The sequence below is a fragment of the Zalophus californianus genome, chromosome 13, assembly GCF_009762305.2.
Source record: "Zalophus californianus isolate mZalCal1 chromosome 13, mZalCal1.pri.v2, whole genome shotgun sequence".
NCBI lineage: Eukaryota > Metazoa > Chordata > Mammalia > Carnivora > Otariidae > Zalophus > Zalophus californianus.
The window spans coordinates 1,928,464-1,998,095 of NC_045607.1; the positions used below are offsets into that span (position 1 = coordinate 1,928,464).

Consider the following 69,632-nt stretch of genomic DNA (forward strand, 5'->3'; position numbering starts at 1 on the left):
TGCCCCAGCGAGTGGGGCCTGGGAGGAGACTGGGCCCCTGCAGGCCCTTCCCCTCCTGCCGGGAGCCCCTGTGCTTTGGAAGTGGGCCAGGAGGGCAGGCCTGTCCATGCAGGAGCTGGGAGTTACTTCTCTTAGGCTGAACTCCTGGGGCCGGGGAGGGCCATGGGCTTTTATTCCGCGGAGAGCACAGCATACATGCCCTGCCCTGTCTCCCCGGGGCCCCCTCCCTGCAGCAGGGTGTCAGCAGGAGCTCATGAGAGCGAGTCTGTTTTGCTGGGCAGGACCGTGGTGGCCGGCACCAGGTGCCCCCAAGCATGCACAATCATGGGTTACTTTTCTCCTGGAAAGAACACCCTTCCCTGGTGGGGGCTCCCCCCCTGCATGAATCCTTAACAAACCTGGCGGACCCAGCGTCCCGGTGCCCCCAGAGCAGTGGGCACTCGATGTGTTTTCACTCACTGTCACTACTCACATCGCTATCATAGCACATGCAATATAATGCGCCCAAATAGTCCCCAGTGTGTCACCAAACAGTGTCTCTTTGTTTTAATAGATTTTTAATTTATTCATTTGAGAGAGAGAGAGAGCACGAGCAGGGGGGGAGTGGGAGAGGGAGAAGCAGCCTCCCCACTGAGCAGGGAGCCCGATGCGGGGCTCGATCCCAGGACCCCGGGATCATGACCTGAGCCGAAGGCAGACGCTTCACCGACTGAGCCACCCGGGCGTCCCCACAAAGCGTCTCCTAAAAGCCAGATTACTGCTGGTGTGGAAGGCACTATGGCAGTTCCTCAGAAAAGTAAAGAGAATTACCAGATGATCCCACAACTCCAGTCTGTACCCCATAGATCTGAAGGCAGATCTTGAAGAGGTATTTGCACACCCGTGCTCACGGCAGCGCTCCTCACAACAGCCAAGGGGTGGAAGCAGCCCCAGCGTCTACCGACAGGTGAATGGACAAGCGAGACGTGGTCCGTCCACACCGTGGAACATTATTCGGCCTTAAAAAGAAAGGAATCGTGACACCTGCTACTACGTGGATGAAGCTGGAGGACGTGGTACTGAGTGAGATCAGCCCGGCACAGAAGGACCAATCCTGAACGATCCACTTCTGTGAGGGACCCAGAGGAGTCTGGTCCGTGCGGACAGTAGGATGCCGGGGGCAGGCGGAGGAGAGACATTGCTGAATGGGGACGGAGGCTCCGTCTGGGAAGACGACCACCTTCTGGGGACAGATGGAGGGCACAGCTGCACAGCTGTGGATGCACGGACGCCCCTGGACTGTGCACATAAAAATGCTAAGGTGGTGTAATTCGTGTTATGTATATTCTGAAATAATTTTTAAAAAGTCTACAAGTCTCCATCTTGAGAGGGGCTCACTCTGTTTCCTCCGAGGGCACCTGAGCCCCCTGCTCTTCTGCAGAAAGGCCAGTGTGGACTGCCCTGAAACCTCCAGCTGGAACCTTCTTGTGCCAAATAGTCTTGGGGTTTGCACCAAAGCTTGGTGCTCACTGCTGGTGAAGCCTGGTTCTGAAATGAGCCCAGTGTCAGGCCTGGTCTCCCACGGAAGGGGGGTGCGTCTGGAGGCGGCTTCCCATTGGAGGGGCCCCCGTGGGTCTTTTCGGCGGCGGCCGGCACTGGGTAACCTGGTGTCATGGGAGGGACTCTGCTTTGATGCAGGCAAGGAATGAGCCGCCCTGGCCTGCCTTCTGCTGCCCGGCCAGCATCAGGAAACACCAAGCTGCCGTCACCTTCTCTAGAGTGGGGGGACCCACGATAACCTGCCACTGTCCGATCCCAGGGCCCTAGACCAGACGGCCTTCCTCGTGCTCCTGCCAGGGTGGTGGTATTTTCAGGCCTTGTAATTGTGGGGCAGCAGGCAGGAGCGTGGAGGTGGCTTTGCTGACTTTCAACTAACAGCAGCGGTGGAGGAGGGGCCCAGCGGGAAGCGTGGCTGTCAGCACGCCTCGGGCTGGCCCTGAAGCGGGGGCCCAAGGCCCTGGTGGGCAGCGGGTGGTGGTGGTGGCCGCGGTGGGCCCACAGCTGGCGGAGCCCGAGCTCTGTGTGTGTGCGGACAGACACAGCTGTTTTCTCCTCGCGTCCCACCGCCACCAGCCACTCCCTGTCCTCTCCACGGTGGTGAGGGGGCCCGCCCCGCCATCCCCGGCAGGCTGGCCTGCAGCCCGCGCTCCTGGCCACAGCACCCACACCTCACTGGCCCGTGGGCCGCGTGGCCCTCTAGAGGACCACTAACGAGTGCGGAGCTCGGGCTCTGTGCCAGACGCCCCGCACTTCCTACCGGCCTGTGGTCAGATCCCATCACTGGTGTCTCCGGGGCTGGGACCCGGGTGTGTTCCCTCCAGAGGAGGTTTTGTGTCAGGTTTAGAGCTGGGGCTGCAGCCGCAGGGCCTGGGGGGCTGTGTGCACCTGGGGCTGGCAGCTGCCCGGCCGCCCTCCCTCAGTGCGGACGGAGGGAGGCTGTCCTCCAGGGGCTGGGTGAGGATGGAAGGAAGGCCCTCACACCAACAGTCACATCGGGAGTGCAAATGTCGGGACGTTTTCCCACTTCTCTCTTGGGGGGAGCAGGTCACCTCGGTAGCGGCTCCCCTGCTGGGGGCCCGGAGCCCTAACAGGACGGGGCGGGGGGGCCTGTGATGCTGCTGTCTCTGCACCTGTCCGTCCACAGCACAGGCTGTGTCCCCTCCCTGCCCTGGAGCTCCAACACCCCCCACCTCCAGGATGGCAGGAGGGCAGGAGGTACCAGGAAGACCCCGGAGACATTTCTTTGTCAAGAAATGGAACTGAAAACTTAGGATTCTCCAGGTGTAGCACCCTGTCAGCACGTAGGGCTTCCATGTCCCGGGACGAGGAAGATGCCACACGCACTAATGATTTCACACTCCTTACGCCGGGGTGGGGACCATGAGGGGTCCTGCTGGCACCCATGCTGACACCCACGCCCATCCCCCGCCCGCGCGTCACCCCCCGAGCCGCGCATCCTGCACGCATCGACCAAGAAAGACCCAGGCGGACTGCTGGCTGGTTGAGTTCTTTATTGCTGCGGGAGGAGTGGCTCAGAGCAGGGCACCCCAGGCTGGCGCCCCGAGGACCCCGTCCCCTGGAGGAGCGGGTCCCACAGGACCTGGGGCCTGGTCCCTCCTGATTCCTCTGAAGGGGGAGGGAGGGGACGATGTCGTCTCTGGGACCTGAAACGGACGCGGGCTTCCCTGTGATTCCTGGGGAGCCTGTTGGGCCCTCGCCAGCCCCTCCCAGGTGGGGGGTGAGGGACGGCCTCTCCACCTCAGGCTGAGTGGTGGTCAGCCCACACCAGCCCCCCACGCTTGCCCACACCCTTGCCCAGAAGAGGCCATGGGGACATCTGCGTGGGAGCTTGACCGGGACACAAGGAGGACATCCCAGAAAGGCCGCTGGAGAGAGTGGGCCCGCGGCCAGCCTGGCCCCCGTGGTCACCAGGAGGGACACCAGGTCCCAGCCATTCCTGCAGAGGGGCCAGGGCCCGACGGAGGGGAGCTGGGGGTCCCCTGGGACGCCTCCCACCGTGCACGTGCCCAGGACGTGGGGGCAGGGCTGGTACGTTACCCCAGGAGGCGGGTCAGGCAGGAGCTCACCTAGACGTGGCACTGCTCTGTGGGGGGAGGGAGAGCCGTGAGGGGGGTCACAAGTCGCCAGGACAGCCCTGGGCCCAGAGGGGCGTGGCAGAGGGGGTGGGGCCGGAGACCCCGCCTCAGGGGCTCTGCACCTCCCACCCCCCCTCCCCCAAGCTGGGGGGCCTGGGGAATGGGGGCCACCAGTGAAGGAAGGTGCTGTCCTGATGTCTCTAGAGCCCTGACTGGGAGCCAGAGCTGGGACAGCACGTGGGGGAGGGGCTGCTGCGGGCTAGAGCTCACCCTTGCCCTGGGTCAGGTCCGGGATGATCTGCACGTGCACGGGCAGAGTCTCGAGGGCTCTGTTGAATTTCCCCATGACCTCGTTGTCGACCTTCAGGGTCCTGGCTGCGGGGGGCGGTGGGTCAGTCCCTGGGCCACGGGGCTTTGACGACCTCAGGGAGACCCAGGGGCCCCGCCCAGGGAGCGAGTGCAGGAAGGACACATCAGCGTCCTGAGGTCAGCTCCCAGGGTGGCTTCCGGGGCTCAGCCCACCTGCCTGCAGGGTCCCTGTCCCCTCCCCTTCCTCCCAGGACAGCGCTGGGAGGAGAGGGCTCCACTCGTAGACAAATCCCCCGTCTTTTGCCTCAGCCCCCACTCGGCCTGTTAATCGTCCCTGAGTCCCTACACTGGCTCAGGACCGATCACCTTTGCTAACATGAGCCACGGGGGCTGGGAGGCAACCCCACCCCCTCCCGTCCCCAGGGCCCGGGGTGAGCGCCCCTGCAGGACTCCGTTACGCACCCAGGTACTGGCACATCATGCCGCTCTCAGCGGTGGGCACGGGGGCCTCCATGCAGAAGAACAGGTAGTGGGTGTAGTCTGTGTCCAGCACGAAAATCTTTCTTTGCCCTTGGTCTGGAAAAGAGGCCGGAACAGAGGCCTGAAATCTGTCTTGGTGCCCCTCCAACCCCCCTCATGTCTCAGGCCACTTCCCTGACCCCAAGGGCACACCCCCTCCTCCCCAGGCCTCACCTCACCCCACGGACTTGGGAGAGGGCGGGTGGGCCCTGTGGCAGGGGAGGGCCGGAAGCCGTGGGGAGGCCCCAGGGGCCTGACCCAGAGGAGGCCGAGGGCAGGGCGGGAGGCCGCTATGCCCCGGGGGACAGGGCCGGTGGGGTATAGAAAGGCTGGAGGCGAGGCAGGTGAGGCCCAGAAGGTTCCAGAAGTAGGTTCCAGGATCGAGAGGCAAATGCACAGTGTGTTTATGCACAGGTCTGGCTTCTGTGGACATGTGTAAGGACCCATAGGCCGCTGGGCTCCGAGCAGGGAAGTTTCTGCACGCCTGCCCTCAGACGCGTTCCTGCACCCACCCCCACCTGCATGGTCGCACAGATGTCGCAGCGAGACAGATGCTGTTCTGCTGTCTTCCCTCGCCAAGCAGGGGGTGCAGGGGCCAGGGGGACTGAGCCTGCCCCAGAGGGCGTGGGGTCCCCGGACCTCATCACCCCAGTGAGTGCCCTTTGTGGTCTAGGCGCAGGAGAAGCAGGGCCTGACTCTTCCCTGCTGCCGGGATGTGGAGGGGGCTCAGAGCGGGTCCCCAGCGCCCAGCACAGGAGGGGGCACTGCTTGTCCAGGGCCGCCTGGGTGGGGGCTGACTGGGGGGGGGGTGGCCCCGCAAGCACGGGGCGGGGGCACTTACAGTCGACCGTGAACACGGCTGGGTCCTCAGTCTTCTGGGCCACGATGTTCCCCTCAACGCATGCACTGTTTTCCCTGAAAAGCCATAGAGTGCTGGGATCCTCCATGAACCCCAGTGTAGGGACAGGAGCCGGCTCTAGGAAGTGTCACACGCCCTGTGGACACCCAGCCCCGTCTGGCCCTGGGCCAGCTGAGAGCAATGCCATGAGGGGTTGCCCCAAATGTGAGTGGCCCTGTGGCCCTGAACAGGTGATTCAGGCGAGTTGACAATGGGGCAGACAAAGCCAGCCGGGACACCTGCCTGGTGGTGGAGGGCGTGTGTCCTCCAAAACTGACCCTCTCTGGGAGGGGCTGGGTTACAGTACTTCCAAGGACCTCATCATGGGTCACACTCAAAGTTCCTTGAGCCCCCGGCCCCCACTCCAGGGGCAGACAGGGCTCGCAGCAGGACCTGCCCAGGCCCCCGGGACCCCAGCCCCACAGCTGACCGGCCGGCCTCCACACGGGCCTCTCTGCGCACTGACCTGGGGCCGCCCTGTGTGGTCGGCCTGTTGGCCCAGAGCTCGGGGCGGGGGCTCCGAGGCACCGGGAACCACCCACAGGGCGCCGGCTCCCATCAGCACCCTGCCCTGGCCACCCACCTGCCCGCCCACCTGCCTGCCCACCTGCCTGTCCAGGAGCCAGGCCCTCGCTGGCCCCCATCCCCGGGGCAGAGGGCACACCTACCATTTGCGCAGAACGATCTCCAGGTTGCCCTCGGGGGTGGGTCTCAGCTCCTGGACGTACACTCTCAGGGGGGCGGTCTCGGCGTCCAGGAGGGAGATGTCACTGGCCGCTATGGCCAAGGAGTGCCACGTCCCAGCCACCTGCGGAGGGGGCCTTGAGCTGCCATCGGGGGCGGGAAGGGCTCCGGCCCACGGGGGGCTCGCCCTCCCCCCCACCCCCGGCCTGCTGGCTGGTCTCCTGCGCACGTTTCTCAGGCAGAATGGCGAGTGAGTCAGGACTTGGCGCGTCTGAGGATCACCTACCACGTGCCGATGCCTGTGTGCAGTTCTTGCATGTTTGCAACAACCATGCTCTCCACCCCAGCGCTGTCCTGGGGAAGCTCCCACTCAGGGGTGCGTCCCCGTCATAGGTGACCACCCCAGGAGCGAGAGGGAGACACGGAGGTGGCTAGAGCCAGCCCTCGGGGGGAAAAAGACGTGCCCTAGCTCTGGGCTTCATTGATGTCTGCCTGTCCTCCGTCCGCCGCCCTGGCATCCCAGCACCCACCCCACATGCCCGTACCTTTCTTATATCCAGGGCCCTCGTGGTCTGGGGGACGACGATGGCCTGGATGCCACACACGAGGGCCAGGCCCAGGGCGAGCAGGAGGCACTTCATGGCTGCGGCTGTGGTTGCGCTGAGCTCCCGGGAGTGAGGAAGCCTGGGCAGCAGGCTCGGGCCCTTATATGGGGGCGGGGGGGCCTCGCAAGCCAGCACCGTCCGGGCCCCCTGCCACGCGGTTCCCCGAATCCCCCGTGGCTCATCCCCAGGGTCACAAGGACATTATCTTCCAGGACAGCGTGAGGCCCTCTTTCTGGCACAGTGTCACTGACTTCCCCTGAGTCCAAACAGGAAGGCCCCTGTGTCCCCCAGGCCTGGACAGTTCCTGGCAGGCCCCAACGGGAGGGTCTGGGATGTGGGTCCAGGCTGGCCGCCAGCATCAGAAACACTTCCTGGGTTGCGATCTTGGGCAACAACAGGTCAGAGTCAGCACTGAGGACAGCTGTGTCCCTGAGGGTGGGAGAGCCCCATGCCAGCCCAGGGTCTATGGACGACACGCCGGTGGGTGGCCATCTGTCCTGCACAAGGGGCACACTTTTTCACACCCCTGGTCCCTCCCTGTGCGCACCCAGTTCACACAGCTGTCCTGAGCGTGCACGCCTTGGGGCTGGACGTGGCTATTTGGTCTGTTGTGCTCCATGGGGACCCCCTCCTTGCCCCTGCATGGCCATCTGGGCCCACAGGTCATCATCTGGGGGCAAAGGCCGGGCTCTCAGATGTTTGGGCAGACGAGCAGCATGCAGAGTGTCCAGAGGACTCCGGCGGGAACCCCCACAGCCCTTGCCCTCCTTCCCAAGGCCACCATCAGCGGGTTCTAGGTGCCCCAAAGCATGGGCAGCCTGCTTCCTTCACCCCCTTGCAGGTCTGGGGGTGGGGGTGGGGGCTGCAGCAGCGTCAGGAATGCAGGTGGGCAGACAGCAGGCCCCCGGGCCCAGGTGGGTGAGCGCGTGGCTGGCAAGCTGACCAGCTCCAGCGAGGGAGGCAGACGTGGGGGCGCAGTGGGTGGGGAGGGGGGCCAGGGGACCTGGGACTCAGCAGCGGGCCTGTCAATCAGGAGCCCAAACTGGAAAGAGCACGGCCTTTATTTTGGGGTCTCAGACAGGAGCTCGGGGAGCACAGGGTCCAGAGTGACAAAGAAGAGTCCGGCTCATGCAGGGAGAGCCAGGGGTTTTGATGAGAGAGAGGGAAGGAGTAAATACACAAATAGAGGAAGAAAAGAAGAGAAAAACCCGGCACGTTTGGGGCTGACCAGCAGGGCCGCTTCTGATTAGTATCTTCCTGATTATTTTCTCGGTGCTCACAAACTGCACCGATCAACTTACTGTCCTCACACGACCCGCCTGCAGGTCTCTCTAGTGACGTTTTGTGAGCACCGGGTTATAAAGCCGGTTCCGCTGCCGGCCCAGCTCGGGGGCTCATTAGCCAGAGAAGACAATGACGGCCCCCACGTCCAAAGCGTTAGACAACCCCACAGGCCCAGGTGCTGGGGATGCCGGGGCCCCCGACAAGGGGTGGAGGGCTTGGAGGAGCTGAGGTGTGATGGTCCCCGCGGAGGGTGGTGTCCGGGGCCTGGCTGGATGTAGACATATGCAGGCCTTACGTCTTGATCTGAGAATTCCATGAATTTCTTTCTTTCTTTTTTTTTAAAGATTTTATTTGTTTATTTGTCAGAGAGAGAGGGAGAGAGAGAGAGCACAAGCAGGGGGAGCAACAGGGAGAGGGTGAAGCAGGCTCCCCTCTGAGCAGGGAGCCTGATGCGGGGCTCGATCCCAGGACCCTGAGGTCATGACCTGAGTTGAAGGCAGACGCTTCACTGACTGAGGCACCCAGGCGCCCCGAATTCCATGAATTTCTAGAAGTCACAAAATCTTGACAAGAATGGGATTTTATATTACCCCTGATGCACTGCCCTTGCAAAGTGAAAACCCAGGAAAGGAGTGATTCCTCACACACTCTTTCAACACATGAGCCAGACAGAGGGAACGGCGTGTCTGAGGGACCCAGGCTGAGACAGAATCCCCACCCTTGGCAAGTGGTCGGGTGCACTCTGACCGGCCTCACAGAGCGGGCAGGATGATGCCCGCTCCGCCTGCAAGGGGAGCTTGTCTGGCACTGCCGGGTCCCCTCTGCAGCAGACCTCACATTGCCAGGGCCCCCTCTGTGGCAGACCTCACACCCTGGGGCCCCCCTCTGCAGCGGACCCCATACAGGTGCAGGGGAGGGGCTCTGGCTAGTGTCCACCTGGGGCTCTGAGCTGGTGTGATGGGTGCGAGGCAGCTGATGCGGTTCAGCTGTGGAAACTGGCCCCTGGGCGGCTGAAACTCGTACCCATGGCCGTGCCCAGGCTCTCACCTCTGCGGGGTGGGCAGGACGAGCGGGGCTCCTCAAGCCCAGCATAGACAGTAGTCTCAGCTTGCAGTCGGGAGGCCAGCTCCCTGCTGCTCGCCACTTTTCTGGCTTCCCATTTGTCCCTGGCTCTGGGCCGGCCCGGAGTGGGGCCTGTTTCCCTCCTGCCCACCTTTCATGATGGCCACGGGACCTCGCCGGGCGGTGGTGCCAGGCCATTGTCAACAAAGCGCCTTCTGCATCCATCTTGGATTCTGTCCCAACAGCTTCCCCTTAAGGGAGACCGTTGTCACAATGGGGGGTGAAACGCACACCTAGAACAACAAAGGAGACCCGCCCCCTCATGTCCACCCACACTCACCCTTGCTGGCTCGTTCTTCCCTGCACTGCTTGGCCCAGGGTTTGGGTGACGATGATACCCCACCCACCCACCCTCACCACCATGCAGTCTGGTTTCCGCCCAGCCTCACACCCTGCAGACACAAAGATGGTTTCCGGTGGTGGGCTCTCCACCAGTGCAGCCTGTTGACCAGTCCTGGCTCCTTTGGGAACACCTGTCCTGACTTTGGGGTTCCTCACCACTTGGGCTGTTTTCCTTCTCCAGCCCCCCATCTCTCCCCACGCCCAGAGTGCTCGTCCTTCATGCTCCGCTGCTGGGGTCTCATCCGCTCCCAAGGGCCTGGGCTGCCCTCTCTAGACCTCTAGCTATCATTTCGGTTGTGAGTCTCCTGAATTCCAGGTCAGCTCCCTAGTGGGCCCCTGCACCCAGACACCCCCAGCTCCTACCCAGAACACCTCCGAACTGGCTCTTTTCCCAGAGACCCGGCTCTTCCCGCATCTCCGCGAGGGGCCCTGGGAGTCATCCTTGAATTTTCCATCCTCCCCCACTTGACATTTGCGTTTCACCCGTAAATTGTCCACGTCCTCTGTTCTGTTCTCACTGCCAGTTCTCTGTTCAACTTCGTAAGTGTTTCTTTAGTAAGCGCACCATTGGGCATGCCCCTCACATGGCCTCCCCACCCTCAGCCTCACCTAGTTCCAGGCCCTGGAGAGGGAAAAGTCCTATATGCCAGTGGGATCATGTCGTTGGGATACTGAAACACAAACAAAGAAACGCAGATACCCTCCTTGCTGGGAAGTGTTCTCACCAGAACGTGCGTCAGTATCACAAAAACGTGTGTACCTGGCTTCCCTCAAGACCCAAAGGCAGAGCCTCTGGGTTTGGGGATTTAGAAGGTCTGTTTACTGGCTGCTTCTCCCCACCTCTGATTCTGATTCAAGCCTTCCCCAGCAGGGCTCACAGTCTGTGGGGTTGTCCAGGGATCTCCTGCTCTCTCAAGATTTATAGTTGCTGATTCACTAGTCCCCTGTCTAGGGCCCAAGCTCCTGCATTCCCTGCCTTACTTTGAATTTTGCCCCAAGTCCATACCTGCAGTTCAGGAACCCACCCTGATACCCCCACCCCATGCCTCTGAGCACAACAGAGCGGCAACCTTCCCACCAAATGCCTTTCTGCAGCATGCCAGTGGGCAAACCCATCCTTCCTGTTCAAGACAAGGTTTAGGGACCCTTTTCTGAGGGGGGCTTTCCTGAAGGGTCCAAGTATTTGGGGCCCATACTGTCAGGGCCTGGTTTCCCTATGGCACCCTCGACACCTTGCACATATCCACATAGGCGGGTGGAGATTTACACCATACTGAATATGAGCTTTGACAGACGCCTTGTGATCCTTCTGAAACATAGACGACGGGAGGCCTGGGAGAAGCTGCTATGAGAACATTTCCCACTTACCACATCTTCCTAGGAGGCTGCGACGAGAGAGTGTCATCTCCTCCCAGGTTCTGATGCAGTATGAGGCTGCCTCTCAGAGCAAAGCTACTTAGCTTTGTCTAGAAGGGTCTTCTCAATAACGGGACTTCCCACCACTACTGTTGCATTGCCATATCCAGATCCTTCTGGATCTGGTGTCATCCTGTAAAACAAGAGACAGGGGTGTTGGCACACTTGCTTATCTTGCTTTTGCTATCAATGTAAGTAATACAATTTCTGAATCTAGGAGGGGCTCATTGTTTCTTTACCAGCTGAATCTGTCAGCCTTGCTTGACACATGTATCTGTCATATCACCAATAACACCATTTGATCCATATTTGTGTAGCAGAAACAACTGTTTTGCATTTAAAGTTACCTGTATTCTGTGTAGTAAATCTCTGTAGCATTCATCCCAGAGTTAACTGTTCAAGGGACTCTACAGAGGCAGTGTTGAGATAGCAAAGATTGTAAAAACAGGGCACAAAAGGAAAAGGAATGAGGGATAGTGGATGGATGGATGGTAGATGGATGGTGGATGGATGGATGGTGGATGGATGGTGGATGGATGGATGGTGGATGGTAGGTGGTTGGATGGATGGTTGGCTAGATGGATGGATGGATGGTAGATGGATGGTTGGAGGGATGGAGGGATGGTAAATGGATGTTTGGATGGTTGGTTGGATGGATGGATGAATGGCTTCCTTAACTCATATTGGATAGGCCATTTACATTCTCATTCTCACAATCCCTCCAACTTTCCAAGGTGCTTTCATGTCCATTGTCACTTTTGTACCTCCCCTCCCCCATCAGCTTCCTGTGCAGGTGTCAAAAATGAGATAGAATATGCCAAGTCCCTGACCTATATTTACTCACAGTTAGTAACCAAGGCTGGCCTTGAGTCCGGGGCTGTTGAGGTCAGCCGGAAGCTGGTTCTGGGATAGAACATCACGTCCCTCTCCCAGGGCCCTCCTCAACCTGGTGTTGGGCCATCTTCCTGAACCCAGGGTGAGCCCAACACCTGCCAGATTCTGTAGAGTCCTCAGGCACTTCTTCACAATGGATCTTTTTGTCTCACTGGCCCAATTTTTGGCTCCATCTGGGACTTCCTAATAACCCAAGTGACGCTGGATCTGATAATTAACTGAGTGGGGCAGGAAACAGGTGAACACCATTCAGTGTTAGGGCTACAAGTGGTAATTAGGGACTAAGGTGGTGCTGAGAAATATTTACAAGGAGAGAGTCAAAATAGGACTCAGAATCCTGAACTTGGCCCTGTTAGTCCCCAGGCTTTCTCTACCTAACCAGAAACACTTGACCCAAAGGATAAACCAGGGCAGACACCTTCTGACACTTCAACTCATGTTTTAGGATGATCAAAATTGGATTTTACCCTCTTTATGAGCTAGACCAGTCTATGGTTCTTCTTACTGCAAGAACATGGAGATTGCAGGGCAACTCTTGGATGAAAGAGAAAATTGCAGAATATTTAGAAAATGAAAATGAACACATAACACATCAGATTCTGAGACATCTAGGTAAAGTGGCACTCAGAGGGAAATCTGTTGTCCTAAGGATAATTTTAATAAATAAAAAGAATGAAAATGAATTAATTAGCTATATCACTCAAAAGTTAGGGGGAAAAACAACATGACCATAAGAAAGGATAAGGAAGAAACAGCAAATATAAAAGCAGAAGTTAGTGAATCAGAAAATAGAAAAATGGTATATTTGGTCAAGTGGTCGTTCTTGAGCAATACCAATAAAATAGGGAGCATTTGCCCTAGTCAAGGAAAAAGGGAAAAGGGAATATACATCAAATAATAAATGCTATTGGGAAAATAACCACAAAAAGAGAAGAAAGTAAAGAACCATTTGAAGGAAAAGTTTACTTACCTCATGGGATAAATAAAAAGTTGGATAAAATAGACAGTTTCTAGAGAAATATGTTACCCAACCTGACAGTGAGAGAACTATAGAGTGTTAATGGACTAATTTCTTAGAAAAAAAACTAGAAAAAGGAAAAATAAGTTATTAGGGAGGTATTTCCCCCCAAAATACCAGTTCAAATAGACATGCAGGGAAAATCTAGTATGCTTTTAAAGACAGCTAATTTGAATGCTAAAAAAATAAGGAAACTTTCCAAATCATTTTTATCAAGTTAAGACTTTGTTTCCAAAACCTGCCAAGAAATGTACAGATCAATCTCAGTTTTGAATATCAGTGTGAAATTACTAAATGAAATATTACCAAACAGAGCACAGTAACGCTTTCAGAGGGCAATACATAAGAGCTTCATTCCAGGATTGTGAGCATAATTCATATTAGTAAACTTTTTTTATTTAATTTTTTATTGTTATGTTAATCACCATATATTACATCATTAGTTTTTGATGTAGTGTTCCATGATTCATTGTTTGTTCATAACACCCAGTGCTCCACGCAGAACGTGCCCTCCTCAATACCCATCACCAGGCTAACCCATCCCCCTACCCTCCTCCCCTCTAGAACTCTCAGTTTGTTTTTCAGAGTCCATCATCTCTCATGGATCGTCTCCCCCTCTGACTTACTCCCCTTCATTCTTCCTCTCCTGCTATCTTCTTCTTTTTCTTTTTTCTTAACATATGTTGCATTATTTGTTTCAGAAGTACAGATCTGTGATTCAACAGTCTTGCACAATTCACAGCGCTCACCATAGCACATACCCTCCCCAATGTCTATCACCCAGCCACCCCCTCCCTCCCACCCCCCACCACTCCAGCAACCCTCAGTTTGTTTCCTGAGATTAAGAATTCCTCATATCAGCGAGGTCATATGATACATGTCTTTCTCTGATTGACTTATTTCACTAAGCATAACACCCTCCAGTTCCATCCACGTCGTTGCAAATGGCAAGATCTCATTCCTTTTGATGGCTGCATAATATTCCATTGTGTATATATACCACTTCTTCTTTATCCATTCATCTGTCGATGGACATCTTGGCTTTTTCCACGGTTTGGCTATTGTGGACATTGCTGCTATAAACATTGGGGTGCACATACACCTTCGGATCCCTACATTTGTATCTTTGTGGTAAATACCCAGTAGTGCAATCCTGGATCGTATGGTAGCTCTATTTTCAACTGTTTGAGGAACCTCCATACTGTTTTCCAGAGGGGTTGCACCAGCTTGCATTCCCATCAACAGTGTAGGAGGGTTCCCCTTTCTCCACATCCCTGCCAGCATCTGTCGTTTCCCGACTTGTTAATTTTAGCCATTCTGACTGGTGTAAGGCGGTATCTCATTGAGGTTTTGATTTGGATTTCCCTGATGCCGAGCGATGTTGAGCACTTTTTCTTGTGTCTGTTGGCCATTTGGATGTCTTCTTTGGAAAAATGTCTGTTCATGTCTTCTGCCCATTTCTTGATTGGATTATTTGTTCTTTGGGTGTTGAGTTTGATAAGTTCTTTATAGATTTTGGATACTAGCCCTTTATCTGATATGTCACTTGCAAATATTTTCTCCCATTCTGTCGGTTGTCTTTTGGTTTTGTGGACTGTTTCTTTTGCTGTGCAAAAGCTTTTTATCTTGATGAAATCCCAATAGTTCACTTTTGCCCTGGCTTCCCGTGCCTTTGGCGATGTTTCTAGGAAGAAGTTGCTGCGGCTGAGGTCGAAGAGGTTGCTGCCTGTGTTCTCCTTTAGGATTTGGATGGACTCCTGTCTCACGTTTAGGTCTTTCAACCATTTGGAGTCTATTTTTGTGTGTGGTGTAAGGAAATGGTCCAGTTTCATTCTTCTGCATGTGGCTGTCCAATTTTCCCAACACCATTTGTTGAAGAGACTGTCTTTTTCCCATTGGACATTCTTTCCTGCTTTGTCAAAGATAAGTTGACCATAGGGTTGAGGGTCCATTTCTGGGCTCTCAATTCTGTTCCATTGATCGATGTGTCTGTTTTTGTGCCAGTACCATACTGTCTTGATGATGACAGCTTTGTAATAGAGCTGGAAGTCCGGAATTGTGATGCCACCAGCTTTGCTTTTCTTTTTCAAGATTCCTCTGGCTATTTGGGGTCTCTTCTGGTTCCATACAAATTTTAGGATTATTTGTTCCATTTCTTTGAAAAAAGTGGATGGTATTTTGATGGGGATTGCATTGAATGTGTAAATTGCTCTAGGTTGCATTGACGTCTTCACAATGTCTGTTCTTCCAATCCATGAGCATGGAACGTTTTTCCATTTCTTTGTGTCTTCTTCAATTTCTTTCATGAGTATTTTATGGTTTTCTGAGTACAGATCCTTTGCCTCTTTGGTTAAATTTATTCCTAGGTATCTTATGGTTTTGGGTGCAATTGTAAATGGGATCGACTCCTTGATTTGTCTCTCTTCTGTCTTGTTGTTGGTGTATAGGAATGCCGCTGATTTCTGTGCATTGATTTCATATCCTGCTACTTGACTGAATTCCTGTATGAGTTCTAGCAGTTTTGGGGTGGAGTCTTTTGGGTTTTCCACATACAGTATCATATCATCTGCAAAGAGTGAGGGTTTGACTTCCTCTTTGCCGATTCGGATGCCTTTGATTTCTTTTTGTTGTCTGATTGCTGTGGCTAGGACTTCTAATACTGTGTTGAATAGCAGGGGTGAGAGTGGACGTCCCTGCCGCATTCCTGACCTTAGGGAAAAAGATCTCAGCTTTTCCCCATTGAGAATGATATTCGCTGTAGGTTTTTCATAGATGGCTTTTATGATATTGAGGTAGGTACCCTCTATCCCTATACTCTGAAGAGTTTTCATCAAGAAAGGATGCTGTACTTTGTCAAATGCTTTTTCTGCATCTATTGAGAGGATCATATGATTCTTGTTCTTTCTTTTGTTAATGTATTGTATCATGTTGATTGATTTGCGGATGTTGAACCATCCTTGCAGCCCAGGGATAAATCCCACTTGGTAGTGGTGAATAATCCTTTTAATGTACTGTTGGATCCTATTGGCTAGTATTTTGGTGAGAATTTTTGCATCCATGTTCATCAAGGATATTGGTCTGTAATTCCCCTTTTTGATGGGGTCTTTGTCTGGTTTTGGGATCAAGGTAATGCTGGCCTCATAAAATGAGTTTGGAAGTTTCCCTTCCATTTCTATTTTTTGGAACAGTTTCAGGAGAATAGGTATTAATTCTTCTTTAAATGTCTGATAGAATTCCCCCGGGAAGCCGTCTGGCCCTGGGCTTTTGTTTCTTGGGAGATTTTTGATGACTGCTTCAATTTCCTTAGTGGCTATAGGTCTGTTCAGGTTTTCTATTTCTTCCTGGTTCAATTTTGGTAGTTGATACATCTCTAGGAATGCATCCATTTCTTTGAGGTTATCTAATTTGCTGGCATAGAGTTGCTCATAATATGTTCTTAAAATTGTTTGTATTTCTTTGGTGTTGGTTGTGATCTCTCCTCTTTCATTCATGATTTTGTTGATTTGGGTCATTTCTCTTTTCTTTTTGATAAGTCTGGCCAGGGGTTTATCAATCTTGTTAATTCTTTCAAAGAACCAGCTCCTAGTTTCGTTGATCTGCTCTACTGTTCTTTTGGTTTCTAGTTCATTGATTTCTGCTCTGATCTTTATTATTTCTCTTCTCCTGCTGGGTTTAGGCTTTATTTGCTGTTCTTTCTCCAGCTCCTTTAGGTGTAGGGTTAGATTGTGTATCTGAGACCTTTCTTGTTTCTTGAGAAAGGCTTGTATTGCTATATACTTTCCTCTCAGGACTGCCTTTGCTGTATCCCAAAGATTTTGAACAGTTTTGTTTTCATTTTCATCAGTTTCCATGAATTTTTTAAATTCTTCTTTAATTTCCTGGTTGACCCATTCATTCTTTAGTAGGATGCTTTTTAGCCTCCATGTATTTGAGTTCTTTCCGACTTTCCTCTTGTGATTGAGTTCTAGTTTCAAAGCATTGTGGTCTGAAAATATGTAGGGAATGATCCCAATTTTTTGGTACTGGTTGAGACCTGATTTGTGACCTAGGATGTGATCAATTCTGGAGAATGTTCCATGGGCACTAGAGAAGAATGTGTATTCCTTTGCTTTGGGATGGAATGTTCTGAATATGTCTGTGAAGCCCATCTGGTCCAGTGTGTCATTTAAAGTCTTTATTTCCTTGTTGATCTTTTGCTTAGATGGTCTGTCCATTTCAGTGAGGGGGGTGTTGAAGTCCCCCACTATTATTGTATTGTTGTCAATGTGTTTCTTCGCTTTTGTTATTGACTATATAATTGGCTGCTCCCATGTTCGGGGCATAGATATTTACAATTGTTAGATCTTCTTGTTGGATAGACCCTTTAAGTAGGATATAGTGTCCTTCCTCATCTCTTATTACAGTCTTTGTTTTAAAATCTAATTTGTCTGATATAAGGATTGCCACGCCAGCTTTCTTTTGGTGTCCATTAGCATGGTAAATGCTCTTCCACCCCCTCACTTTCAATCTGGGGGTGTCTTTGGGTCTAAAATGAGTCTCTTGCAGACAGCATATCAATGGGGCTTATTTTTTAATCCAATCTGATAGCCTGTGTCTTTTGATTGGGGCATTGAGCCCATTTACATTCAGGGTAACTATTGAAAGGTATGAATTTAGTGCCATTTTATTGCCTGTAAGGTGACAGTTACTGTATATTGTCTGTGTTCCTTTCTGATCTATGCTGCTTTTAGGCTCTCTCTTTGCTTAGAGGACCCCTTTCAATATTTCTTGGAGGGCTGGTTTCGTGTTTGCAAATTCCTTTAGTTTTTGTTTGTCCTGGAAGCTTTTTATCTCTCCTTCAATTTTCAATGACAGCCTAGCTGGATATAGTATTCTTGGCTGCATATTTTTCTCGTTTAGTGCTCTGAAGATATCTTGCCAGTCCTTTCTGGCCTGCCAGGTCTCTGTGGATAGGTCTGTTGCCAATCTAATGTTTCTACCATTGTAGGTTACATATCTCTTCTCCCGAGCTGCTTTCAGGATTTTCTTTTTGTCTCTGAGACTCGTAAGTTTTACTATTAGATGTCGGGGTGTTGATCTATTATTATTGATTTTGAGAGGAGTTCTCTATGCCTCCTGGATTTTGATGCCTGTTTCCTTCCTCACATTAGGGATGTTCTCTGCTATTATTTGCTCCAATATACCTTCTGCCTCCCTCTCTCTTTCTTCTTCTTCTGGGATCCCAATTATTCTAATGTTGTTTCGTCTTATCATATCGCTTATCTCTCGAATTCTGCCCTCGTGATCCTGTAGTTGTTTATCTCTCTTTTTCTCAGCCTCTTTATTTTCCATCATTTGGTCTTCTATATCACTGATTCTCTCTTCTGCCTCATTTATCCTAGCAGTTAGTGCCCACATTTTTGACTGCACCTCATCAATAGCCTTTTTTATTTCGACTTGGTTAGATTTTAGTTCTTTTATTTCTCTAGAAAGCGTTTCTCTAATAACTTCCATGCTTTTTTCAAGCCCAGCTAGTATCTTTAAAGTCATGATTCTGAACTCTAGGTCCGACATCGTACTAATGTCCGTATTGAGTAGGTCCCTGGCTGACGGTACTACCTCTTGTTCTTTTTGCTGAGGTGATTTTTTTCGTCTTGTCATTTTGTCCAGAGGAGAATAGATGAATGAGAGAACAAAATCCTAACAGGTTAACAATGTCCCCAGCAAATATATTGCATACAAATCAGAAAAGACCTGAAACCAGGGGAAAAGAAAGGGAAGGAAAGAAAAAAGAAAGAGGAAAAAAAAAGAAAAGAAAAGATTAAAAAAAAAAAGTACAATACAAAAAAAGCAGAATATGATCAAATATGATCAGGCTAGTGCATAGATCAGTGCCACACACTAGATTTTGGGCGTATTTTGGTCTGTTAGAAAAAAGTGCCTCCTAAAATTTTAAAGGAAGAAAGACATATATGTACAAAATAAGAGTTGACACAATGAAGGGATGGAAGATGACTGTAAGGATGAAAATTATAAAAGATTTTATAAAAGGAATTGATAAGTTGTTTGAAAAAAGAAAGAAGATTTTAAAAAAAAAGAAAAAAGGGAGAGAATGTGATCAGGCAGGAGACTAGAACAAAGCCATACACTAGTGATTTAGGGTATATTTTGATCTGTTAGAAGAAACTATATCTCAAAATTTTAAAGAGAGAACAACTTATATATATATGCCAAAAATAAGGGTAACTACTATGAAGGGATAAAATATGACTCTAAAAATGAAAAATAAAAAATGTTTTTTTTTTTTAAAAGGGATTGATAAGATGTTGGTTGAAAAAGGGAAAAAGAAAAATTTAAAAAAAACAGTTAAAAAAATTAACTTTGATGAACTAATGAATCATGGTAAAAAAAAAACCATGAATTCTATGTGCAGTATTCCCCTAGCGCTGGAGTTCTCCCGTTCTCTTTGATCGGTAAACTTGGTCTTGGCTTGCTGGCTGTTCGCGCTGATCTTCCGGGGGAGGGGCCTGTTGCCATGGTTCCCAAATGTCTTTGCCGGAGTCGGAATTGCCCCGCCCTTGTGGGTCCGGTCGAGGCAAGCTGCTCGGGTTTGCTCTCAGGAGCTTTTGTTCCCTGCAAGTCTCGGTACAGCTTTGGAGGACCAGGGTGAAAATGGTGGCCTCCCAATCTCCACCCGGAGGAGCTGAGAACTTGGGGCCCCGCTCCTCAGTGCGCCCCCAGAGAAAAGCAGTCACTCCCGTGTCCCCGGTCTCCGGCCGCACTCCGTGCTCACCCGGCCTGTGACCGAGCGTTTCTGTCTCTGGCACCCGACCCCATGTGGAGTCTCCAAACCCAGCAGATCCCTGCGGTGCGCTCCTGCGCCGCTCCTCCCCGGGGAGGAAGGGGAGTCTCCCCAGCTCTGCCGCTTGTTGGGTCCCTGCTGGAGGCGCAGTGGCCCGACTGGGCCGCGGATCACAGTTTACAGCCACCCCGAGCTGAGAGCCCGCGCCTCGGCTCCGTCTCTGCAGCCGGCTTCCCCGCTCCGATACCCGGGAGCTCTGCCGCACTCAGGCACCCCTGGTCTTTCTGTGACCCCGAGGGTCCTGAGACCACACTGTCTGGGGAAGATTCCACCCCCTGCTTAGCCACTGGAACGACGTCCCTCCACGGATCCGACTTCTAACAGTTCCGATTTTGTGCTCCGCGGCTCTAGCACTTGCCAGAAGCGGCCGACGGAGGCCCCCTCCCCCGCCGTCTATCCTCCCGAATATCGCCTCGGATTCACTTCTCCGCCCGTCCTACCTTCCAGTAAGTGGTCGCTTCTCTGTTCAGAGAGTTGTTGCTACTCTCCTCTTCGATCTCCTGTTGAGTTCGTAGGTGTTCAGAATGGTTTGATCCCTATTCAGCTGAATTCCTGAGACCAGACGAAATCTAGGTCTCCTACTCCTCCGCCATCTTGCTCCGCCCCTCCATATTAGTAAACTTATTGATAAAATTCATCATAGTGATAGATCAAAAGAGAAAAATTATGTGATCAGTTCTGGTGATACTATCAAGGCTCTGATAAAATTCAAAATTATTTTTAATAATAAATTTAAGAAAAATTATACAAACTCAGTGTGAAAAAAGAATTATACTCTTGAGGACCCAACAAAGGACACAAACAAACGAAATGCATGTCATAATTGTGGCTAGAATGTTCCATAAAGATGTCAGTTCTCCCCAAGTCAACCCATAAATGTAACGCAAGTCCATAAAAATATCAGCCATATTTTGTACCAGACAATTTTTCCTAAAGTATATTTGAAGATTTAAATAAGCATAACTAACAACATTCTGTTAAAGAAGACAATAAGGATGAACTATCCACACCAGATGTTAAGATAAAATAATTAAAACACTGGGGTTCTGGACTATACTAAAATAAAAACTTCTGCACAATAAAAGAAACCATCAACAAAACAAAAAGGCAGCCTAATGAGGGAGAGAAGATATTTGCAAATGATAAACTGGTAAGGAGTTGATGTCCAAAATGGACTTAACAACTCAACATCAAAAAATTAAAAAAAAAAAGAAATTAAAAAAATCCCATTTAAAAATGGGCAGAGGTCCTCAATAGATATTTTCCCAAAGAAGACATCCAGATGACCAACAGATAAATGAAAAGATGCTCAACATCTCTCATCATCAGGGAAGTGCAAACCAAAACCACAATGAGATACTACCTCACAGCTGTTAGAATGGTTAAAAGAAAAACACAAGAAACAATCAGTGTTGGCGAGGATGTAGAGAGAAAGGAACCGTCATGCATGCAAACTGGTGCAGCCACTGTGGAAAATGGTACGGAGGTTCTTAAAAAAATTAAAAATAGAAAGATTGTATTTTCCACTACTGGGTATTTACCCAAAGAAAATGAAAACAGTAATTCAAAAAGATATATACATCCCTAAGTTTGTTGCAGCATTGTTTACAATAGACAAGACATGGAAGCAGCCCAAGTGTCCATCGATAGATGAATGGGTAAAGAAGGTGTGACATATACAATGGAATATTACTTGGCCATAAAAAAGAATGAAATCTTGCCATTTGTGACAACGTAATACTGTATTATGTTAAGTGAAGTAAGTCAGGCAGAGAAAGACAAATACCATATGATTTCATTTATATGTGGAATCTAAAAAACAAAACCAAACAAACAAAAAGCAGAAACTGACCCATAAACACAGAGAAAAAACTAGTGGTTGCCAAAGGAGAGGGGATGCACAAAATGGGTGAAGGGCAGTAGGAGGTCCAGGCTTCCAGTTATGGAATAAGTAAGTCACCGGGATGACAAGTGCAGCCCGGGGAACATAGTGGTATTGCAGTAGCGTGTATGGTGGCATATGGTGAGCACACAGCATAACATGTAGAGTGCCGAATCGCTATGTTGTTCACCTGAGCCTAATGGAACATTGTGGGTCAACTGTGCTTCAAAGATAAAACAAACAAAACCAAACCACTGGGGTTCTGGCACACAGACAGCCCAGCAGAATGGATGAAAAGTCTCTGAACAGACCCAAACACACATGAGAATCAGGAATGTGGGGAAACTCAGTAGTTAATAAATGGTCTTGGGAGAACGGGGTGGACATTTTAGAAAATACAGTTTGAGTCCTAACTCATGAATTAAAACAAATGAATTCCTGATGGAGCAAAAGATTGAACAATGAAAACAATGAAATAATGAAAACTCAGGAATTCAGTATCAGAATAGAAGAGGCCTTTCTAAAGATGATCAAAACTCTGCAACAGTGGTCAGAAGCTACAAAAGGAAACACTGGTGAGTTTAACCATGTAGAGGAAACACATTGAAATGACCCCACAAACCGAGTAAGAAGAGAAATGATGAACTGAGGAAAATTATTTTTAACTGATAGCACAAATAGTATCTAATTTTCTTAATATATAAAGAGCTCCAGCAAATCAATAGAGAAACACCAAGAATTCAATAGACTAAGATACGATTTGATCCTTCTCAGAAAAGTATTTTAAATTAACTAAAAATGAGAACAAAATATATTAAAATATGTGGATGCACAATTTGAAGGGAATTTGTAACACTGATGCTTATATTAGGCCACATAAATATGCTCAGTTGAAAAATCTAAGCCTGCAGCTTAAGTAACTAGGAGAACAGCTTGAAACCAATGCAAGCAAAAGAAAAGAAATAATGTAATAACAAAAATCGATGACATAGAAAACAGAAAACCTATAGAGAAAATCAATCAAAAACAGTTTTGAGGGATGCCTGGGTGGCTCAGTTGCCTAAGCACCTGCCTTCGGCTCAGGTCATAACCCCAGGGTCCTGGGATCGAGCCCCTCATCAGGCTTCCCACTCAGTGGGAGTATGCTTGTCCCTCTGCCGCTCCCTCCGCTCATGCTCTCTCTCTCACTCTCTCTCTTTAATAAATAAATAAAATCTTAAAAAAAAAAGAGGGGTGCCTGGGTGGCTCAGTTGGTTAAGCATCTGCCTCCGGCTCAGGTCAGGATCCCGGGGTCCTGGGATCGAGCCCCGCATCGGGCTCTCTCCTCAGCGGGGAGCCTGCTTCTCCCTTTGTCTGCTGCTCCCCCTGCTTGTGCGCTCTCTATCAAATAAATAAATAAAATCTTTTTTTAAAAAAACTTTTGATCTTTGGAAAGATCAGGGAAATGAATAAACCTCTAGCCAGACTAATCAGGAAAACCCAGGTAGTTGACACATATCACTATTAGGGATGAAGAATGTGACGCCAGTACAGATTTTATGGAAACTAAAAGGATATTAAAAATGGTGCCTGGGGGGGCGGGTGCCTGGGAGGGCACCTGGGTGGCTCAGTCGTTAAGCGTCTGCCTTCAGCTTAGGTCATGGTCCCGGGGTCCTGGGATCGAGCCCCGCATCGGGCTCCCTGCTCAGCGGGGAGCCTGCTTCTCCCTCTCCCGCTCCCCCTGTTTGTGTTCCCTCTCTCTCTGTGTCTCTCCCTGTCAAAAAAATAAAATCTTAAAAAAAAAAATTGGTGCCTGGGTGGGCTCAGTCTGTTAAGTGTCCAACCCTTGGTTTCGGCTCAGGTCATGATCTCAGGGTTGTGAGATTGAGCCCCTGCTTGAGATTCTCGCTCTCTCTGTACCCCTGCCTCTTCCCCACTCATGTGCTCTCTCTCTCTCCCTCTCTCAAAAAAATATTAAGGGAACATTTTGAATGGAAATAATTCTCATAACTTGGACAAAATGCGTAAACTCCTAGAAAGATACAAAGTATCAAAGCTTACTATAGAAGCAGTGGGTAGCCAGAATCAAGGTAGATCCTTTGCAGAAATTGACTTTGTGGATGAAAATCTCCCCTCCCCCGCCATAATCTCAAACCCCAGTTAGTCTCACTATTAAATTCTATCTGACATTTAAGGAAGCAGTAACATGAATCTTGCAGAAATTGCAAGCTGAGGGGTGACTCCCAATTCATGTTGTGAAACACACACTACACTGATTTCAGTTGGTTATGTGCTATTTACTAAATAAGACTTACTTCTTTGAATTGAAATGCTACCCCCTTCACCCACTAAATTTCTTGCCACTCTGTTTTGCTCCACTGATCTTTTGGTTTATTCCAATGACAACGTGAATCCTTCTCTGTCCCTTCTGGTGACTGTACGTGGTAAGAGGTTGGCTCCACTAGCCCCAGCCCCCTCCCTCCTTCCCTGGGGACAGATCCTTCTTTTTTTTTTTTTTTTAAATCTTTTTTAAAGATTTTATTTATTCATTTGAGACACAGAGATTTAGACAGAAAGAGAGCGCACAAGCAGGGGGAGTGGCAGAGACAGAGGGAGAAGCAGGCTCCCCGCTGAGCCAGGAGCCCGATGTGGGACTCCATCCCAGGACCCTGGGATCATGACCTGAGCTGAAGGCAGATGCTTAACCATCTGAGCCAGCCGGGTGCCCCGGGGACAGATCCTTCTAAATGAGTCCTCCTTCAAAGTCCCTTCTCAAGTTCCATCTGTTTCAATTTGGACTCTGACTGATGAGAACACCAATATCGTCACCAACATGAATGCTACTACTAGGTTGATGTTAAGGTTTCTTTTTCCCTAGAATATGGTCCACAAAAATCAAAGTGTGAGTAGGTGGGGCACTGTCACAGGGGCAAGACCCCAGGGTGGGCGTAGGCAGCACAGTGAACGCGGTGTGACCAGAGAGTGCCCAGCATCCGACCAAGATTTCTCGATGAGGCTGCTCATTTCCACCCATGTCTATGTCCCCTCATATTAGCACTGACCATGCCTCATGATGGATTGATTTCCATGGGGCACTAAAGCATGTCACTGGAAAAAAATTAAAAAGTCAACATTTTTTTTTCTCTGAAATGGTCAGTTTTACAGAAGTTAGGTTCATTTGTTTCTGGGTGTTTATCATTTTATGGCTTGCTGCCTTTTAGTTTTTATTTTACTTTTTAAGATTTTATTTATTTATTTATTTGAGAGAGAAAGAGAGACTGCACAAGCAGGGGGAGCCGTGGAGGGAGAGGGAGAAGCAGACTCCCCGCTGAGCAGGGAGCTCGACACAGGACTCGATCCCAGGACCCCAAGATCATGACCTGAGTGGAAGGCAGATGCTTAACCGACTGAGCCAGCCAGGCGTCCCTCGGTTTTTATTTTAGTTTACATCTAAAAATATAAGATGGGAACTCATCCAAAACTTAAAATTGCATGAAAATTTGTGCCCCCGAATATCTCCACCTGCGCACCCACCTTCCTCCCTGTAGACAACTAACTCACTGATGTCTGCTCGTCCTTCCTGCCTGTCTTCTTCCACGTTCCTGCGCATAGGCTTATTTCCATTCTTTCTGACCTGAAAGTTAGCCCATGACAGCACATCCTAGAAACTGCCCCACATCCATTTAGAGAATTTATAGGAAGTTTTAGCCGACGTCACCACCTACAGAAAAATCATTCTTCCTGTTTTATTCTCTGAACATAGTTCATTTGAAATTAGTTTGAGACTCACAGAGATGCTCTCCTGTTGGAATCCAGGGGTGACTATGCCATTCAGGGGCTTTTGCCCCTGGGTGGGTGTCCTGGCAGGAGATGGGTGGATGCGTGCATTGATGCCAGGCCACTGCCTGCACCCCATGCCCCCCGCCCCCATCGTTACAGCCTCCTTCCACCGTGAGGTCTGTCAGGTGTAAGGGAATGCGAAGGGGTTGCCTGCCCCCCAGGCCTGGAGCTGCTTACTCCTGACCAGCTGTTCCTAAAGGACCTGTCTGCCCCCTCCTGATGCTGGTGGCGGGTCGGGGGTGGGGGAGGCTCTGCACCTGTGTGTCCGCCTGCCTTGATAAGGGACCTGTCTACTTTTTCTCTGGTCTTCTCGGGTTTGTTGGGATGCTTACATGTGCTATGAAAATCTTCTATTTGGGGGCTTTTAAGTCTATTAGGTTAGAGCCAAACAGTTGACTCCCTTATGAAGCTTTTAATTAAATTTCTCTCTATCTGTGGTCATTGATAGTTCTGGAAATTTCATATTCGTATTTTTTTTCCCCAGCTCTTTATCACAGATGAGCTAAGCCCGTCCAGCCTCACCCCTGCCCTCACCTTGGGGGCACAGGCACCTTATTTTCCTTATTTTAATGCTTTTTTTCTAACCTGAATTGATTGTAGATTCATTTATTTTAGTTTCCTTTAGCTAACTAATTTAAGGATTAAGGGCTATGAGTTTTCCTCCAAGCTCATTGATTCTGATAGTTTCTAGATAGTTTACAAATTTTTTGCAAGTGAATTCTCCTGTTCTGTGGACGAGAAACCAGAGGAAATTTACCCCCAGGAGCTGGTCCCCTCTGGAACCTCCCGAAAACTCCAGCGGAGCCCAAGGCACCGTAACCCACAAGGCCCCCAACAACACACTTCACAGAGGGGAGGTCATGTGGCTTTATTTAGAATCCTCAGAGAGCAGGCTCCCAGCCTGAGCACACAGACCCAGGAAGGAGGAAGGGGAACGGACCGGGTGGCAGGCTTCTTCTTCGAAAGGACAAGGAAACTTCTGCCTTCTGGGGTGGGTGGGCAGGGTCTGGTTTCTCCTGTGCGGGAGGCAAGCAATGGGGTTTTGCAGGTCACTAAAACAGACAAAAGCAGAGAGCATGCTGTTGGGGGAGAGGAGACAGGGGTGGGGGTGGCGAGGACATCTCCCCTTAGTAATGCGGCTCCTGGCCTGTACATTCTCAGCTTTCTCTGCCACCCAGCCATCACCCAACCCCTTTCCCATCCTGTTTCCCCTCCACCTCCTTAAAACAAACTGAACCCCAAAAGAAAGCATGGGGTCCCACAGGAGGGCACACGCTTGGACCTAAGTGGTTCTAGGACAGAGGCAAGCACTTGACTGGCATTGCCAGCCTGGCCCCCGTGGTCACCAGGAGGGACACCAGGTCCCAGCCATTCCTGCAGAGGGGCCAGGGCCCGACGGAGGGGAGCTGGGGGTCCCCTGGGACGCCTCCCACTGTGCACGTGCCCAGGATGTGGGGGCAGGGCTGGTACGTTACCCCAGGAGGCGGGTCAGGCAGGAGCTCACCTAGACGCGGCACTGCTCTGTGGGGGGAGGGAGAGCCGTGAGGGGGGTCACAAGTCGCCAGGACAGCCCTGGGCCCAGAGGGGCGTGGCAGAGGGGGTGGGGCTGGAGACCCCGCCTCAGGGACTCTGCACCTCCCACCCCCCCCTAAGCTGGGGGGGCCTGGGGAATGGGGGCCACCGTGGGAGACGGCTGGGCCCAGCGCTCGTGGCTGTCTGGTGGGTGAGCCCCACGTGGAGTGCAAGCAGGGACGTGGGGTGTGGAGGTGATCACCTTCCGCCTGCATCGGGTTGAAGAAGAGCCGGATGTGCACGGGCAGAGTCTCGAGGGCTCTGTTGAATTTCTCCATGACCTCGGTGTCGACCTTCAGGGTCCTGGCTGTGGGGGGCGGTGGGTGAGTCCCTGGGCACCAAGGTCCCTGTGCACCCACCCCCTTCCTCCTGGGACGGCGTGTGGACAGGAGGAGGGGGCCCAGCACCCTCGGCTGTCAGGTCTCAGCCAGCATAGCTGGTGTGCTGACCAAGGATATGTGTATATAACCCCTCAGAAAGGGCTTCATTCAGGCAAACCAGGAATGTCTCTGCCTTGTGCCATCAGGTTTTACTGGCTTGCATTTCATTAAGAACATTACTACCAACAAAAGCTTCCAATTAGTATTAATCTTTTGACCAAGCCAGTAGCACTAAGTGCAGCCCCTTGACCCAGCAGCCTTCCTTCTGGCTCCTTTCTCCCCGATTTCTGAGGCAATGTGAGTGGACTTAGCCACCCCTAGAGAAAAACTGGCCACCCCCGGGCCCTCAGGCCAGTAGGATGTTGCACAGTCTGCTCCCTGGGTGCCCAAGGCGCCGGCCAGGGGTCCTTAGCCACCGTTCCACTCGGGGTGACCTCGCGCATCGTCAGTGCATACCCAGGTACTGGCACATCAGTCTCTGCTCGGGGGCGTCCGTGTTCTCCACGCAGAAGAACAGGTAGTTCTCGTAGTCCGTGTCGAGCACGAAGACCTCGTTCTCCTCCAGATCTGGGAGAGAAGAGAAGGACCAAAGTGAAGACGGAGTCCTGTGCAGCAGGAGCATCCCTCACGGGTGCTGGTGGGCGTTCCTGCAGTCACCTGGACCCCTGTCCTGCAGCCCCCATGGGGTGGCATAGGTGTAGGCATGGCCAGAGGCAGCGGGAGAGGAGAGGGAGAGGAGAGGCAGGGTGGCGGAACACAAAGACCCCACTGAAGGTGAGAGGCCCGGTGTGTGGCCGGCCAGGTGTGTAGTTGTCAGGCGCGGGGCCGGGGGGGGGGGCGGCAGAGGGGAGGAGGCTAGGCTTGGAGCAGGAGAGCTGCAGCTAAGCATTCGGGCGTGGCAGGGAGGAGCTGGAGGTAAGGGGGAGGTGAGGGGGAGGCGTGACGAGCAAAGGGGCAGAAGACCCAGGCCCTGGAGCGTGACGGGTTCGGGAGACGACAAGGAAGGTCAGGGTGGCCCAGAGCGAGTCTTAAGTGTGAGAAACAAATAGAATTTGCTGCGGGAACACCCAGAAGAAATTTGTGTGCATCCTTTGTTTCAATTTTACCACTTGTTCTCCATTTGTGTTTTTTATAATTCACAACCACCCCCGCCCCCGCGAACGTTGCAATTTGTGACAGGGAATGCAGTACAAAAAGGCGCTCTGCATCCCCCTCATGCGGCAGAGTCCAGGAGCTCAGCGCGAGGTGTGAGTCGCAGTTGTCCAGAGAGAGCAGGCCGTGGCCCTACTCCGTGTGGGCCCAAAGAGGCTCCGAGAACAATCGTGGGGGAGGAAGCTCTCCTTGGGCTGCGTGACCACACACACACACATACACATACACACACGAGAGAGAGAGAGAGAGAGAGAGAGAGAGGCTCGTGGCCCAGGGCTTGGGCGGAGTGCTCCCCGAGCCAGAGCCAGGCAGCCCCGAGCACTCTCGTACCTCACGCTCCCACCGGCAAGGACAGCAGCCTCCCAGGGACAGCTGTGGGTGGTGTGCAGCTCAGAGACAGCCCACGGGGCTGGAGACACTCACAGTTGATGTTGAACTTGGCTGCATGCTCGGTTTTCTCTGCAAAGACTTTCTTCTCAACACACCCGTTGTCTTCCCTGAAAGGTGGTGATAGCATTGGGGGGTTATACTGAACTTGAGCTGTCCTTGCTATGGTCCCTCATAGCAGACAGGGCTCGCGGCAGGACCTGCCCAGGCCCCCGGGACCCCAGCCCCACAGCTGACCGGCCGGCCTCCACACGGGCCTCTCTGCGCACTGACCTGGGGCCGCCCTGTGTGGTCGGCCTGTTGGCCCAGAGCTCGGGGCGGGGGCTCCGAGGCACCGGGAACCACCCACAGGGCGCCGGCTCCCATCAGCACCCTGCCCTGGCCACCCACCTGCCCGCCCACCTGCCTGCCCACCTGCCCGTCCAGGAGCCAGGCCCTCGCTGGCCCCCATCCCCGGGGCAGAGGGCACACCTACCATTTGCGCAGAACGATCTCCAGGTTGCCCTCGGGGGTGGGTCTCAGCTCCTGGACGTACACTCTCAGGGGGGCGGTCTCGGCGTCCAGGAGGGAGATGTCACTGGCCGCTATGGCCATGGAGTGCCACGTCCCAGCCACCTGCGGAGGGGGCCTTGAGCTGCCATCGGGGGCGGGAAGGGCCCCGGCCCACGGGGGGCTCACCTTCCCACCCTGGCCGGGGGCCCAGTCTAACTGGGGTGGCCGTCAGTGAGCTCTGGACGACCCTCAGCCATCGACCAGACACTGGGCTGCACAATTTCCACACTTGAATTAACACGCCTGTGTTCCCCAGGTGGGTCTGAATACACCTCATACGAGTTCCCTGGAACCTCCTGGATCTTGGGAAACCAAGTGACAAGCCGCCCTGAAGACGGAGAGCCGGGTGGGGGTTTCCCGATGTCATGGTTCTGCTCATGAACCCTGCCCGTGTACCCTGCTGCGGCCCCGCTGCCCTGCCCGCCCCGCAGCTCACCCCCACCCCAGCCATCCTCACCTTCTGGAGGTCCGGGTTCTCCATGGTCTGGGGGACGACGATGGCCTGGATGCCACACACGAGGGCCAGGCCCAGGGCGAGCGGGAGGCACTTCATGGCTGCGGCCGTGGTTGCGCTGAGCTCCCGGGAGTGAGGAAGGCCAGGCAGCAGGCTCGGGCCCTTATATGGGGGCGGGGGGGCCTCGCAAGCCAGCACCGTCCGGGCCCCCTGCCACGCGGTTCCCCGAATCCCCCGTGGCTCGTCCCCAGACCCTCAGGGGGCTTCCCCCACCAGGACAATAGGAGGCCTTCTTCCTCTAAGTGGGAACAGGAAGGTCCCTGTGTCCCCGGGGCCTGGACAGTTCCTGGCAGGCCCCAGAGGGGAGGCTCCGGGGCCGGGTGGGTGCGGGCTGGCCACCGGCGTCAGGAACACTTCCTCTGAGGAAGCTGAACCTGCTCACCTCCCCACAGCCCCGCCTCCTCTGTGCTCCCCAGCTCTGTGCCTTTTGGCATCAGGGACCCAGGCAGCACCCCCATTGGGAATCCTGGGTCACCAAAGTGTGTCCAAACGACCTTGACAACTTCACCAGGAATGACCTCTTAAATCACCTTCTCTCTGTGCGTTCCCAGCAGCATCCCCGTGGCTGTGGGCCACTCGGAGTTTCGTCTAGTGGGCAAGCGATTAGGGCTGGCCTCCCTCTCCCGCTGCTGCCACCCGCTCAGCTACTGGATAACAGATTCAAATGCAGATGTGATCCCCTTCACCTTCTCTGTGAACAAAAGGGAGGAACCCTGATGGTCCCCATTATTTAGGAAACTTGAGGGTTCATTGAAATCTCCTGGAGAACTTTTCAGTCCGCTGTGGCAGGTACAGACCCATCATGCTTGGGTGAAATATTTTTTGAAAATTGTTTATTGTGGGAAAATACATAGGACATAAAATTTACCCTCTTACCCGCTTTTAACTGCACAGCTCAGGGGCGTCCGTGCGTTCACACTGTTGTGCACCGTCCCTCTGTCTGTCCCCAGAACATGGTCATCTTCCCACACTGGACTCCGTCCCCCAAGCCCTATTCCCAGCCCCCGGGACCCCACTCCTGCTCCCCGTGTGTGTGGATCCGACTCCCCTAGGGCCTCCTGGGAGTGGATCTTTCAGTTGGTCCTTCTGGGGACCTGGGTGGGGGAGGGGTTGCCCCGGGGAAGCCTCATGTTTTCCAGGAGAAAGGTCAAGGTGTCACTGTCCCGCTGGGTTTCAGCTTTGGAAACCTCTGCAGTGGCCAATGTCTCCATGCCCCACAGCCATGGAGTAGCCCTAGGAGCCTGGCGTTGGCTGCAGGAGGACGGGAGCTGGTGGCTGGTGGGTGGCATCCTGGGGGGTCTCTACTGAGAGCTCCCGGGTTGACCCCTGGTTCCAAGATGGGAGAGGGGAGCAGACCCGTGCTCATTACCAAGGAGATCTGTCCGCTTTATTTCTTTGCTCTCCACAAGGTCCTGCAAGGCTCTCAGGGCCTCCGGGTTCTCACCCAAGGTGCGGGCCAGATGGTAAAGGTGGGTCTTCGACGTCAAGGCAGGCCAGCCAGCCCACGTCGGAGGCCCTCTCTTGGGCAGGGGCCTCCAGATTGTCCTCAGGGTCATGCCCAGGGCTGGGGTGTCCCGCACCCAGACATTCTGAGAGGGAGGCCCGCAGGGAACATGTGAAATGCTGCCTAAAGCCAGGGGCAGGGAGGTGACGAGAGGACCCCTGAGGGGGTCTGAGCAGCACTGAGGGTCTGTGGTCATCACGTGGGCACCCAGTGGGGGTCTCTCTGTTGTATCTCCCTGTTCCGGCCCAGGCCCTGACTAGCTTGGGACTTGTGGGCACAGAGCCTGGATCGGGGCTGAGGGTGCGTGCACGGGGTGTCGGTGCACATGGGCAGTGGGCAGGGGCTGCTGACAGGACGGAGGCTGTGGACATGGTCCATGGTGCACTCTGGAGTGGAAGCGCTGGGGAACTTTGGGAGAGTTTTTCTAAAGATTTTATTTATTTATTTGAGAGAGAGCATGAGTGGGGGAGGGGCAGAGGGAGAAGCAGACTCCCCGCTGAGCGGGGAGCACGACATGGGGCTCAATCCCAGGACCCTGGGATCATGACCTGAGCTGAAGGCAGACGCTTCACCGACTGAGCCGCCCAGGCGCCCCAGCTTTGGGAGAAATTTAAAAGGATGTTTGTCTGAGTGTCATAGTCTCAAAATCATGATGCGGCTCTGATGGAGCTTCTGGTTTGATAAGCTCTCCAGCAGGGGTCCTCCACCCGGGCAGGAGGACATTTGGCGGTGAAGGCCATCCTGTGCTCTGCAGGACGCTGAGGGACATCCCTGGCCTCCACATCTGCCTCCCTCATCATGACAGCCACAGGGGTCTCCAGACATTGCCCGGTGTCCCCTGGGGGCCCTGTTCAGAGTCCCTAGGCTAGAGCACAGTCACACCAGTGGCTGACTGCAGGAGGAAAGGGCAGAGGGTCTCCGAAGTGGGGGGCTGGGCACGCCCCTGAGTGGACATGGCGCTGGGCAGCAGGAATGGTAACAGCAGATGGTCGACAAAATCCCCACAGGCAGGGCTCAGAGCAGTGGGGCTGGGGACTGGCAGGAGACTGGCACCCCCAGAGGCTATGCCCCGCTTCCAGCTCTTGGCTGGCCCCGCAGACTCAGACAGAGCTGGACGCTCTGATGAGCATCGCCATCTGTGAGTGGGTTCTGTCCATTCTGCTCCCAGAGTACGTGATGGGTGCAGCTTCCCTGGCAGGAAGCTGATGAAGATACCGTGTCCCTCAGCTGCAGGTGACCTGAGGCTCAGGACCACACCGCCATCTGCTTAGAGAGAGAATGTGTGCGGGCCACTCACCGGGGCTGAAGGTGCCAGGGAAAGCCCTTCGTCTGGGGGCATTTTGTACCGTGCATATCCGACAGGCTTCCTGGAGTACAAGCAGTGGGCCTGTGCCCCCAACACAAGCCCAGACCTTCCCCACTCCACCCTCAGGGTGCCCCCTCATTCCGGGATGGCCCTCCCTCCACCTGTTCCTATCCATGCCCTTCAACCCTGCCTGCCCGGCCCCTGGAGGCCTGTCCCAGAGCCCAGGCCCTGGAGCCAGGGGGCCGCCACAAGTTTGCATGGTCCATCCCATGCAAACTTGTGGCAGGTGGAGGGGGCTGGTCAGGATCTGATGTCCTGAATTGGACCCCACACAGCCCAGCCTGGGGTCTCTGCCAGCCCCTAGAAGACCTCCAATCTCCTGGTCCATCCTCCCCATTGCTGGCCAGACAAGGCTCCCAGGACCCGGCCTCCCATGGACCCCACAAGCCTCCTTCCTGTGTCCCCTGGTAGCACCAGCGGGAAAAGAGGCCAGGCAGCAGGACCTGGGGCCATTTCCCGCTGACGAGCTTCATGCACTTCTCTTCCTGGTGCTGTCAAGGTCCTGGGACCGGCCCTGGCAAGGTGGGGTCTCCAATCTTTGTGTTCTTCAAATGGGTCTCCCGAATATATAAACCTCTCAAACCTCCATCTGCTTGGCTCCCACCTGTCTCACCCACTGACCCTACAGCCGCGAGCAAAATCCTTCTCTGTTCCTGCATGGAAATGACAGGCCATTGGCCTTCCAGGAGCGCCAGCCCTGAGGGGGCAGGAGTGAGCCCACCGGGAGCCATCAGGAGCCTTGAAGCAGAGCCACTGACCGGGGCCACCCCACGGGAACCCGGGGTTGGGGGGGAAGCCTGCACTCAGGCGCCCTGGAGGCCCATCCAGGATGCCAGCTTGCCCAGACGGCGGACCACTGACACGAAGGGGTGCAGCCGGCGGGTCCTCTCCTCGGGGATCGGCATGTTCCCTGTCCTGCGCTTTATGTACCAGTTTTCTAAAAGCTGGAGGAGGGGGTACGTAGCTCTCAGTGGGAGATGAACACAGGGTAGAGTCCCCCATCCCTGAGGGCAGGAGGACGCCCCGCCCTGCCACAGGGAGTGAGCCCACGCTCGCATCCCTCCTCTGCCCGGAAGTTGCCCGAGACACAAGAGCAGGGACTCTGGTCACAGACCGCTGGGGGCTGGGAGCTTGGGACACACATGTGCTCCACCCCACAGGGCTCTCGCCTCTTCTGGGTGGGCAGGAGTCCGCACAGCATGAGGCACAGGCTCAGCCCCGTGGCCAGCAGGGCCAGAAGCATGCCCGGGGACCCCCCCTTCTGCTCCTGGCCCCCCGGCTGCCTGTGCATCCCTGGCTCTGGGCCGCACTGGAGACAGGGTCCTGCCCTCTGTCACCTTCACAAAGGCCCCTGGGCTTTGCAGTTTAGGTGGTGATTAAATCGTTTTGTCTGGATCCTGTGAATGGATGCTCTTCATTACGTATAATTAGCTCTTGGGTTTGGCTCCTTCTGAGAAGCCCTGTCTGGAAGGGGGAGTGTTACCAGAGCAGGAAGCGGCACATCTCTGAGTTAGGAGCCTGGGAGATGAGAGGGTGGCCTCCTGTGTGCCCTCCCAGCCTCTCACAGCACCCGCCCCGGGAGCCCCGGACCTGCCCTGGCCCCCCTCACTCTCACCTTGGGGCTGATGTTCCCCCCAGACCTCCTGGACTCCAGGCAAAGCGTCCAGCCTGCTCCAATACCCCTCCGGGCTGCCCGCAGTGCCCACTGCGGCTCCCTCACCCCTCGCAGGCTGGATTGATCTCCCCCTCAAGTGTACCTTGGCTCCTGCTTCCGTGGTCCCATCAGTGCTCCTGGTCAGACCCTGCGAGACCCCACTGACCCTCTGTGCACTTTCATCTGCTACCCACACAGCCTGGGCAGCTAGCCCCCACCCCGCACGTCCCACAGCCACCTCCTCCCTCTGGTGCTGCCTTCCCTTCCCTTGTTCCAGTGGAAAAGTCCCCTGACCGAAACCCCCGAGGGGTCTCTGCGTTCCCTGTCCCTCGTTCATTCTCCATTCTGCTCCCAGAAATTTCCACCAAAGTGCAAATGGCATCGTCCTGCTCTTGTGCATGTGTCTGTGCATCTGTGCGCACGTGTGCCCACACACTCACGCGCACGCGTGTACATGGATGTGCGTCTGTGCGCATGTGTGTCCACGCGCTCACGGGCACGCGTGCACATGGATGTGTGTCTGTGCACACGTGTGTCCGTGCACTCATGTGCATGCGTGTGTCTGCATGCTCATGTGCACACGTGTGCGTGAACGTGCATCTTTGTGAGCACAGGTATCTGCATGTCTGCTTGTGCATCTTTCTGTGTGCATGTATGTGTCTGTGCACACGTATGTATCTGTATGTGCAGAGGTCTGTACATGCGTGTGTATATGCATCTGTATGCATGCATGTGTGCATGCGTGTCTGTGTATACGTGTGTGTGTGTGTGTATCTGTGTAAGAGCGTGTGTGTGTGCGCCTGTGCATGTGGGGAGAGGCTCCGGAACATTCCTGTGGCTACACATTTCTTACTTCCAAGCCTGGGTGATTCTACCTCCTCTAGGCCCCAGAAACTTCTTTGAACACTTGATCCTTGGGCCTCCTTCCCCTTTCTGGGGGAGTGTCCACCCATGTGGTCACAAGCTCAGAGCTTCCTTCTCTGGGAGGTCTTCCCTCTGCTCCTGAGGAGGGCCAGGCGTTCTGTGTGTCCCCTTTCGTGGCTCCTCACATGCCAATGACCCCTACATTACTGTTATGTGGCAGGAAGAGGGATTTGCTGCCGTGGAATCTGCCCTGCGTGTGCACTGCCCACGGTCGGACGCTTCCTGTCACTGGTACTCTAACAATGCTGCGTGTGATGCCCTTCGCATCCATCAAGGAGCAGCACCTGTCCGTGTGTGCGGTTCCTTGGCGGAGAGACGTGAACGGATGAGGGCCCGTCAGGCCCCCCGCCCCCCGAGTTGGAGCCATTCCTGCCCATCCAGGTGGGCCCAGTGTGTGCACAGGCCTGTACGTGGACACAGGAGGCAGACGTGAGGTTGTGGGGACAGCAGCGGGGGCTGCACGGTGAGGACTCCCCCGGACACAGCTGGCCTAGCTGATGGAGGAAGTGCCGCGAGCCAGGGGACGCGGCGGGCGGCCCCCAGCTGTGAGTCCCCAGAGGGAGCTGGTTTGAATGGTCTGCTGGGATCAATGCTTTCAGCAGCACGCTCGGCTCGTGCAGGGGGGCGCCCGCCATGCACCAGACAAGGAGGCGACGGAGGCCCGCCACGGGCAGAAGTGGGGAGGCCCGCCACTGCATGGCGGGGGGGGTCCTCGGAAACAGAGCAGCACGCTAAGTGAGAGAAGCCAGACACAGGAGGTGCCCAGGGCATGATTCCTCACCTACGAAAGTCAGGAACTGGCAAATCTGCAGGCAGAACGCAGATCAGGGGTGGGGGAAGAGGGATGGGGTCTCCTCTGGGGGGAGGAACACATTTCATGACCAGAGAGAGGTGGTGCCTGCACAACATTGTGAACGGCCCAGGTGCCACTGAATTGTTCACTTTAAATGGTTCATTTTTTGTTACGTGAATTTCACCTCAACAAAAGATTGAGAAAAGAATCCGGATTGTTTGGCTGGACTTGAAAGATGGGGCTCACGACAGTGACAGAATTTTCCAGAGCATGGACGTCAGTGCTCAGGCTGGGCGTAAGTGGCGGACTCTGCTCTGACCAGCCCTTGCAGAGGTCAAGCAGAAGCGGCCCCAGCGTGCAGAGCATCTGCTGGGGGCTGGGGGGGAGGTATTTCTGGGCCTCCATGTGAAGCAGATTCTGCGAAGACCCCGCTGGTTCCCACCCCATCTGGCCAGTGACTGTCCTCGCTGGGACTCCAGGACCTCCCGGGTCCAGGCCTCCCCACAAGCCACTGTCCAGCACAGAGCGGACATCTGGACAGCCTTCAGGCAGGGCTGGGGTCATTGGGAGGGGACGGTCCCAGGGCAGGGCCTGGGCTGTGGTTTCCAGGCAGGAAGGCGACTCTACCAGGGTCTCTGCTGTCTCCCCACTGGGGAGCTGGACCCCGAAAACAGGCTCTGTAGAAGCCCAGGAGCTGGGCACCAGGACCCCCGTCCAGCTCTGCCTGCTCACTCTCCAGCTGGAGGGAGGCCTCCTGGGGCACATCTGCCTAGGCTTGTCACCTGTCTGACCCTAGCACCCCCACCCTGAGTCTCAGCCCCAGACCATTAAGGATCCCGAGCCCCGGCTCCGGCTGCCTGGAGCCCCTTCTCTGGCTATGTGAGAAGGGACCAGCTACTTAAGGGCAGGTCAGCACCAGGTAGACAAATGGTACTAGGCCCTGGCATCCCAGGACAGGGGACCATGGATGGGGCTGCCTCCATGGGTCCTCCCCTGGGGTGTACCCGGCTGGATGGCCTCATGCCTTTGCAGGGAAGTGGGGTAAGGAATGTTGTCCTTACCGAAAACCAGACATGCAATGCCAAGGCTGGCAAGGCCAGGCCCTCAGGCACCGCCCCCCCCCAGACTGGCAGAGGTCTTGCTTTGCAGCAGGGACCCCCTGCCCGGTGTTTCCTGCCTTTGGGGCCAGCTGTGCCTGGGAGAGGCCCGGGGACACCCGTGACCTGGGAAGCCGCACTGACCCTTCATGGAGGGAGCTCCCCGCACCTCCTGCCTGCAGGGGGGTTGGCCCGGCTCACCCCTCCCACCACCGGGGAGACCTCTGCTGGCTGTGGGTCAGGCTATTCACTGCAATGCTGTAGGGTGATTTGGGGAAACTGCAGTGTTCGCACCAGAATATGAAAGCAAGTTCTTCCCGCAGTGGACCCTCCCCAGGCGCGGAGGGAGGGGGCAGGAGCCGAGTCGCACCCCGGCTGGGGTCCCAGTGTCCTGCTGCCCTCATCCTGGGGTGCCCGTGGAAGCCTGGCCTCCTGCCTGCACCCTCAGCCCTGCCACGCTTCCAGCCAGTGGGGAACTGGGAGCCCAGGTGATCCCCACCTGTATGTGCCCCCACCTCTGGTCTGAACCTGCCATCTATAAACCCCTCTCCCCCAAACACAGGACCACCCAGAACCTGAGCTTCGTGGGCCTCAGTCCCGCAGAAATCCCCCGCAGGACCCCCTCCTCCCCCGCCCGCACCCTCATGCCCGTTGGACTGCCAGGACGTCACTGGGTCCTCGCATCCTTCCGGCCCTGGCTTGCCCACCTGAGGGACCCCACAGACAGGCAGAGTCACCAGGGATTGCAGAAACCCTTTATGTGGAGACAGGAGAGGGGTGGGGGGTCGGGGGGTGGGGGAGCAGGGGAGGCAGGAGGGGGGGAGCGGGCCCGGGCCCCCAGGGCGGGGGTTCCTTCCACGTCCTGCAGGACGGAGGGTCCTGGGGCTGCTCTCCCGGGTTGCCGTGGCTGTGCCTCCTGCCCTGGGAAGGAGGGGGTGTCAGTGAGGCCGGGGGGGGGGCCTGGGGGGCTGCAGCACGGGGTGCCGGTGCGAGCTCACGGGGGGCTCCAGCCCTTGGACCTGAGCAGTCAGAAGGGGAAGGTTCCCCCAAGGCTCCCTGCCAGGGTGAGAGCATGCGACAAGGTGACTTCCATCGGGGTGGGGGGTGGAGGAGGCGCAGGGATGCAGTTCTCGATTCTGGTTCTGCCAGCACCTGGGCAGGGTCCCCGAAACTCCAGTTTCCAAAAGGACACAGAGCCAGTGAGGGACCCAGAAGATCTGAAGTATGGTCTCCATATTTCTGAATCTTTTAAGCAACTCATTGGGTAAACAGAGTCACAATGACCACCCTGGGGTGAGGACGCTTATCACACATTGGGGCCTATCGGGAGGTCCGTGGCCTCCCTGCACACCAGCCCACAGCGTGCTCACTGAGAAAGGGTTTTCTAGCTGCCCAGGGGCTGCTCTAGGAGGCCGAATCTGCTGGCGATGCTCCCAGTGCTGAGGTGGCTGTGCCTGCCTGGCCCAGGTGGGACCCAGGGTGGGGGGCAGACCCCATGGCCTCTTGAAATCCCACTAACTCCAAGGTGATTTTTGCATGTGTCCTCTGCAACTGTCCACTTACCCTAATCTCTTCTCGGAGAGCAGGTTTCTGTGGGAAAAAAGGAAACACATGATTCAGGAGATCCCAGAGAATCAGTCAGGGCCCCAGGGCCCCCACTGGCCAATGTTTCAGCTAGCCCTGGAAAGAGCAAAGCCCAAATCAGATGCAGTGTGTTCTCCTAAAATGTCACTCTGCTGACAGTTCCACTGGGGCGGGGGGGCAACTGGGTAGGGCCGGGCAAAGACATCCTTCCTACCTGTCTGTGTGGGTTCCAAGATCTTCTGGTCGAATCCCTTGGCTCTTGTGAACTCCTGAAAATTCTCCAAGGCCTCCTGGTTCTTCTCGGGGTCCCTTCCTGTTGGGGAAACCAGGAGACACAAGGCTGAGGGGCACGACCGGAGGCTTCTCTACCCCAGCCTGGGCGGAAGCCCGTGCACCCGCCTGGGGGCTGGGCCGCAGGGCCCTGGGCCGGCAGGAGAGGCGCTGGAAAGGCAGACCAGGCAGCTGTGGGCATCTAGCTGGAGCCCATGCGGCAGACCCGGGAGGAACACGCGTGGGCACCTCCGGGGAGTGGGGAGCAGCTGCGGGACCAGCCCCCCCCCACAGAGGCATTCCCTCCTCAGGGGACCCCAGGGAGGAGTGGAACTGCCCCCAGGTGCAGCGGGGCTGGCTCCCTGACATTTGAGTCCCTGCGCCCACAGTAACCCTCTGCTCTTGCTGGGTTTCCACCGCAGGGACCTGGGCTGGGCCCCCCGATCCAGAACCCCGGGAATGCGTGCTTCCCATCAGGAAAAGCAGCCAGAAGGAGGCTGCCACCTGGAGAAGGACGGAGGGGAGAGGGAGGGTCTGCAGGCGCTGGGACGTGACCCTCACCCACGAGCTTTGCCATTTGGACGTGCTTCCCATGGAACTCGCCATCACAGTAAAGAATGTAGTGGTCCTTCACCGGCGACGGCCTTGTGTACACCATCTGCTTGCCATTATCTGTGGGAGGGCACAGCACACGTCCTGGAAAAGCCACGTGATTCTCCAGAAAGGACCCGCGCTCTCCCAGGTCCAGCTTGGCAGACCGCTCAGCCTCCGCACGCTCCCAGGCTCCCCACCCAGGCCTGAGCCCCGCACCCCGCACGCTGGGCCACAGAGAGGTTTCGGGCGTGCGGTTTGAAGAGCTTGGGGCATGGGGCGCTTAGCCCCCAACCACCAAATATGACTCTGCTCTTTGCCCCTGACATGGGCACAGCCATCACCAGAACCCCCTGGACAGGCCAGTTCCTCCTGGGGACAACTGTGTCCCACCTAGTACTTGGGGTCTGGTGTTCACATCTATAGGGCAATTTGGCTCATGAGAGGAGACAGTAGGATTAAGGGGTCAGACTCCTCAGGCCGGAAGCCCGTCCTCTCCCAGTGTGTGGGGGGGCGCGGCCCAGCTCGGGCTCCAGGACTCACCGGCTGTGTATTTGCCGGGCTCGGAGGTTTTCTGCAGGACCACTTTCACGTCCTGGCACTGACCGTTTATCCTGCAACACAGTAGCCACTTGGTGACCGCCCTTGGTGTGCCCCTCCCACCTCGAGCTGCCTCAGGGCAACAGCCCCGTGCTGCCCTGGGTCTGAGACCGGGTCGCTGGCATCTCCCACCCCAAGTCCCGGCTGGAGCCTCGGTGCCACGTGGGGCAGCTCCCCGGGGCTCCCCCAGGGGAGGGGGGCTGCTGTTGCACCCCCAGTCAGCCAGCCCTGCCCCCCCAGGGCCTCTCCCCTACTCCGTGCCCCCCCGCCAGTGAGGCACCCTCCATGGCAGTGTCCCCCAAAGCTGCCCAGTGCTGAGCGCGAGGAGGGGGCTGCCGAGGACACCAGTGTGTTCCGCTTGTCCCACCCAGACGCTGGCTCTCCAGTGTGTGTGTGTGTGTGTGTGTGTGTTGGCGGGGGCGCTGCTGGGGGCGGTCACAGGCCACTGGACCGCTGACACTCACAGCATGGTGATCTTGACTTCCAGGGTGCCCCCCTCCAGGGCTGTGAGGGTCATGGGAGTCACTGACTCTGGCTTATTCTTAGGCATCTCCAGGTCTGTGGTCATGGCCTTTAGATACCATTTCCCTGACACCTGGAGAAGAAGGTTTCCTTTCCTCAGGGCTCAGGCTGACCCCCTCCGGAGTCCCCTTCCTGCTCTGCAGCCCCAGGCTCTCCTCCACCCCCAGGGCTGGAGGCACGAGCATTTTCCAGCCCGCCACCCTCCCCGGGAAATGCCCAGTGCCCTTGCCAGACCCGCTGGTGGCCAGCCCCTGCAGGCCCCTTGCTCCCAGGGCTCTCTGCCCCTAGAGCTCATCTGGCATAGACCCCTTTTGCTCTGTCCACTCCCTCAGGGATAGGGGTTAGTGGCTGACCCTAAAACATCTCCCCCCTCCCCGAGCCCCCTCCAGCCCACCCTGCCCCATCTGAGCCTCACATCTGCGGGGTCCTTTTCTGAGGCAGGGGGATCTTGGGCCTGTAGGATAGCAATGAGGTTGAGGCCGATGGTCAGGAACAGGGTCTTCATCTCTAGGGGTTTCTGCTCACGGCTGCCAGCAGGTCGCTTGCTGGGGCTCGGACAGGCTGTGCCTGCCCGTCACACAGCCACCCTTTTATACCCCTCAGCCCAGGGCCCCCAGGAGACTCGGCACAGACCATTGACCACTCCCTTCCCGGCCATAAACCGTGGCCAATTCTGCAGTGGAGCGGATAAAATGTCATTATTGTTGGACCAAACAACTCTTGTTAACCACCGCAGATCATCGGAGAAGGGCCACTGGCCACAGAAGCAGAGTTGCTGATATTATCGTGGAGGAAAGCGAGTCTGAGTGCAGGGGGTGGAGGCGTTCTGTGAGGGACGCCGCGAGGGGACCTGCAAAGTGCCAGGGGCATCCCCTCCATCCCCACCGACTAGGCAGACTTGCTGCTGCCCGAGAGGGAATGCAGGTTGGACCAGGGGGCTGTGGGCTTGGTCTCACTGACCCTCCTGGATCCCTGGGCAGGCTACCTAACCTTGACTCCAGCATCGAAAAAGAGGGACCTCCTGTGTGAACATGACGATGTGTGTATTTAAAGGGCTCATCTACACTCCTGCCGAGATGTGTAAGTGGGCACTTTGACCTACCCTCTGTGCTGCATGTACAAAGCAGTGACAGATCAGGAGTAGAGGGGAAACCAGGACAGACAGGTGGAAATAGGAATGCATGCAATTTGCACACACACGCACACACATGCCCACACATGACACCACATGTGCACACACACGCACACACATGCCCACACATAACACCACATGTGCACACACATGCCCACGTGACACCACGTGCACACACACGCACACACGACACCACACATGTGCACATGGGACACCACGTGCACACACATGCACACACGCACACGTGCCACCACACGTGCACACGTGACACCACATGCACACACATGCACACACGACACCACACACGCGTGTACACGTGACATCACACACACCCATGCACATGTGCACACGTGACACCACGTGCACACACATGCACACATGACATCACACGCACACACGTGTGTATGTGCATACATGACATCGGGATGGGAGAGAAGCACATGCTGGGCCCTGGGGTGGAGGGATGTGGGAGAGCACAGATGCAGCCTACAGAGCAGAGGGAGACCAGCTGCCTCCAATCTGACAACGTCATCTCTGATTCCCCACACATCACAGCGGAACAGGGCAGACCAAACACAATTTTTAAAAAAGATTTATTTATTTATTTGAGAGAGAGAGAGAGAAAGCACAGGCAGGGGGAGAGGGAGATGCAGACTCCCCGCGGAGCAGGGAGCCCGATGTGGGGCTTGATCCCAGGACCCTGGGACCATGACCTGAGCCGAAGGCAGATGCCCAACTCACTGAGCCACCCAGGCGCCCAGACCAAACACAATTTAAGGTAAAAAGCATTATACAGGGCTGAAAAGGGAACCAATATAACAACAGCGTAAGGAGCGATCTACCAAGAAGATACAATAGTGATGAATTTGGAGGCAAGCTGCTTCAAAATGCAAAAAGCCAAAACAGTTGGAAGAACCTGGGGCTCTTGACGCATCCACAGTCACAACGGGAGATGTTAACACTTCTCCATTAGGAGCAGAGGCCCCAGGTTTAAAAGTTCATATTAACGCAGAAGATTCCAGACCAAAATGATAAAATCTGTGCATACGAAGACACTGCCCAACCACTGAAGACTTACATTCTTTTAAAGTATACTCGGAATAGTTATAAAAATTGTATACATCCCAGGTAACGTGGGAAAATTTCAAGAAACAATGCAAAGAGTCTACTCTTTTTGGCTACAAGGCCGTGAAAATGGAACCCGCAGTGAACAGAGTGGTATATGAAGACAAACCTACACCTAACAATCTTCCTAAACGGCTCGTGGTTTGTAGAGGAAATCATGTGAAAATGCAGACTATTTAGAAGAACTATAAACAAAAGTTGGGTATCAAGAGTAATGCTGGGGTCTGAATGTCTGTGTCACCCCCCCCCCCCAATTCCTATGCTGAATTCCTAGTCCCACAGTGATGGGGTGAGGAGGTGGGGCTTTGGGGGTGAGTAGGTCCTGAGGATGGGACCCCCACAGAGAGTATTAGTGCCCTTGCAAAGAGACCCTGGAGGGCTGCCTCAGCCCTCCCATCGGGTGAGGACACAGGAAGAAGACCACTGCCAAGGAGGAGACACCGAATCTGCAGGCGCTAGGGTCATGGGCTTCCAGCCTCAAAACTCTGAGAAAGAAATGTCTGTTGGTTAAGCTCCAGCCTGTGAGGATTTTGTTAGAGCAGCCTGGGTGGACAAAGACAATGCAGCTAGAGAAATCCAGAGAGAAAAACATCCAGGGCGTTGGCTGCCCACAACACAATGAAAGTGCACGAGTAAGTATTTAAATCAAGAAATAATAAAAGTAGCCTAAAGAAATTAGAAGCTAAAAAGTTATAAGTAATGGAACGAGAATATTTTTTAAATGGGGGAAAACCAACAGTGGTAAATCTGGAATCTGGCTGTTTGGGAAAAATGCATGAAAACAAACTTTTAGCAAGACTGATGAAGAAAATTAGAAAAGCAAGTAAACAGGGTTAGGATGAGGAGGAGATAGGAACCACAGATAGAGGCTAAGGAGACGCTCGCGCGATGAGCAGATGTTTTGCCTGCGCTGGAGGATCTTAGTGCCCTCTGAAGAGCCACGGAACTGTGGAGAGCGGAGTGTTGTCACAGGGCTGCACCAACAGACCGGGACAATAGAGGAGACAGCCCAGGAACTGACCTGAGCAGGGTCGGAAATGCAACTGTGCAGCAAGAACGTCTGTACAGCAGTGGGGGTAAATAGAACTGATCCACATGGACGAGATTCGCAAGCCGATGTCCCAGTCTCACACCATACACACACGGTTCCAGGCAGATTGCAAGGCGTAACTATGGAAAGCAAAGCTTTGGAAACCCGAAAAGAAAAGTAGAGCCAGTACCATTGTGACCTAGAGGTAGGTCCTATGGTCACACACACAAAAAAATGCCGCAAAAATACAAACGGGGGTAAAAGGCAAACCAGACTGGAGGAAAATGCTTGCCTTGCAATGTGTGCAAATGCAAAGCTTCTATATGCAGGGTCCGCGGAGAACTCCTCTGAAGGAATTAGGAAAAGACCAGCAGGTGGAGAGCAAGTGGGCAAAGGGCGTGAGGGGCGCTGGGCATTAGAGGCGCCCGGGTGGCTGTAAGGGCATGAGGGGTGCTCCGCGTGAGACGCAGGGGGAGGTGCAAAGGAAATCTGACCACAGAGCACCCCCTGAGGGTAGGCATTGCTAGCGTGTGGTACACGGGTATTCTCATCCACGGCCGCTGGGAGCGAACTGGTGCCTCGCGGTAGAGCCACGGGCCACCGCCAGCAGTGTTGCAGACATGAGTGCTGGGGGACCCCACGGTTCTGTGCCCCGTACAGATCCTGAAATGTTCTTGCATGGGCCCCTCCCATGCACAGGTGCACTGCTCCCCAGTCATGAGAACTTGTGAGCTTGCAGAAGCCTCTCAGTGCTGTTGGACAGGCCAAGGGCTGTTTGGGGCTCAGTGGGACGGTGTGACGGTCACTTTAGCGTGGAGCTATGGCTGGCTTCCCAGTGTGGTCTCAGCTTTTAGGAGCATTCTTACTGCCCTCTGTGCTGATGCGTCTCGTGTCCCCCCAGGAATATCAGCTGTGGGTCACAACACGTGAAGGTAAGCAAGGTAAGCAGGTGGGTCTCGGAGGAGGGGCAAGCTCGGCGCTGTGCGAGGCCCGGCCCAAGCGTGCGGTCAGTTCTTCCACGTCCTGTGGTAGACAGTTGTAAACAGCATTCCCTTCCCATCAAAGTCCCGCCTAAATGTAAGCCCTCCCTGTCGGAAATTGCCGGTCACGCAGCTTGTGTGCACAGTTCACTCTTATGCTGTTTTGATGGTGATCACACCAAGTGGAATCGGTCAGCGTTCTCGTTTATGCTCCAAGACGGCCAGCGATCTGCAAGGAGCACGTCCGTGTTGGACCGTGCACGTTGCTGTGCACCCCAGCCATTGGTCATGAGAGGTGGATTCTGGTGTCCCGCACTAGGGCAAAGACTGACTTCTCTTTCTCTTCCAGGAAACAGGAGGAAATCAATGTCCAAGGAAGCGGCCATCGGGGCTAGCAGCTGTCAGACACGGGACGATGACATTTTGTGGAGATGTGCAGGTAGGAACTAATCAAATTTTATGGTTTTTCTTGGATTTGGTGACGTTTATTTTACTTAGCATTTTTAATGTACAGTTCTGTGGGTTTTTCCTCGCCCCACACAAATATCTACTTTCATCATCTGATTGAGATTCATGCTTTGCATTATTTATGCTCTCTGTCCAGTCTGGGTGTGTTTGTCCCCATGGAGCCTCCTTGTCGCCTGACTGGTCCCCAGGGGCCCCGTGGGTCGACCTCACAAGTCCCTCCTGTCTGAGAGGTCCACCTTCTTCCCTGTGTCCCTCGGGCCTCTGCCGTTCTTTGGAGCCCAGGACGGCCACCCTCTCCCGGGGAAGAAGAGGCCAGCGGCAGAGTCCAAGTGGGGCTGCGTGTCATGGTTGACGGTGGCGCCCCGAAGGAGCCTTGTCTCCAGGTGGGCTCAGCTCGCACCTCCTCCGTTATCTGGCTCACGTGCTCTTTCAGGACTGAGCTCAGAAGCCACCTTGACCCGGCAGCAGCCAGTTGGCAGGAGCCGAGCTGCACTTGACCTCAGAGCCCCAGGGAGCAGCAGGGCAGCCCAAGGGCCCCGTGTTTGCCAAGGGGCTGCTTCCAGGAAAGGTCAGCTGTGTTTGTGTTCCAGCCCTTTCTTTTCCTTGAGCTTCTGCTGGATCCTGGGCTTTTCTGAACACAGGACCCCTTTGTACCACTGGTTTGCTCTGTCTCACCAGCAACGTCACACAAACAGGGGTGTGCCTGAGGCCCTTAAGATCTGTGTCCTCCTATCTTGGCAGCTGGTTGATGCCAGTGGACATGGCCTCCAGGGGAGGCTTTGCTAACCTTACTCTCCCCTCCCCTCCCCAGCACAAGGAGCTCCTCAGGGGCTTCTCACATCCTCATCCAAGAAGGCAGATCCTAGTCGGTGTCTGGAAGCCACATTGGACTCCCCGAGGTGGTCAGCACGTGGGTCCTGCCAGATGGGCTCCATCAGCAGCAGGTGCAGGGCCCTCATGATGGACACGCTAACTTCTGAACCCTTCTTCTTCCAGGGGGGCCTGGACACCTCACTCCGCAGCTAGGGAGGGGGCTTGAGGGCCAGCCCAGTAACTGTCCCAAATGGCCCCTATACTACAGGATGACAATCTGGGCATTTTCCCTAATGACCCGGAGTCAGAATAGGGGAGCAGCAGGGAGAGAGGTGTCACGAGCTGGAGCCACTGAGGAGGCAACAGAGGGCAACTGCCCCCGTTTGCCTCCAGGAATCTCAGGCCCAGCTGGGCAGAAGCAGGTGCCCCCCGCCTCCAGCCTGAAGGCCCCCCGAGCAGCCCCTACTGCACCCCAGCTGCTGCAGGGGAGCCGAAGATGTCCCAGGTGGGGCCCTGAGACTTGGGGCCAAGTGAGGGAGGGCCTATTCTCTGTCCTCTGACCCGAACACCTGCTCTTCCGCCCACACCGACAGGACTGGCCAGCTTTCGGGGAGGCTCACAGGGGCTGTTGGCCTTGACCTTCGAGGAGCCATGATTCTTCCCCCTTTCACAGAAGGGGCGGTGGGGCAACACCTCAGAGGCTGGAGCAGACCGCTCCAGGGATGGGGGGGTCTGAATCCCCAAGCACTCTCTCTCCTTTCTCCCTTTGGCTGTTTTTTTGAGCCCTTGGATGTAACCGCCTATGGGGTGGCCCCACTGTAAACCAATAATAGAAAGACTGCCCTCAGGGTGGGGGGCTGAACAAGAGAGATTTTAACTCCTGCTTTTGAATTTTCAGCACTTTCTGATTTTTGTGCCATTGACTCTTGAACAACGCAGAGGTTAGGGGCACTGACCTGCAACCCCCCATGCAGTCGAAAATCCGCATGTACCTTTGGAGCCTCCCAGAACTGAACTACCAATAGTGCGCTGTTCACCAGAAGGCATACTGATCAAACTGTCAGCTGACTCACAGATGGTGTGTTCTGTGCATGACATACTGTGTGCTTACCATACAGGGAGCTACAGGAAAGAAAATGTCAGCAGGAAAATCATAAGGCAGAGAAAATACATTTACAGCACTGGACTGCATTTACTGAAAAGAATTTGGGTATAAGAGGACCCACGCACTTCAAATCCGTGTTATTCAAGAGTCAACTGTATAATCAGAATTTGAAAAAGGTTATTTGCACTAAATAGAAGCCAATATATTTGTATTGTATTTTTATACTTAAAAAAATGTAAATTGCCTATAACTTACACCCTCCTCCCCGAAAAACTCCCCTGGGTTTCAACACGGTTGCCATTAGGTACAACATTAATTTGGGGGTAATCAGATTGTTGCCACGATTTCTCCCCAGTCATTTGCTCTCCATCTGTTCTGCACCCCCCGTGTCCCTGAGGGACAGTTGGGCATTTCCTCGTGGGTGTCGAACACATCTTTTCCAGTTTTCTGAGGCATCAGAGAGACCAGTGAGAAGGGCTGACAGTGTCCTCGGGCTGTTGGGCACACAGGAGCGATGTGAGTGCGGGAAGTCGGGGGCTCCATGATGCCCTTGGGGGCACTTTGGCGGCTCGCCTGGCAACCGTTCCCAGGGGCATCGCCCGCCCTCCCAGCCCCACGGTGAGTCCGGCCGATCTCACAGTGACCCCATCCTCTGGAACCAGCTGGGGAGACCTGGGGAGAGACAGGCGGAGGATGTCTGAGAACCACAGTAGGAACGCTGTCAGGATGAGCCAACCCTGTGGACCCTTGAGTAGAGATATGGAAAGCTCCCACACCCTCAGTGGCCTCATGGAAGCTTAGACTTCAGCCATGTGAGCAGATGCACGGCCAGGTTGATCCAGCTGTGGACAGTGGACAGTGAAGGTGGTGTGGTGGGTGGAGGTGCGGGTGACAATGGGTGCCAGCGTCAAGGACAGGCTGGTGCTGGGCAGTGAGAGGTCAGCTCCGGTGAGATAGGCGCTCGGCACAGGCCAGCATCACTGCTGATTTCCAGCTACAAGGAAGAAGACAAAGCAACAGGATGTATCCCTAAAACTGTAGCAGCTGACCTTTAAAATACCAGAGATGGACCATGCCTGTCTCAAAAGTCCTCACTCTCAAACAATTATGCGGTCCACCATGCACGCGGAAAGCCAACACTAATATCCGTGTGCACGCTGGCTTTAGCTGGCTTGGCCGTACCATGGGGAAGTGAATATCAAACAATTATGCAGTCCACCCCGCACGCAGTAAGCCAACATCAATATCTGTGTGCACACTGGCTTTAGCTGGCTTGGCCATACCACCAGGAAGTGAAGCCAGTGCCAGGCTTTCAACCCCCAGCACTGACCACGGGGTGGGACAGACCTGGTGACTTCCAAGGGTCAGTTCAACAGCTCACACCTTCCTGTGGGCTAAAGAGAGCTGGGACTTTCTCTCCATCACAACCTGCATTCTTTGTCTTGATTTTGTTCTGTTTTGGGGATGGGGGAGATGTGGCAGGTGACAGTGGAAAGGATCCCTGAACTAGATGGGTTTGGGAACTAAGCTGGACGCACCTCCCCTGGAACTCCACCCCAGGCACCAGTGGTGGGAACATTCTGATCCAACTGCTGGGTTGGTTTGGTAAGTATTTTTCAATTCTTTCTTCTTCCTCTGCCTCAGTCAAGGGGCAGAATGGCATCCAGGTCACACTGCCTTTTAACAACTTTGTTGGCACTTATTGTTTATCCATTCCCCACTTGATGGGCATTTGGGTTGTTCTCACTTTGGGGTATGATGATAATGCTGCTGGGAGTATTTGTATAAAGGATTCTGTGTGGACATACATCTTCAGTTCTCCTGGGTTCGTGCCGAGTGAGGAGTGGGCTCTTGAGTCATCCAGCCACTCTTCAATTATTGAGAAAACTACCAAGCTGTTTCCCATGGTGGCTGCACCGTTTCACATTCCTGCTCACAACGTGTGGTGGTCTCGCTTTGCTCCCTTCCTTGACAACACCTGTTAGTGCCCATTTTCTTGACTGATGCCATTCTGGTAGGTGTGAGGTGGTTCTCACTGTGATTTTGATTTGTGTTTCCCTGATGACTAATGGTGTCAAGTCATTTTTCATGTGCTTTTGGCCATTCATGTACATTTCTGGGTGAAATGCATATCAAATCTTTTACCCATTTTTTTAGGCAGGTTGTTCATTTTTGTGGTTTCTACCGCTCCTCTGACCCCCGCTTCCTCTTCCTGCTCATCCTGCTTCTCCTTTCTTCCTTATTTTTATTATTATTACTCGAGTTCTTTATTTTTTGTTTATTTAATTTTTTGGAGAGTTCTTTAGATATTATGGATACAATGGTGTTTTTTGAAACATAAAATTTTTAATTTTGATGAAGTCCAGTTTGTCTTATTTTAAATGAATCGTGCTTTTGGTGTATATGTAAGACATCTGACCGACCCAAGATCATGAAGACTTTCCCCTGTGTTCCTGTTTTCTTGAAGGTTTATAGCTTTAGCTCTTACATTTAGACTGATGCTCCATCTTGAGCTAGTTTTTTTCATAGGCTATGAGGTGCAGGCCTAAATTAATCTTTTTGCAAGGGGTTACACAATTTTCCCAAGAGAATTAGTAGGAAATATTCCTCTTTCACTGTTGAATTGTCCTGGCACCTTGTCAAAATCAATAAGCCATAAGTACTTGAGCTTCTTACTGGACTCTCCAACTTATTTCATTGATCTGTGTCTACCCTTACAGCAGTACCCATCACCTTGATTGCTGTACCTTTATAGGAGGTTTTAAAATGAGGAGTATACGAGCTCCAACATTGTTCTTTTTCAAGATTGTTTTGGCTATTTGGGTCCCTTGCAACCCCATACAAATTTCAAGATCAGTTTGTATATTTCAAAAACAAACAAACAAACAAACAAACAAACCCAAAATCCCACTTGGATTTTCTCAGTGATTGAATTGAATCTATATATTGGTTTTGGGAGATTTGCCATCCTGACAATACTGAGTCTTCTGATCCATGAGCCCGGAACATCTCCCCATCTACTTATAACATCTGAGCTCTCGGCAATATTTTATAGGTCAGTGCACAAGTCTTGTACTTCTTTTGTTAAAGTTGTTTTTAAGCATGTTATTCTTTTGGGGGATGTTGTAGTTGGAATTGTCTTCTTGCTTTCATTTACAGGTTGTCCATTGTTGGTAAATAGAAATACAATGGAAGCGTGCTTGTTGATCTTATCCTGAGACTGTGCAAACTCATTTTTCGGTTTTTATAGTCTTGTTGATTCCCTGGGATCTTCTACACAGAATCATGCTGTATATGAATAGAGACTGTTTCACTTCTTCCTTTCCAACTGGGAGCTTTGATCTCTTTCTTTTCTCATTTTTGGTTTGGCTTTGCTGCTTGTTTTGTTTGTTTGTTTGTTTGTTTGTTTTTAATCATAGTGTACTGGCTAGAACCTTCGTGAACTTGGAAGACCCTGTTGTTGAATGCATGGACATTTATAATTATTTTATCTTCCTGAAGAATTAAGACTTCATTTGTTATGAAATATCCTTCTTTGTCTCCGGTGACATTTCTGTTGTCTTAAAGTCTATTTTTCTGATTTTAATATAACTTCTTTTGGCTCTCATGGTCACTCTTTGCATGGTGTCTCTTTTTCCATTGTGTTATTTTAACCTACTTGTGTCTTGAATTTGCAGCATTTATCTTGTGGATCATGGAGCTGGATGTTGTTTTCCATCCAGTCTGACAGTGTCTGCCTTTTGATTGAAGCATTTAATCCATTTACATTTAGTAGAATTATTATTATTATTTTTTGCTGTTAAAATAGCCAGCAGTTTTATTTTATTTGAATTCAGTTAATTAACCTATAGTGTATTAATAGTTTCAGAGGTAGAGATCAGTGATTCATCGTTTGCATGTAACACCCAGTGGCTGGATTTATGTCTGCCCTCCCACTATCTGTTTTCTATGTGTCTCCTTTCTCTCTGTTCCTCTGTTTCTCCTTTCCTGCCTTTTCTTGTATTAAATAGATTGTTGGTTCCATAGTGTCTGCTCCCTTTCCCCCCTCTTCTCTCGGGCTGTGAGTGTTGTTACACCTGATTGTACTCTGCAACCTGAACACCCTGCTCCTTTTTCTTCACTTTGTTTTGCTCTTCAGGTCAGAGGATGTCCCTTGCTCTCCCTTCAGTTTGCTCTGAATTTGCAGATAGCTTTCTTGGCTTCTCAGACATACTGTTGAACTCTCCTAGTAAATTTTCCATATATGTTACAGTACTTTCCAACTCCAGACTTTCCATTAGGTTCTTTTTGATAATTTCTGTGTCTTTATTTTCTTGATTCCTTGAGTCATTTTCAAAATACTTTCCTTTAGTTCTTTAACCATAGTTTACATTAATTCTGTTTTTACTTTGGATTCTGTCTTCCTAGTGACTGGAGAGAGCTTGCTTGGAAGTTGGGCTCAAACACTGAATAACGAAGACTTCTGTTCCTTGCCAGTGGATCTGGGTGTAGGTCTGGGAGCACATTCAAAATGTGGCCATTTACCAAGCTGCCCTGAATGGACCTCTTTCCCAACCTTCTCATGTCTCGTGCACGTATGCAAGGTCTCACACTGAGCCAGGAGTGAGCAGAGAGTTAGGGCCCTCTCTGGTCTTTCCTAAGTGTGCTGGTCTGTGGCTCGATCCCACCTCAGGCAGCTAGAAGTTTGACCTCCCAGGTCAGCTGCCACTGACGGGGCTACTGTTCCCAGAAATTCATCAAGGTGTGGCTGGGTTTTCCCCACCTGTGCACAGGTCAACTTGGCGACATCTGATGGTGGAGCCACAGGTCCTCCAGGCCTGCACCCCACCCCAGGTAAAGCCATCACTCTGAGGGCTTAGGGCGATGGAAGCTGCCCCAGGTAAAAGCACCGGAGATTCTCACTGCGCCTACCTGAACTTCATATGCTCCTCAGTTACTTGTGTGCATCTGGTGTCTCCCAGAACCATGACCCAGTGCCGGATGCGGGCGCCCTGCTGCAGGGCATGGGGAGTCCTGGTGAGGGTGGCGTGGTGGTGGAGGCCCCTGAAGGGCCCCAGAAGAGGCAGGAGACAAGGAAGATGACAGGACAGAGCTTCCTAAGGAGGATGACGTAAGGGTCAGAGGATCACAGAGACCCTTGGGAAAGTTCAGAGGCCATGGAGATGTTGGCTGAAACACTGTCATTGGGTCAGAAAAGTGGTGTCACAACCCCCAAGTCAGCACTGGATGATCTGCTCTTTGTTGCTTCTAGGAATCTGTGTGTCTGGGCCATTAGAACTCGCATTGTGTTAAGTCTAGCATATACTTACTTTTCATCACTTTTCAGGACTAGATTTTTCTAGAGGACGTGCTGAGCATGGGTCTCTCCATTCTTTTCTTTGTGCAACTGACCTGTTTTCAGGAGTAGATTCCTGGTGCTCATCACCTCTGTTAGCCCTGAGGACTGCCCCCTGTCACCTCTCACAGTGGACCTGAGTGCCATGTGGGCAGGGACCACGTGGGCTGGGGGCGCTCATGGATGGAACCTCAGAGCAGGGACCCCAGATCCTCTGCTGAATGAGAGAGGAAGGAGGGGAGGAAAGAGGAATGGGGGAGGGAGGGAGGGAGGGAAAAAAGGAAGATGGGTCCATCCATCAGGAGCTCTTATTTGGGGTGAGGTCCGAGGGCATCACAGCCCAGGCCCTGGATGGTGGCTCAGGGCCCGTCCAACTGTCCTCCCAGTGCTGACCTTCCTTCTCCTTGGCCCTCTATCATCCTGGATCCTCTCCACCTCCTCCTCAAACAATTCTGAATGTTCTCAGGAGCAGGGTGGCAGGAGGGGTTCTCAGGAGGGGCTGCCCAGATCCTGTGCCCCAGACGACACTGTGACAGTAACTATAGGGCATTCTATCATGAGAACTGGGACCGAGATTCCCATCCATCTCCTTGGGCATTAGCATTGTTCCATTCCCTGCTCTCTCCACCACCGCTGTGCTGAACACTCCTGGAAACACGTCTGTGAAACCCGAGCCAGAGATTCCGGGGGTGAGTCCGAGGACCAGCATGCTAGGTGATGGGAGCACCTGCAGCCTGGGATGGGTGCTGCTCACACTTCTCCCAGACAGGGGTGCCCATCACCCTTCTCTCCTGGGGACCTCCACTTCCTTACATTCTCCCCAGGGCTGCTGGTCCCCAGACCAGACACCTGCCGGTCTGAGGGTGACCAGCGCTGCCTCCATAGGGTTTCCTTTGCCAGAGTCCTTCCCCGGGAGCATCTCTGACTCCCCCTGTGCCTGTCCCCCCCTTGGACTTGCATGCGTGTGGTCTCTGTCCCTGTGGAACCCAGTGAATTGGAGCCTGGTTTGGACCAGAGGCATGGGAAACATTTCTCTGGCCTTGAGTTGTGAGCAATGCTTTTGCCCTTTGGGGTATGTCTTCCAGCTTTCTGGCTTCTCTGTGGGTCACAGGAGGAAACAGCCCTTTCCTGTCTGGGGTCAGGCTAAGGTGTCCCAGCAGGAACAGGGGTCTCTGCCCTGAGATTGTGCCCATATTTACTAAAGGGGACTCCATGATTACATCTCATCTGTAATCCATTGAGTATTTCAATATTGAATAAGGGAAATTCTATGTCAAATCAACACAGAAAAAAAGGAGTCCCCTTTGAAAATAGGTGGGCAGACACAAAGGCCCCGATTGTGTGATTCCACTTACAGGAAACATCCAGGAAAGGAACAGAGGAGAAAGCAGCTTAGGGGTCGCCAGGGCCTGGGCTGGGGTAGAAATGGGCAGGGAGGCCTTCTGGTTCAGGGTGTCCTTTGGGGAAGCAGATATTCTGCAGCAATGTTCTGTGGTGTGGTGGCCCAGCATTGGGAATGTACTTAATGCTCCAGACTTGTTCAACTGAAAACAATTAATTTTACTTAAAATAAATAATAAACAGCATAAAGGATATGGAAAGATAATATAACAGTTACTATGTACCAGAGAGAAAGAACACAGGGGGAGGGGATGAAACAATTTGGCGGGGCATCAGGGTCGGGTGATGGAAATAAGGGTAATTGTACAAGGGTCTCTCCCCGCGAGGATGTGGGCTCTGGCTGTGGTTCTGGGAGCCCTGCAGGAGCAGGAGGAGGGGCAGGGCCAGATGCAAGAGCAGGGCCAGATGCAAGAGCAGGGACAGGGGCCGGATCCACGGTAGGAGCTGGGTCATGGGCAAGTATAGGAACACAGGCAGGGGAAGGGGCATTGGCTCTAGCAGGGGCAGGGGCAGGGGCAGGAGTAGGGGCAAAAGCTGGGTAAGGGGCAAGAACAGGGACACAGGTAGAGGAAGGGGCAGGTGCAGGGGCAGGAGGTGGGTCAGGATCTGGATCAGGGGCAAGAACAGGTGCACAGGGAGCGGAAGGGGCTGGTGCAGGGTCAAGAGCTGGGTCAGGGGCAAGAATAGGAACACAGGCAGGGGAAGGATCCAGGGCAGGATCTGGGTCAGGGGAAAGAACAGGGACACAGGCAGGGGCAGGGGAAGGGGCAGGACTTGGGTCAGGGGCCGGAACAGGAACACAAGCAGGGGAAGGGGAAGGGGCAGGTGCAAGGGGAGGGACAGGGTCTGCAGCAATGGCACATAAAGGAACCAAGGCAGTATCTGGGTCAGGGGCAGGGACAGGGGCACTGGCAGGGGTAGGGATGGGTCAGGATCCAGGGCAGGAGCTGGGTCTGGAAAAGGAGCAAGGCCACAGTTCGGGGCAGGCGCAGGGTCACCAGCTCTGGCAGGAAGAGTGGCAGGCTCTCCGGGCACAGGCTCTCCAGCAGGCCCTTCCTGGTCGGCGTCAGGCTCTCCGTGGGTGGGTGCCGGGTCACCTGCCGGCTCCTGGTCTCCTGCTGAAGGCTCTGCAGGCACCACCCCTCCCTGCAGAGCTGCTGATGGAGCTGGAGCCGGCTCCAGCTCTTTAGGTGGTGGAGCAGCTGTGAGAGGAGAAAGGCTCACCCCCTTGCATGCTCTCCGTGGGCCTTTGCAAGACAGAGCCCAGCCCAGGGCCTCCCAGAGAAGCCGCAGCCAGGAAGGAGCCCTCCCCGGGACATCTCCTCTACTGCAGTCCACCTGTTGAGTGCTCTGCGCCTGGTCTTTGCTCCTGGCCCCACACCAGCCTCTGGGGGCTCCTCCTTGTGGGGCCAACCCCGACCCGTCCCCACACACCCACAGGCACCCAGCCCCAGGCTTCTCAGCCTCGGGCTCGACCTCCGTGGCCTCCGGCTCCTGCAGCACAATCCAGTCAATGACCACCAGGGACAGTGGTCTGGTTGGTGTCGGAGGCCTTCCCCCGCAATCCCCAGCACCTGCTCCTGGGGACCCCTGTGGGGTCACGCCCCAACTCATGGAGTAAGAGTAGGTGTCCGCCAGCCTCCTGCCGATTTCATCTGTGGTCTGCAAAGACAGGGACGGGTAGCCGGCCCAGAGGCATCATAACCCTACCTGGCCAACCTCCCTGTCCCCCTGCCCCGTCTCCCTGCTGCTCGCAGATCAGACACACACCTGTGTGTGCCCAGCCCTCACGCGGGACACTGACCCATCCCCGCAGGGCGATCAGGATAAACCCTGGGCAGAAGCTCGCAGCCCCCCACACCCCGTCCCACCCAGCCAGCCTTGACCTTGAACATGACTTGCCCACTGGCTATCTGACCCCTCATCAGCCTGCTCTTGAATGGGGTTGGCCCACCCTACATGACCCCTCTTCACACACACACACACACACACACACACACACACACACACACACACACAAACGTACAAACGGGTGGGGACCTGGGGCTGCACAGGTGGATTAGACCCTGTGGGCCTGGGTGGCCGGCTCTGGGCCTCCTGGTGTCACCTTTCGGTCTTTCCGGCCAACCGGCCAGAGGCGTTGGGGAGCCCTGACACGACATCGTGGGGGGACAGCATTCGCAGGGTGTGCTTTCTTTAGCCTGCAGCCTCCGGACTTCGGAAGGCAACAGGGAAACATGTTGGTTTGAGGATCTCCAACGAAATGAGCTGGGCAGGGGGCTTTGGGTGCCTAGTTACCTGGGTTCACAAATTCTGATGGGCTCTGTTGTCAGGGAAGTGAGGTCACCACTGCCTGGGTCCCCTTACCCAACTTCCTCCTCACACAAGAGCCCCACCCCCGAGGGGCCCTCCCCCAGCTGTTCAATGCTGACCCTCCCCCCATGCACCATCCATACAGTGACACCCTCACAGCCCACCCACAGCCCGCACAAGGCCTGGGTGCAGCCCTTGTGGGAGGACACAGAGCTGGGTTCAGACCGGGCTCCTGCGCGTGCCCAGGGCTGCGACCCTGGACAGACCCCGTGCCTCTCAGGGCCTCCCCAGCCTCCCCATCTGCACAGTGGGGTGTTCTGGCTTCTACTTCTAGGGATGCCATCAGGTGTAGGACCTCTACACGTTCCGTACCTGCCATCACAGGAGGCTGGTGCACACTCGACAATGTAAGGAGCAGCCAGGGGCTGGGCCGGACATGGAGCACAGCTCAGAGGGGCCTGGTCCGCTCTGGGGTCCAGGCAAAGCCACTCCCCTCCTGCCTGTGTCCCAGCCCCTGAGGGAAGGTTGCAATGAACGGATTCTGACCTTGTCCCCTGGTGACGCAGACTTCCAGGGGCTCCCATCAGGGTTAGGCTCAGGCCCCAGGGCCTCGTCTGCGCCCACGTGCTGGGCAATCCCCACAGTGGTTCCCGGGCATTCCCGAATCCTGCTCACACATCCCTGTGGAATCCCCTCCCCTCCAGGGTGGATGGCCTGTGTGACCGCGCTCTCAGGGAGAGAATGGGGCAAAACACTTTTGGGAGGTCATTTCCAAGCTGATGGAGGAAAGCGTGACTTCTCCTGGTTCCCTCTCTCCTGTGTTCATTCTCTGTCTCGGTCTCTGTCTCCGTGTCTCTCACCGGAGCAGGATATTCGGGCTCCTGGGTCGATTTGCGAAAGCTCAGAAGCCTCCTTTGTCCCCATTTCCCTCTCCGGTCCTGGTGCTCGGTTGCCTCCTAAGGCCTCCTCACCCTGAACAGAGCAGTGCTTCTGGAACCTCTGCCAAATGGGGCCCCTGAGGCTGCAACAAGGAGGGTCTTGACCTTGGTCCCCAGACCAGTGGTCCAGTGCTCTGACACCAAATCGCAGGAGCTGCGGCTCGCATCGCTGTTGGACCTGGCTCGAGCTCTGGGGCAGGCGCTAGAGCTGAATCCCCCTCCAGCGATGATCAAACCCGGTTCTGCACTTGGATAAGGCTCTTGAACCCACAAATGGCTTTCCTCCCCTGGCATTTCATGGATGACAAAACTCGGGACGGTGACGGGACCGGCTACATGGGGGTAATGGCTATGGGGGGATTCAGCCCAAGGATCCTGCATGCCCTTCACCACGCGCCCCACGTGAGTCGGTCCTGAGCTGCCCGACAGGGGCAAGGGCCTGACCGGCTGCTCCAGGGAACTGATCCCAGCTGAGCAGAGACACGTGCCGGGGACCTGAAGTCCTCGTTTGACCTCTGCTCCGGCCAGCCCCACGCGAGCAGGGACCGTGCTTCCTCACCGCTGGGTCCCCAACCCCCAAACAGTGCCCGGTAGTGGTAACAGTTCCCATTGTAGTGAATCACAGGGATCCCCCAGCAGCCCCGTGATGCGGGGGATGTTGCTTACAGAAGAGAGATCTGGGCCACAGGCTTGTGTTCACTCTTTCATGCACTCGTGCAGCATCCCCACCTGTTCGCTGGAATGCAGAGGGGACCCCCAGACACCCTCCCTGCCCTCGGAGCTCCCAGCCTAACCTGTGGGTCAGCATCTCACCCACAGTCAGCAAGGGGGCGATACAGAGCTAGAGCATCTCTAGCACCAGACCTTGCAGGAGCCTGGGGCAGAGCCAGCCCTGGCGGCAGCTAAGATCTAGAACCATCGGACGCACTAGAACGTGCCCCCGCGCTGACTCGAGCCAGCCACGGAAGCAGCTCGAGAGCCTGAGCCAGTGCCCCCACAGACCAGAGCCCCTCCACCTCCAACCCACAGACCCCCACCAGAGGTAAAACCAGCTCCAGCACGAGTTCCAGGGTAAAGCCGTCTGCACACCAGTTCTCCCACCTGATCTGGCACCATCGCCAGAGTGAGAGCCTGCCCGAGATCGGGAGGCACTTCTCGAGACAGCTCAGCGCTGCTGTGGGAGGCTGTGCGGGGTACCCTCAGAGAAGGCACAGGGACAGGCTGTGGGGATCAGTACAGGGTGATCACCCTGGCAGGGTGGTGATCTTCTCTCCTCCTGCTGCTTCGGTACCATGTCCAGATGGAGGACTGGCCACTGCAGCGGGGCTGGTCACCACTGTAGAGTCGACGCGGCTGCAGAAGCAGCTACAGACCCAAAGCCCGCTCCAGAGCTCGAGGCACTTCCATCTTCTGCTGTGGTGACTTCGCCGGGAGCTCGGGAGCTGAAGCCAAGTGCGCCCAGTGTGAGTAAGCCCCCTGGACCTACGACTCGATCACCAACTCCAGAGCTAGAGCCAACGCAAGACTCCGAGCTGGCCCAGCTCCCCAGTCAGCTCCGGGAGCTCCTGGGACATGGAGCCAGCGCTGGCTCCCCCTGCAGAGCTAGAGCCAGTGGGCTCTGCGCAGCAAGCCCCAACCCAGCACCAGCTCCAGGGCTAGAGCCGGCTCCGGCCCCAGCTCCCGGACCAGCTGATGAGCTACCACCAGGGCCAGTTCCAGCACCAGAGTCGGCCTGTACTCACTGGTGAAGGCATTCCTTTCTTCTCTTTTTGCTTTTTTTTTTTCGTTTCATGATTCCAGGTGTGCTATGTTTCTAATTTAATATAAAATAAACGTTATCTTTTTAAACATTTCACAGTGTGCAATCCACTGTTATTAACTTCATTTCCTGCACTGAGCACCATCACCACTACCTCGTCCCAGAACATTTAATGCCCTGGAGGAAAACCCCGCCCCCACTGAGCAGGCAGGCCCTGGCCATTCCCCACTCCCCCTGCTCCCTGGCAACCACCAATCTGGCACCTGTCATTTACCTGCGATGAATCTCTCATACATGTGGGATCATACCGTATGTGGTATTTGGGGTCTAGTGTCTTCCCCCGAGTATAATGTTTTCGAAGTTCACCCACATGGTAGCATGTATCAGTACTTCATTCCTGTCATGGCTGAATGAATTCCATCGTATGAACACACCACGCTGTGTTTATCCATTCGCCTGTGGATGCACCTGTGGGTTGTCTTCACCTTTCGGTTATTGCCAAGAGTGCTGCTGCGCATACTTATGGGCAGGCTCTTGTTAGAGTGCCTGTATTCCATTCTTTGTTTAGATGATGAGTGGAATTGGGCCAAACGATAACAGCATGCTCAACGTTTGGATGACGTGCCACACCCTTTGCCACAGTGGCTCCTCCATGTTATATCTCCCCCAGCAATGGAGGAGGCTTCTCTTTCCCCAGATCCTCTCCAACACTTGTTATTTCTGCTGATTCACTAGAGCCCCCCTCCTGGGTGCGGGAAGGTACGTCACTGTGGTGTTGGCTTGCATTCCCCTACTCTCTCATGATGAAAATCATCCCATGTGCTCACTGGGCCGTCGGACTATCTTCTTTGGAGAAATGTCTCTTATTTTCAGTGGGGTTGTTTATGTTCTTAAGTTGTAGGAGTTTTTTATGCATTCTAGATGCAAGACTCTTAGGAGATTTGCAAATATTTCCTACCATTCTTTGGGTTTCATTACATTCTCTTGAGATTATCCTTTCATTCACAAAAGTTTTTAGCAATGTTGAAGTGCAGTGTCTCTGTTTTCTCTGTTGTTGCTTGTGCTTCGGGTGCCATTCAAGAGACACCATTGCCAAATCCAAGGAATGAAGATCTGCCCCTATGTGCTCTTAGTTTCCTTCTGAGTGTTCAGCATTTTCACTCTTAAAGTTCATGCTTTGATCCATTTGGGGTTCATTTTCTATATGGTGGAAGGCAGTGCTCTGACTTCACTCTTTCGTATGTGGATATCCAGTTTCTCAACACCGTTTGTTAGAGACACTGTTTTTGCCGCATCGAATGATCTCGGTATCCGTGTTCAGACACAACTGACGGTACATGTATGTATTGCTTGGTTCTCAGCGGTATTCCATTGATCCATAGGTGTTGGTCTTCTCTGCTCATACCTTTCGGGAAATATGATAATCTCATACAGAGTTTTTCAAATTCTTAGGATTATTTGCATATAAGATCATGTCATATATAAATAACCTTTTTCTTCTTCCTTTCCACTTGGGAGCTTTTAGTGACCAATCTTGTATAATTTCTCTGACCAAACTTCTATGACAATATTGAAATGAAGTGGTGGATATGGGCATCCTTGAATTATTTGGGATTTTAAGGAGAAAACTCTCAGTCTTTCACCACAGAGAATTATATACATAGGAGTTTATTTTTCATAAATATCCTTTATCATAATTTTTAAAGACTTATTTATTTATTTGAGAGAGAGAGAGCATGCAAACCCAAGAGTGGGGAGGGGCAGAGGGAGAGAATCTCCAAACAGACTCCCTACTGAGTGCAGAGCCCTCCCTGGAGCTCAATCTCAAGATTCTTGAGATCATGACCTGAGCCCAAACCTAGAGTCGGACACTCAACCCACTGAGCCACCCAGGCACCTCTCCTTTATCACAATTTAATTTCCTATTTCTATTTTATTGAGAGTACTTGTTACGAAAAGGCTTGGATTTTGTCAAAGCTGATCCTATATCAGTTGAGATGGATCACGTTTCTTATGGATGTGGTCCATGACCCTGCTTAGCTACGTTGAACAGCCTTTGCATTCCTGGTGTAAATCACACTTGGTCATGGTGTATAGTCCTGTCAGTGTGCTGCTAGATTCGGTCTGCTAGAATTCTGTTGAGGATCCGTGCCTCGCTCTTCATAATGCATTTTGGCCTGCCGTTGTCTTTTCTTGTAAGGTCTTTGTCAGTCTTTGGAGTCGGGACGATGCTGGCATTCTAGGGTGATGTGGGAAGTGTTCCCTCCTCTTGTACTTTTTTCAGACTTTCAGAAGGATTGGTATTATGTCTTCTTTAAACGTGTGGGACAAATCACCAGGGAAAGCGTCGGGTTCTGGACTTTTCATTCTTGGGAAGTTCTCATTACTGCTTCAGTCTATTTACTTATTACAAGTCTGCTCAGGGTTTCCATTTCTTCTGGAGTCACTTTGGCAGTTCGTGTGCTTCTCAGAATTATGTGCTTCATCTCAGGGAGCCAATTTGTTGCTATAACGTGGTTCCATTTTTGTCTCCTTGTCAATTTTGGTAAATCTGCAAAAGAAAGAACTGTTCTTTTCACTGAATTTTCTCACGTGCTCTTCTCTTCCGTTTATCTCTGCCCTAATCTTCATAGTTTCTTTTGCTCTACTAACTTGGATCTTCTCCTTTGACTGAGCCAGAGGAACATTCTAACAATTCCAGATGCCAGCCAGCCAGAGGGCCGTCGTCCAGGTCTGCGATGTTGGGTACAGAAGCAATACCGAGTGGAGTGGATCAGGCTACCTGGGCAATTTCCACCTCACCTGGCATTCCAGGTCACCCCCAGACTGTTATTCCAGGCTGAACCTCTCCTCCTGCCAGGCATGATGCCCAGCAACACACTGACCTGGCTTCCCATGAACCACTCATGACGTTAGGTGTCTTCTGTGCTGAAGGAACAAGAAGACTAGCTGAATTTTGCCAAGGAGCACTGCCCATGAGCAGAAAACCCTGCATAGCCCAGGGCACTGTCTTCTGTGCACTTCCTTCACACCTTCCCATGCATGGGTCACAGCCACCTGTGCCCATGGACACCCAAGAGCACCCATTCACCCAGGGTGTCTGATCAATGCACAGTCAGCCCTTCAATTCTTTTTTTTTTTAATTTTTTTATTGTTATGTTAATCACCATATATTACATCATTAGTTTTTGATGTAGTGTTCCATGATTCATTGTTTGTTCATAACACCCAGTGCTCCATGCAGAATGTGCCCTCTTTAATACCCATCACCAGGCTAACCCATCCCCCTACCCTCCTCCCCTCTAGAACCCTCAGTTTGCTTTTCAGAGTCCATCATCTCTCATGGTTCGTCTCCCCCTCTGACTTACTCCCCTTCATTCTTCCTCTCCTGCTATCTTCTTCTTTTTCTTTTCTCTTAAAATATGTTGCGTTATTTGTTTCAGAAGTACAGATCTGTGATTTAACAGTCTTGCACAATTCACAGCGCTCACCGTAGCACATACCCTCCCCAATGGCTATCACCCAGCCACCCCATCCCTCCCACCCCCAACCACTCCAGTAACACTCAGTTTGTTTCCTGAGATTAAGAATTCCTCATATCAGTGAGGTCATAAGATACATGTCTTTCTCCGATTGACTTGTTTCACTAAGCATAACACCCTCCAGTTCCATCCACGTCGTTGCAAATGGCAAGATCTCATTCCTTTTGATGGCTGCATAATATTCCATTGTGTAGATATACCACTTCTTCTTTATCCATTCATCTGTCGATGGACATCTTGGCTCTTTCCACAGTTTGGCTATTGTGGACATTGCTGCTATAAACATCGGGGTGCACGTAGCCCTTCGCAGCCCTTCAATTCTGCCACCACACCCGCAACACAACACCCAAGACCAAAAGGAGCCCTCACTCCAAGTCCTGGGACCAGCTCAGATGCAGCCCCTACCTGCGCAGCAGGGACATCGCCCACCTGCTCTGCATGCTCCTCCAGCCCGATGTGGACGTGGAGGAGATCAGCGTGGGTTTTGTGTCAGGGTCCCTGATGGCCAGGAAAAGGTGACTGTCCCACCCTTTTCCCTGACAGACATCCGTTCCTGGAGCCTGGGTCTCCACTCCACAGCCACAAAGGGGCCAAGGAGACTCAGTCTCTAGAAGCTTCCGGGCTAGATGCTGACAGGGTGTGCCTTGCACAGTCTGGTGTTTCTGCTGGCCTTGCCGTTCCTCAGGTTCCGGAGTTGACCTCCCAGTCATCGCTGGAGACCTCAGGCATCATCTCAGCTTCCTGTCAGCACCTCCCCGTCCTCAGCCTCCATATCAGATCTGTGGCAGCCTCGGACTCACACGAGCTCCGCCTCTCAGGGTCTGCAACCACAGCTCCTCGCTGCCGCTCTCCACGCAGCAGGTGGGCGCTGCTGCCTCATCCCCATCAGCCTGGACACGAAGATCGGCACCATGTACAAGAGCATCCTGCTGAACTGGGCATGTGGGGCATCCCTTTGGTCTCCTCACTCAGACCTCTCTGGGTACTGACCTCACTGGAACAGCTAGCTACTCTGACGGGAAGCCATCTCTGGACCTTCCAGGCAGCATGCCCAGGCCTGGAAGGACGCAGACGCCCACCACGGCCCCCACTCTACACAGGAGGAAACTGCATCAGCCTCCTCACCTCTGGCTGGTGCTTGGGGATCCACGCTTGAGTGGGGGCAATAACATGCCCACCAAGCTCCTTCTAAGTCTAGGATGCTGTGGCTCTGATAAGACTGCCTGGATTGTGTCCCCTGAACCCACAACCCGCAGTGTCCCCTGACTCCTTGCCCAACATCCAGAGAGCCCTGCGTGATCTGGTCTAGACATGCTCCCCAGGGTGCACCCCTCACCCCGCTCTCTCCTCTGTAGGGCCTTCATCTCCCAGGGAGCCCGTCAAGATGTTGCCCCTCAGAACACCCCCATCCAGGATGGACTCACCTCCAAGCCTGGGCTCAAAGGCTACTTCCTCGGGCTCCTCTGGAAGCTCAGGCTTTGGGTCAGGTTGATCTGGGTTCAAACCCACAGCAGGGCCCTGTCCCAGCCCTGTGACTGGCAAGCTCCTATGGGAACTCTTGGGACCTCCGTTTTCTACTTTGAAGATGGGGTCAGTGACTCCCACCCCAGGAGGATGTGTTGGGGATTAAAGCAGGGAGATGAGAGTGTGTGAGTGCCGGACCTTGGGGAGACGGAGTGCTGCCAGGAAGACAGGGGAGGGGATGTAGAGGAGAGAAACGCGGCCTGAACTCCTCCCTGCCCAGACGTGTCCCCATTCCCCCTCCCCTGACCCAGCCATGCACCGGGACGAACACTGGAGTGGAACGTGGCGGCCAGGACGGCAAGGTGGGGGGTATGTTTCATTTCTCTCTGGTCCCCAGGTTTCCATGTCCACTCAGTCCAGCGGCCCTGCCTGGTGGGAGTGGGGTTGCCCCCCGGCCTAAGGGGACATGGGGTCACTGAGCAGGCAGTGGAGATCGGGACCCGTGGGACCGACCCCACCGCGAGCCCCTTGGTGTTGCGCATGCCTGCTGGGAGGTGGGGTCCCGCGCATGCGCCGTCTGCTGGGCCGTTTGCGCACCTGCGCAGGATCCACCGGCCTCCGACGACCGTTGGCGGGAGGACCCCGCCCACCCAGAGTGCACCTGCGCCACGTCCACCCAAAAGGTGGGAGCCGACCGGCCACCCAGAACCACGCTAATGGAGTTCCTCCTCCAACCCCTCGTGGGACAGTCGGCAAACTGAGGGCAGGGGAGGCAGGGACTGGCCTGGGACGCAGCAGGTGAGCAGAGGCTAGAGGAACGGGGAGGGTTCCGGCTTCCTAGGCCAGGGCTTCACCTCCCATGGGGTTTCCTTTATGAATGAGGGTCCCTAAGATCCTGGAGCACCGCTGCCCACACTCCCATGTGGGGCCGTTTCCTCCGGTCATCCTCGCATGGACACACATACACACAAGGCTCTGTGCGCACACTCACACACACACACACACACAAACACAAACACACAATCGAACTCCCCAGGGGGGTCAAAGGGGGCGTGGACCCTGGAGGTGACAAGGGGGGAAGAAGGAAGAGGTTGGAGGCAGCGGGGTCCTGGGGTGTGGACATTGTCTCCTGGGAACCTGCCTGGGGCCATAGCATGGGGGATGGCGGAGACATGGCAGGCTGATGGCAGGGCGTCCCCAAGATGCCCAAGGGCTGTCACTGGCACCCGCACTCTAGAGACAGCCCCCTTCCAAACAGTTCACTTGGTTGGAGATGCTCCGATCCTGCTGTATCCCGATGTCCCGAGGACGTGGTCTCAGGACAGCCGACAGTGAGAGCCATTTCCTTCACCGCAGACCTGGGGTCAGGTCTCACCCAGACCCCTCTGGCCATTTGCCTGGAGGGACCCAAAGGTAACACAGGGAGGCCCAGAGCCAGCCAGGCCAGCCAGACACCGCCGTGATCCAACTGTGCACCCCAGCTCACTGTCTTTGCAGAGCCCCATGGAAGAAATTGGGGAGAAGCTGGTCAACAGGAACCTCCCTCTACGGCTGCCCAGCGTGGGGCCCGTGCAGCAGGCAGCCAGTAAGGGCTGGTGCAGGCTCAGGGGGAGTGTGGGGACGACGGCTCTCCAGGCCCGGGCTCGGGGAGGGCCAGGAGGGTCTCCTGCCCCAGAGCCATCCAGGTCACTGACCCCCCGGGCTGCCACGACGGCTGTGCCCCTTACCTGGCCATAATGTCAACCCCAGGAGTCTGGGCTGCTCCCTTCACACACACACACACCCGGCCCAGCCCCAGCCTTGGTCAGGTACAAAATCACCCTTCACACACGTGTAAGATGATCCAAACCAATTGTTGATATTTTTTTGCACTTCGGGACATGGACAGGAATATTTTTGCAGTTTCTCTTTTGTGAATTATCCCCCTTTATCCAAAGATTAGCCCCATTGTGAACAGAAGTCCGCCCTGCCACTGGGTGAGAGCCCGAGGCTGTGGGCGGTCCGTGCTGACAGCCTGAGCAAGCTGGTGGAGCCGGGGCAGGCCCTCTCCCATGGCCCCTCTCCCGGAGCACCTCCCAAGGAACGCCCCCCAGCCCTTCCCACACCTGCAGCTCACAAGAGGTGAGCAGGCTCCCCGTCCCGCCCAGCGGCTCCCCCTCACCTGCGGGCTGTGTGTCTCAGGCATGGCACGGCCCCTCTCCGAACCTCAGGTGTATCCTGGGGACCCTGCGTGCCACGAGGCCCGACCCCACACACGGGGTGACTGTCGGGACCGGTCCCCGACCCTGTGGCCGGCCCACGGACAGGGTGGCCTGGGGCTGAGGCGGTTCCTCTCCACCGCGAAGGAGCTCTCTGCCCCAAGCCTCGGTGTCCTGTGTCTGGGCAGAGCCGCATTCCCGGCTGTGACGAGGTTTCAGATTCCATCTGGGGCTCCCATCCTGGGGGGAGCCAGAGCAGGGATCCCGGGGGGCTGGCAGAGGGGCCCCAGACCCACTCAGACATCTGAAAGGTGCTGGTTGGGCTTCATTGACTCCACACATGGACAGGAAGCCCCTTCTCGACATTTTGCATTATTCAGGGAACAGGGCAGACAAATCTCCCTGCCCCGCAGGCCTCTGTTCTAGGTGGGGGTCCTCCGGGAACCCTAGATGGCAAAGCAGAGATGGGCACAGGACCTTGCGTGCGACGCCCTGCCGGCCTCCTCTAGATGTGGATCCCTCTGCTCTCATTGTCCGAAGGATGACGGGCCTTAGGATGAAGAAGAGCCCCTGTCTCCAAGGTGGGGGACATCTGGGGCTTTGGTGGGGCTGGGGGGCTGGGTAGAGCCCTGGCTGCCCCGCGTCTGTCATGGCTGCTGGAGGGCGGCGGTGTGGGGGCCTCTCCTGCAGGACAGGAGTGAGGCAGCTGAGGCTGTGGGCCCGGGGCCTAGGGAGCGGAGGGGAGGCTGGGGGCCCCACCTGCCCTGACCCGATCCAGGGCCACCCGCGCACACAGGGGCCTCACACTGGGTCCCCCACGTGGGGGCCTGCATGTGGGGCCTGGACAGGCCGGGCAGCCGTCCCTAAGAATAGTATCGGTGAGGAGACCCCACGGGACTGCAGGGGGTCAGGCAGCCGTCGGAGCAGGGGCTGGGGGCCGAGGGGCCGTGAGAGCCCAGGCGGGCTGGGCCGAGGGACACTGCCCGTTCCCCCCTCCCTCACGGACTTCTGCAGTTCCTCTGTGGTGCCCCAGGGCCGGGACAGAGCAGACACTGCACCGCCTCCCCACGCTCCTGGAGTTTCCGGTGCAGCAGGAGGGACCCCAGACAGACAGAGGCATGGGGCAGGCTCCCCTGAGGAAGGCAGGGGTGGCTCACACCAGTGATGGAGGGCTCCCTCCCGTGGAGACTGCCGGCCCCCCGCACCTGCTGGCCACACCTGCGACTGCCTGGATGGCCAGTGTGGGTGGGCTGGCGGGGGGCCTGGCCTGTGGATGGAGCATCCCCAGGGCTGCCCCAGGGGGCTGTGTGGAAGGGCTGCCCAGGCCACTGACTTGGCTTCCTGCCCGCCTACCTCCAGGGCCATCGCCTCCGTTCTGGGCACCTGGCTGGACCAGACTCGGAGGACTTCTGTCAGCCCCAGACGTTCCCTGCCTCAAGCAGCTGGTGGCCTATGTGCAGCTCAACATGCCCAGTTCCGACCTGGAGCGCCGTGCCCACCTTCTGCTGACCCGGCTGGAGCACGCAGAGCCCACAGAGGCCGAGCGCGAGGGTGAGAAGACCGCGGCTGGGTGCCTGTGGGTGTGGGGGGAAGGGTCGGGGCTGGTCCCACAGGGAGGAGCCCCGGAGGCTGGTGTGGGGCCTGGAGCAAAGACTGGGCTCCGAGCGCCCAGCGGGTGGACTGCAGTCAGGGAGACGTCCCGGGGAGGGCTCCTTCCTACCTGGGGCATCTCTGGGAGACTCTGGGCTGTGCACGCACAGGTGTGTGTCTGATCTGGGAGCAGCAGGGGGGCTGGGCAGGGGGCAGTGAGGACGTCCGGGCAGGGCTGTGATGCCTCCGAGCTGAGTGACAGTTCCTGTGTTTGCAGAGCCCCATGGAAGCTGGCCTGGCTTCTGCCCCTGCGCCTGGCTCCTCACCCGAGCTAGAGACACAGGTGGAGCCCGGCTCTAGCTCCTGAGATGGTGGAGCAGCTGAGAGAGGAGGAGAAAAGCTCACCCCCGTGCCTGCTCTCCATGGGCCTTTGCAAGACAGAGCCCAGCCCAGGGCCTCCCAGAGAAGCCGCAGCCAGGAAGGAGCCCTCCCTGGGTCATCGCCCCGAATGCAGTCCACCTGCTGGTTGCTCTTTTTCTAGTCTTTGTTCCTGGTCCCACACCAGCCTCTGGGGGCTCCTCCCTGTGGGTCAGCCCCGACCCGTCCCCACACACCCACAGGCACCCAGCACCAGGCTTCTCGGCCTTGGGCTCGGCCTCCTTGGGCTCCGGCTCCTGGAGCGCAATCCAGTCAATGACCACCAGGGACAGTGGTCTGGGTGGTGTCGGAGGCCGTCCCCCGCAATCCCCAGCACCTGCTCCTGGGGACCCTTGTGGGGTCACGCCCCAGGTCCCGGAAATGTGACGGCTGTCCGCCAGCCTCCTCCCGATTTCATCCGTGGTCTGCAAAGACAGGGACGGGTAGCCGGCCCGGAGGCATCACAGCCCTGCCCGGCCAGCCTCCCTGTCCCCCTGCCCCGTCCCCCTGCTGCTTGCAGATCAGACACACACACCTGTGCGTGCACAGCCCTGCACGCGGGACAGTGACCCATCCCCGCAGGGCGATCGGGATAAACCTGGGCAGAGGCTCGCAGCTGCCCACACCGCGTCCCACCCAGCCAGCCTTGACCTTGAACATGACCTGCCCACTGGGCATCTGACCCCTCATCACCCTGCTCCTAAATGGGGTTGGCCCACCCTACATGACCCCTCTTCACACACACACACACACACACACACACACACACACACACACACACACACACACACACACACGGGTGGGGCCCTGGGGCTGCACAGGTGGATTAGACCTTGTGGGGCTGGGTGGCCGGCTCTGGGCCTCCTGGTGTCACCTTGTGGTCTTTCCGACCAAACGGCCAGAGGCGGTGGGGAGCCCTGACACGACATCGTGTGGAGACAGCGTCCTGAGGGCGCACATTCTTCCGCCTGCCTCCTCTGGACCTCGGAAGGCAGCATGTGAACATCTTCCTTTGAGGATCTCGAACGAAATGACCTGGGCCGGGGGCTGTCTCTGGAATGTGGGTTCCTGGTTACCTGGGTTCCAAATCCTGAAGGGCTCTGTTGTCAGGGATGTGAGGTCACCACGGTCGGGGTCCCCTTGCCCAACTTCCTCCTCACACAAGAGCCCCACCCCCGAGGGGCCCTCCCCCAGCTGTTCAGTGCTCACCCTCCCCCCATGCCCCATCCATACAGTGACACCCTCACAGCCCACCCACAGCCCCACAAGGCCTGGGTGCAGCCCTTGTGGGA

The 69,632-nt window shown here is 54.6% G+C and overlaps 2 protein-coding genes across 4 annotated transcripts; both read right to left on the reverse strand.

Annotated features, from left to right (window-relative positions):
* Positions 1–3,045: 3,045 nt before the first annotated feature.
* Positions 3,046–6,704, reverse strand: LOC118356213 (beta-lactoglobulin-2-like). Of its 2 annotated transcripts, none has more exons than XM_035723714.1 (7): positions 6,591–6,704; positions 6,030–6,169; positions 5,305–5,378; positions 4,407–4,520; positions 3,906–4,010; positions 3,627–3,643; positions 3,046–3,203 (listed from the first exon to the last, which is right to left on the reverse strand). In XM_035723714.1, exons 1-6 carry the CDS (start codon positions 6,684–6,686, stop codon positions 3,627–3,629), a joined length of 546 nt encoding a protein of 181 aa, XP_035579607.1. In that variant the 5' UTR covers positions 6,687–6,704; the 3' UTR covers positions 3,046–3,203. The 2 variants fall into 2 exon arrangements, with proteins under 2 accessions (XP_035579607.1, XP_035579608.1); XM_035723715.1 differs by having other exon boundaries at positions 3,598–3,643.
* A 19,418-nt stretch (positions 6,705–26,122) lies between these two features.
* On the reverse strand, positions 26,123–29,888 carry LOC113934198 (beta-lactoglobulin-1). 2 transcript variants are annotated; one of them, XM_035723681.1, is made up of 7 exons: positions 29,769–29,888; positions 29,235–29,374; positions 28,796–28,869; positions 27,677–27,787; positions 27,043–27,147; positions 26,773–26,789; positions 26,123–26,284 (listed from the first exon to the last, which is right to left on the reverse strand). In XM_035723681.1, exons 1-6 carry the CDS (start codon positions 29,862–29,864, stop codon positions 26,773–26,775), a joined length of 543 nt encoding a protein of 180 aa, XP_035579574.1. In that variant the 5' UTR covers positions 29,865–29,888; the 3' UTR covers positions 26,123–26,284. The 2 variants fall into 2 exon arrangements, with proteins under 2 accessions (XP_035579574.1, XP_035579575.1); XM_035723682.1 differs by having other exon boundaries at positions 26,187–26,320.
* Positions 29,889–69,632: the final 39,744 nt, after the last annotated feature.

Excerpts from the sequence above, each read along its gene's own strand:
- LOC118356213 (XM_035723714.1), bottom strand. The coding sequence starts at position 6,686 with ATGAAGTGCCTCCTGCTCGCCCTGGGCCTGGCCCTCGTGTGTGGCATC. Across the intron at positions 6,170-6,590 it reads GGGCCCTGGATATAAGAAAG|GTGGCTGGGACGTGGCACTC; the intron begins GTACGGGCATGT and ends CCCCCTCCGCAG. Across the intron at positions 4,521-5,304 it reads AGCCGTGTTCACGGTCGACT|ACCAAGGGCAAAGAAAGATT; the intron begins GTAAGTGCCCCC and ends CCTCTTTTCCAG.
- LOC113934198 (XM_035723681.1), bottom strand. The coding sequence starts at position 29,864 with ATGAAGTGCCTCCCGCTCGCCCTGGGCCTGGCCCTCGTGTGTGGCATC. Across the intron at positions 27,788-28,795 it reads AGCCAAGTTCAACATCAACT|ATCTGGAGGAGAACGAGGTC; the intron begins GTGAGTGTCTCC and ends CTTCTCTCCCAG. Across the intron at positions 27,148-27,676 it reads ACTGATGTGCCAGTACCTGG|CCAGGACCCTGAAGGTCGAC; the intron begins GTATGCACTGAC and ends CGCCCCCCACAG.